General features: G+C 45.9%; 4 protein-coding genes across 4 annotated transcripts; 2 read left to right on the top strand and 2 right to left on the bottom strand.

The window, feature by feature from the left end:
- The first annotated feature begins 45,845 nt into the window (after positions 1-45,845).
- Positions 45,846-51,105, top strand: LOC138673078 (uncharacterized). The gene is made up of 2 exons (XM_069761669.1): positions 45,846-46,286; positions 49,599-51,105. Exon 2 carries the CDS (start codon positions 49,605-49,607, stop codon positions 50,862-50,864), a length of 1,260 nt encoding a protein of 419 aa, XP_069617770.1. The 5' UTR covers positions 45,846-46,286; positions 49,599-49,604; the 3' UTR covers positions 50,865-51,105.
- Positions 51,106-51,724: 619 nt separating this feature from the next.
- Positions 51,725-53,292, bottom strand: LOC138671985 (uncharacterized). The gene is made up of 2 exons (XM_069760084.1): positions 52,846-53,292; positions 51,725-52,406 (listed from the first exon to the last, which is right to left on the bottom strand). Exons 1-2 carry the CDS (start codon positions 53,254-53,256, stop codon positions 51,876-51,878), a joined length of 942 nt encoding a protein of 313 aa, XP_069616185.1. The 5' UTR covers positions 53,257-53,292; the 3' UTR covers positions 51,725-51,875.
- A 3,075-nt stretch (positions 53,293-56,367) lies between these two features.
- LOC138671984 (uncharacterized) lies at positions 56,368-57,935 on the top strand. The gene is made up of 2 exons (XM_069760082.1): positions 56,368-56,814; positions 57,254-57,935. The coding sequence occupies exons 1-2, from the start codon at positions 56,404-56,406 to the stop codon at positions 57,782-57,784; spliced, it is 942 nt and encodes a 313-aa protein (XP_069616183.1). The 5' UTR covers positions 56,368-56,403; the 3' UTR covers positions 57,785-57,935.
- A 591-nt stretch (positions 57,936-58,526) lies between these two features.
- On the bottom strand, positions 58,527-63,732 carry LOC138673077 (uncharacterized). The gene is made up of 2 exons (XM_069761667.1): positions 63,338-63,732; positions 58,527-60,025 (listed from the first exon to the last, which is right to left on the bottom strand). Exon 2 carries the CDS (start codon positions 60,017-60,019, stop codon positions 58,760-58,762), a length of 1,260 nt encoding a protein of 419 aa, XP_069617768.1. The 5' UTR covers positions 60,020-60,025; positions 63,338-63,732; the 3' UTR covers positions 58,527-58,759.
- Between the last annotated feature and the right edge of the window lie 8,022 nt (positions 63,733-71,754).

The raw sequence follows: 71,754 nt of genomic DNA, 5'->3' as shown, positions 1-71,754 counted from the left end.
CATTGAACTTTAGGAAGGCAAAGTTTGAACAGCTTAGAGATGCCCTTAATCTGGTAGACTGGGACAATATCCTCAGAAATGAGAATACAGATAATAAATGGGAAATGTTTAAGAACATCCTAAATAGGCAGTGTAAGCGGTTTATACCTTGTGGGAATAAAAGGACTAGAAATAGGAAAAACCCAATGTGGCTAAACAAAGAAGTAAGACAGGCAATTAACAGTAAAAAGAAAGCATTTGCACTACTAAAGCAGGATGGCACCATTGAAGCTCTAAAAAACTATAGGGAGAAAAATACTTTATCTAAAAAACTAATTAAAGCTGCCAAAAAGGAAACAGAGAAGCACATTGCTAAGGAGAGTAAAACTAATCCCAAACTGTTCTTCAACTATATCAATAGTAAAAGAATAAAAACTGAAAATGTAGGCCCCTTAAAAAATAGTGAGGAAAGAATGGCTGTAGATGACGAGGAAAAAGCTAACATATTAAACACCTTCTTCTCCACGGTATTCACGGTGGAAAATGAAATGCTAGGTGAAATCCCAAGAAACAATGAAAACCCTATATTAAGGGTCACCAATCTAACCCAAGAAGAGGTGCGAAACCGGCTAAATAAGATTAAAATAGATAAATCTCCGGGTCCGGATGGCATACACCCACGAGTACTAAGAGAACTAAGTAATGTAATAGATAAACCATTATTTCTTATTTTTAGTGACTCTATAGCGACAGGGTCTGTTCCGCAGGACTGGCGCATAGCAAATGTGGTGCCAATATTCAAAAAGGGCTCTAAAAGTGAACCTGGAAATTATAGGCCAGTAAGTCTAACCTCTATTGTTGGTAAAATATTTGAAGGGTTTCTGAGGGATGTTATTCTGGATTATCTCAATGAGAATAACTGTTTAACTCCATATCAGCATGGGTTTATGAGAAATCGCTCCTGTCAAACCAATCTAATCAGTTTTTATGAAGAGGTAAGCTATAGGCTGGACCACGGTGAGTCATTGGACGTGGTATATCTCGATTTTTCCAAAGCGTTTGATACCGTGCCGCACAAGAGGTTGGTACACAAAATGAGAATGCTTGGTCTGGGGGAAAATGTGTGTAAATGGGTTAGTAACTGGCTTAGTGATAGAAAGCAGAGGGTGGTTATAAATGGTATAGTCTCTAACTGGGTCGCTGTGACCAGTGGGGTACCGCAGGGGTCAGTATTGGGACCTGTTCTCTTCAACATATTCATTAATGATCTGGTAGAAGGTTTACACAGTAAAATATCGATATTTGCAGATGATACAAAACTATGTAAAGCAGTTAATACAAGAGAAGATAGTATTCTGCTACAGATGGATCTGGATAAGTTGGAAACTTGGGCTGAAAGGTGGCAGAAGAGGTTTAACAATGATAAATGTAAGGTTATACACATGGGAAGAGGGAATCAATATCACCATTACACACTGAACGGGAAACCACTGGGTAAATCTGACAGGGAGAAGGACTTGGGGATCCTAGTTAATGATAAACTTACCTGGAGCAGCCAGTGCCAGGCAGCAGCTGCCAAGGCAAACAGGATCATGGGGTGCATTAAAAGAGGTCTGGATACACATGATGAGAGCATTATACTGCCTCTGTACAAATCCCTAGTTAGACCGCACATGGAGTACTGTGTCCAGTTTTGGGCACCGGTGCTCAGGAAGGATATAATGGAACTAGAGAGAGTACAAAGGAGGGCAACAAAATTAATAAAGGGGATGGGAGAACTACAATACCCAGATAGATTAGCGAAATTAGGATTATTTAGTCTAGAAAAAAGACGACTGAGGGGCGATCTAATAACCATGTATAAGTATATAAGGGGACAATACAAATATCTCGCTGAGGATCTGTTTATACCAAGGAAGGTGACGGGCACAAGGGGGCATTCTTTGCGTCTGGAGGAGAGAAGGTTTTTCCACCAACATAGAAGAGGATTCTTTACTGTTAGGGCAGTGAGAATCTGGAATTGCTTGCCTGAGGAGGTGGTGATGGCGAACTCAGTCGAGGGGTTCAAGAGAGGCCTGGATGTCTTCCTGGAGCAGAACAATATTGTATCATACAATTATTAGGTTCTGTAGAAGGACGTAGATCTGGGTATTTATTATAATGGAATATAGGCTGAACTGGATGGACAAATGTCTTTTTTCGGCCTTACTAACTATGTTACTATGTTACTATGTTACAGTATTTATGGAGAGCAGCTCACACAAACTAAGCAGTATTATGGTATGCTTCCATGTGGCGTTTTTGCTGCGGATCGGACGCTGCTTCCAATCCGCAGTGGCCAGATGTTACAGCATAGTGGATGGGATTTTATGAAATCCCATATCCACTATGCGTACAAAGACGCAGGTGGCAGACCTGCGTATACGCACATGCGGCGCGTCTTTGTAGATGTCTATTTATCTTGCGGAGACGCTCAGTCTCCGCAAGATAAATGGCACCGTTCTATGTATAGGATGCAGTGATTCCGCTTGTGTTCAATGAATACATGCGGAATCACCGCGCGTACAAAAGCCAGCAGCGCTTTGGACGGGGTGGGTGTCTGCTGCATCCAAAGCGCTCAGAAAATGCCATGTGGAAACATAACATTACAGTGCTGATATGGAGGTGAGTATACACAAGGCAGTCTGTTGTGGATGGGGAATCAAACAAGTTGTGTATAGTGTAGAGATAAAATAGTGCTCCCGAAGCATACTCAGCAAGATGGGGAAAGAGGGGAAATTACTCAGTACAAAGAAAGCGATATCTCATGATTTGTAGAAGAAAAAATCAGTGCAAGAATAAATTCCTGTTGATATAATGGAGCTAGTAAAGACAGCAGCACCCTCGAAGCACAGACTTTGCACCCAGCATTTATTAAAAAGATGGACACACCCATAAGGGTAGGTGCACACGTTCAGGAATTGGCAGGTCTTTGGACATGTCCACTGCATACCAAAGCGCTTCCGTAATATAAATAGACATGCTGCGGTCTAGAAAGACGCACCGCATGTCCATCTCCACAGGTGAGCTGTGGGCATCTGTGCATGCATAGTGGGCATAGGATTTTTGAAATTCCATTCACTATGCTGTAACATCTGGGCGCTGCAGGTTAGATGCTGTGCAAGTATGTAGCTTCCAACCTGCAGCATTTACTGAACATTTGTACATACCCTAAAAGAAAAATCTGAAACTAGGAAGAGTCTAATGCATATCAGTGGGTCTGAAAATGAAAGAATGAATGAAGATTGCAGAGTGAAACTTCGTACCTTTTTAATTATTACTTTGCGATAAAAAGTTATATTTTAGGTTGAAACATCTTTTTTAATGTCAAAGGTATGATGGCCTTTAAAAAAGAAAATAATAAATTGTTATTATTACCATACTATTTTACTAAAACGAGTTTTCTATAGGAACAGTGACAAATTGGCCACAGATGCTTTATCTTAGAAAACACTTGCAAGAAAGTAAGGGTACCGTCACACAGTGGCATTTTGATCGCTACGACGGCACGATCCATGACGCTCCAGCATCGTAACAATATCGCTCCAGCGTCGTAGACTGCTGTCACACTTTACAATGTACGACGCTGGAGCGATAATTTCATGACGTATGTGCGATTTAGAAGCCGTTGGTTACTATGCGCACATCGTATACAATATCGTGCACACCTTTGTTACACCATGCGATCATGCCGCCACAGCGGGACACTAGACGACGAAAGAAAGTTTCAAACGATCTGCTACGACGTACGATTCTCAGCGGGGTCCCTGATCGCAGGAGCGTGTCAGACACAGCGAGATCGCTGGAACGTCACGGATATATCGCTCGAACGTCACGAATCGTGCCGTCGTAGCGATCAAAATGCCACTGTGTGACGGTACCCTAAAGTAAAAACCAAGACAGCAAACACTAAATCAGTTTACTTTATGTCTTCAGAAGTTGATCCTGTTAGGAGCATTGTTGCTTTCCTGGCAGACAGGGCGTCTGTCTCAGTGTTGCAAGGTCAAACAAAGTTGAAGAGAAAATTGACGCTCCTGTATAAATGTGGAGTAGGATGTATAATTGTACATAATTCAAAAACTTGGGCATACAGAGTGCAGCATACAGGTCAGAAAAATAGTGTGCATTTTATCTGTGTAATGAGGGTTTATACTCCTTGAGACAACAGTGACTTCAAGCTGTGGTCCTATTTCAGCCCTGAACAACAGTGCAAATTAAACTAAGAGAAGGCAAAGAAAGCAATCTAGTAACACTATTTCATTCCCGCGGAGCAAAATATATGGTGTGGAAAACTGTATCACAGATTGTTTCAAAAGTCTGCAAAGTGTTCAAAGCCAGAAAATTAGAGGGCATATGATATATAAAACGAGTATTAAAACGCTCTAAATATTTATAGAAAACATTCAAAACAATTGGAAAAGAATGATTTGGTGGACCATTCATTTCTGAATTTTACCTTTTTTGCTTTCTCATAGGGTTACAAGCTATGAAGCTTTATATTTTGATAACTTTTATGTGTTATATATATACTGTATATATATATATAATGTATATATGTATATATATATATACTAAACTTACAGTAGTTCTAATCATCACTAGAAATGTATTACATCTTAAATTAGTCTAAAGTATCTTTGACAGGATGTACATTTGTAATTGTTTGAAAATATGTGTTGTAAAAGTTTATACCGGTATTGTAATCCAGTGCTCATGAAATGTTTGATGTTAGGATTCAATTGTTTTATTCGGACGAATGCTATGCATGATTTTGATGAATAGCACTCGTACCCATGTTAATTTATGGGGTGTGCAAGTGTCCGATTTTTTTCCTCAGACGCAGGGCCCGAGCAAAAACTATTGCGGTATGCATGATTTGCCTCCTAGAGTCAGGAGGCACTTGCCCATTCATGTCTATTGTTCCGTGAAAAAAAAAATCATAAAGCACTTGGATGATATCTGAGTGCAGTTCGATTTCCAAGGACTGACAGGATGGAGAGGGTGGAAAAACTTTTTCTGTCCACCACCGAGAAAATTTGTTCTCACTCTGGTCAGAATCGGATTGGCATAATCAGACCATTTCTCTTGAATGGAGACAAAACAAAATAGTTGTGTGACCCTAGACTTAAGTCTCTTGTAATGTTGCTTTTAAGAATGTCATTTAATCATAAAAATACCTTGCAAATACAACAAAAGAAGTTAAATATAACAGAAAAAATGTGATATATTTATTACAAAAAGTAAAAAATGTATAGAACTAAACAACACTTAATAAAGGAGTTAAGTGGTCTTGAAGAAAAATTTAGGTAAGTACAAGAGGTTAAATATTTGTTTGTTTTATTTGAGTTTTGGTTGATTTCTCTAATTTCCTGGCTAGATAGGACATTTGAGTTAGTGTTTTTTAACTTTTGTAATCATTTTTTAGTGTGTTTTTAACCTTTTGTACTTACAGAAATTTTTCTTTGTATTTGTTGAGTTTTTCTGTGATGACCTTCGGGATTTTCTTGGTTGATGCTCTGTGACTATTCCATTTCAATGGATCCGCTGAATGCAATGTGGCTGTCGCTGTGGACCTCCTTGGAAACTTGGGGCAGTGTCCATTATGATAGGAAGTTGTTTTTTGGGTTTCTGCTGTTCTTGATCCTTTTTTTTTTTGGAACTTGACTGTGCCTTGTGGAGTTCATTTCAAAAACCTGACCGTCACATCCAAACATAGACTAAGTGTGAACAGGTGCTGAACCTAAAGTTGCCAATATAGTTAAGTAAATAAGGCAGCACACTGCAGCGCTAAAACATGGAAACATGAAACACGAAAATTGAACTGCATTACTGCACTAGAAATATGAAAAATGAGAGCGTTTAGCACATAAAAATGGCCAATTTTATGTGTACCTGGTAGCCACATTAGGGCATCTCTCTTATACCAGGTCCTAAACTTGCCTTTCCTCGCTGAGAATAGACGTCTCCATCTGAATGGTTACATGTGAAACCTCTTCTAAGACTAAAATTCTCTCTCTCTGTGGAGGGGTATTGGACCTGCTGTAATTAAAACACATGTGGCTAGGAGGCGGGAGTGCTCAATCAGAAGGCTAAAGAATACATTTCAAAAACCTGACCGTCACATCCAAACATAGACTAAGTGTGAACAGGTGCTGAACCTAAAGTTGCCAACTCGTATATAGTTAAGTAAATAAGGCAACACACTGCAGCGCTAAAACATGGAAACATGAAACACGAAAATTGAACTGCATTACTGCACTAGAAATATGAAAAATGAGAGCGTTTAGCGTATAAAAATGGCCAATTTTATGTGTACCTGGTAGCCACATTAGGGCATCTCTCCTATACCAGGTCCTAAACTTGCCTTTCCTCGCTGAGAATAAACGTCTCCATCTGAATGGGTACATGTGAAACCTCTTCTTAGACTAAAATTCTCTCTCTGTGGAGGGGTATTGGACCTGCTGTAATTAAAACACATGTGGCTAGGAGGCGGGAGTGCTCAATCAGAAGGCTAAAGAATACATTTCAAAAACCTGACCGTCACATCCAAACATAGACTAAGTGTGAACAGGTGCTGAACCTAGAGTCGCCAACTCGTATATAGTCAAGTAAATAAGGCAGCACACTACAGCGCTAAAACATGGAAACATGAAACACGAAAATGTGCCTTGTGGAGTGTCTGGGTGCTGTGAGCCTCACTCCCTGATATCCTCGGCCATCATCTGAAAAGAAGAAAAGAAGTATGTAAAATTAGACTCTATATAATCCACTTAAAAATGGATCTTACAGTGATATTGTGGAACTTATTAGGTTAAGTATGCTACCTGCATTTGATTTTTATACAATAGTGTGTTTTCCATTGAATTTAATTCTTTATACTAGATGAACATTGGAATATATCATGTTGTTTATTCTAGTTAGCATTGAATTGTTATGGATGTTTGCTCCATATACTGTATGTCTCACTCACAGTTCATCAGAGACATTTATTTTTCATTATTTGCACTTAAAATGGCCTTATGGCATAAATTCATACTGTATTTGTCTTCATTTTCATTCATCACACTATTCACCACTAATTTCACGTCTCACAACACTAAGTTCCTACAGTTAATTATAGTCCTGTGATATTACATTGTCACATGTTATATTCATCCATTACCACTCACAACTATCTCACCCCTACACATTCACAGTCTACACTTTTTTAATTTCACTTATCTTATTCATTTCTCTATTTTGTCACGTTGATTATTTGTAGTTGGGTACCTACTGATTCTTTGACATATTATTTTTCCTTTCCCATATAGTCTTTTCATTAATACAAAGTTTCAACATGATTACTTTTAAAGAAGTTCTTCATTTTGATAGGGTTGGATACGTCAGGGTTTGTGCGCGTGCGCATGCTACAGGCTCATTTTTATTATGAGATGTTGAGGACACAATGTGATGGCTGAACATCCCCGGTACCCAGGTGGGCGGGGTGGATTATCAGCATAATCACATCACCGTGACCTCATGATATCTTCTTCATTCATGAGCGCTGGTTAGCTCACACATGCCAGGGTACCTACTGACGTTCCAGCACACAGGACAAATACCCTCTGATTTATGGATGATGTTTGGCTTGTGCACGCGCAACAAGCATCCAGGGAATCGCCAATACATCCGATTCATGGGTGATTTGGGGCTTAAGGATGACATCGGGCTTGCGCATGCGCAGCAAACATCTAGTGATTTGCCATCACATTACACGGAAATGCTTTTCTATTGGTTGACAGGGATATTTAAACTTACATGCCCTCTGCCTGGACACGCCCCCGAAGAAGCAGGACAAAATATGAGCATTGGGGCAGAAGGGCCGAAGTGTTTGACTATTTTACATTGCTGATAACTTCAGGTAAAAACTTTGTTTTACATGCCTTTTCTTTCTAACAATCTAGATTTCAAGCACATAACATTGTCTTTATATATGCTAAATTAAATTTGCACGCACAATACCATACAATGGAGCTTGTTAATACTGGGTTTTTTAGCCAGTCACTCACCAAGTTGCACTTGTTAGCACTTTATAATTAGAGGACTATACTACTACTCATTTATAATTGTTTTTCAAGGTTTTGTGCAATAGATATTACTGATCAGGAATTATTTGTATCTTACATAGATTTCTTATCACTCTGCTGTGAAATGCAAACTGTAGGAAACTTCTTACATTGTGTATTTTTGTCCCATATAATATAATCCAGCATGATTTATGAATGTTGAAAATTTACCTTAAGTCCGGGGTCACACTTATCGTATGAAAAATCAGTCTGATTCTCTCGGCCAAGAGTCGCACGAGTGTTCTCCATATGGTCATCCGTGTGTTATCTATTTGCAATGCGATGATGTGATTTCCTTGCATCTAAGTATCCATATGACATCCGTATGCAATGCGTATGCCGGGTTTTTCTTGCAGATATGTAAAATGGACATAAATGGATCAATGGCCTGAAATGAAATAAAACCTAATGAGGAACCCTATTTTTTGGCTCAACAACAAGGTCCCTCCTCCAAGCTTTGCATTACAGTCCTTGCTGGTGTTTTGATATTGCTGCTTTTGTGTCAAACATGTTAGACAGGCTTACCTTCAACACAACTGAGTGGGTAATTTTCCACTGGATTTTGTCCCAACATTTTGGGGAGCCTTACCCAGTGATTGTGGACCAACAAGGCGGAGAAGAATGTGGGTCCATCCGCTTTTGAGGCGTCGGCTGACTAAAGGTAATTTCCACCATCTGTATGCTTCTTACGCAGCCATCCTGACAAGTTCTACCAGTATTGTCGGATGAGTGTGCCAACATTTGCCATTCTTCTTGAGACTGTGCACCCTGGGATCACAGTCAAGGACACCAAGATGCGCAAGTGTATTTCCGGAGAGGAGCGCCTTTTACTTACATTACGGTATGTATTCATCCTCTATGTTGCTTTTAATAGTAATAATCTTTATTTATATAGCGCCAACATATTCTGCAGCGCTTTATAGTTTAACAGTTTCATATACAACAGTCATAAGTAACAATGTTAACAATACAATAATTAGAGCAAAATAAGACGACCCTGCTTCTGAGAGCTTACAATCTACAATGAGGTGGGGGAGATACAAAGTGCATGTGTGTATTTACAATGATGTATTTGCAATGATGGCCCAGCCATCTTCAGGGGTGGGGGATAGATGGAAGTAGTGAATGAGTTACACACACAAACATAAAATGACTTTGATTAGGGAACGTGATAGGCCCCTCTGAACAAATGTGTTTTGAGGGAGCGCCTAAAACTATGCAAATTGTGGATGGTGCTAATATCTTGGGGTAGAGCATTCCAGAGGATTGGCGCAGCATGGGAGAAGTCTTGGAGTCGGGAGTGGGAGGTACAGATTAGTGCAGAGGTTAGTCGAAAGTCATTTCCAGAGCGCAGCTGTAGGTTAGCCTATAGACAGAAATGAGGGAGAAGATATAAGGGGGTGCTGCACTGTGGAGAGCTTTGTGGGTGAGAACAAGTACTTTGAATTGTATCCTGTAATTGAATGGGCAGCCAGTGTAATGACTTGCGAAGAGCAGACGCGTCCGAGTACCGATTGGCTAGATGGACAACGCTAGCTGATGCATTAAGGATAGACTGGAGAGGGGAAAGTCGAGTAAGGGGGAGGCCAATTAATAGAGCATTGCAGTAATCCACTGGGAGTGGATCAAGGTGACAGTGAGGGTTTTTGTTGCTTCCATAGTGAGGAAAGGGCGGATTCTAGAGATGTTCTTTAGGTGTAAGTGGCAAGAACGGGCAAGAGATTGTATATGGGATGTGAAGGAGAGATCGGAGTCAAACATAACACCCAGACAGCGTGCCTGCTGCTGGGGTGTTATTATGGTGCCACTCACGGAAAGGGAGATGTCAGATTTAGGGAGGATGGTAGATGGCAGGGGCAGAAGTTCAGTTTTGGAGAGGTTGAGTTTCAGATAGAGAGCGGACATGATGTTGGAGACTGTGGACAGACAGTCACTGGCATTCTGTAGTACAGTGGGGGTAAGGTCAGGGAATGACGTGTATAGTTGTGTGTCATCGGCATAAAGATGGTACTGAAAGCCAAATCTGCTGATGGTCTCTCCAACTGGGGCCATGTAGAGAGAGAAGAGAAGGGGGCCAAGGACTGAGCTCTGAGGTATCCTGACAGTGAGTTAAAGAGGAGACGAAGTGGAGCCAGCGAACTGAACACTGAAGGAGCAGTCATAAAGATAGAAAGAGATTCAGGAGAGAGCAGTGTCCTTAATGCCTAGTGACTGGAGCCTAGAGAGTAGGAGAGGGTGCTCAACAGTGTTTAAAGCTGCAGAAAGGTCGAGAAGAATGAGCAGAGTGGTCACCATTACATTTTGCTGTCAAAAAGTCATTGGTCACTTTGATGAGTGCAGCTTCTGTTCAATGTAGGGGGCAGAAGCCAGACTGTGAAGGGTCTAGGAGGGAGTGAGTGGAGAGGTAACGGGTAAGGCGGGAGTAGACTAGGCGCTCCAAGAGTTTAGAGATGAAGGGGAGGTTGGAGACCGGTTTGTAGTTATTTGTGCAGGATGGGTCGAGGGCGGGTTTCTTTAATAGTGGAGTAATGATAGAGTGTTTGAAGGAGGATGGGAAAAAGCCTGAGAAAAGGGAGAGATTAAAGATTGTAGTTAGGTGAGTAGTGACGACTGGAGAGAGAGACTGGAGGAGATGAGAGGGAATGGAGTCAGTAGTGCATGTAGTCGGACAAGAAGAATAGAGGAGCTTGGAGACTTCTTCTGTGATGGGATCAAATGTGGAGAGTGAGCCAGGGGAAATGCAGGGAGGGATGGAAGCTACTGCACTTGGTGGCTGGGAGCGGATTTCCTGATGGGAGGGCATGTCTTCAGCACAAATTTCTGTGATAGGGGCTTGTGCTTTTGGCCTAAGGATGGAGTGAAAGGTGTCAAAAAGTTTCTTGGGGTTGTTGAATAGTGAGGAGATCAGGGTGGTGTAGTAGGTCTGTTTGGTGAGGTGAAGGGCAGAGTTATAGGTTTTTAACATAAATTTGAAGTGGATGAAGTCTTCTGGTGTGCGAGTTTTCCTCCATAAGCATTCAGCACTTCTAGAGCATTGCTGAAGAAGCCGAGTTTGCGATGTGAGCCAGGGCTGTTTTACTCTGTGTTTGGAGGTTCTGAGCGTAAGGGGCGCTACTTGGTCCTGGGTGCTTCTAAGAGTGTCATTGTAGTGATGTATAGCCAGATCAGGATGGGAAAAAGAGGAGATTGTGGACAGTGATGAGTGTAAGGAGTCTGAAAGTGTGTGAGGGTTAATAGCATGTAGATTTCTGATTGAATGGTAGGTAGGAGTGTGCTGGGGTGAGCAAGGATTTGTGAGTATGAAGGAGAGAATGTTGTGGTCAGAGAGGGGAAACGGTGAGTTGTTTAGGTAGGAGATTGAACAGAGCTGGATAAAGACCAGGTCAAGGGTGTTACCGTCCTTGTGTGCCTCAGAGGTTGAGAGCTGTGAGAGGCCAAAAGAAGTGGTTAGTGATAGAAGCTGGAATGCAGATGTGGAAGTGGGGCTGTTAATAAGGATGTTGAAGTCTCCCAGGATAAGGGTTGGGAGTTCTGAGGACATGAAGTGCGGCAACCAGGCTGATAATTGGTCCAGGAAGTGGGTAAGTGAGCCTGGAGGCCAATATATGATGACCGCTACTCTGAGGGAGAGGGCACGAAAGAGCCTGATGGTGTGGACCTCAAAATAAGAGAATGAGAGTGATGGAACTGGGGGGATGACCTGGAAGGTGCATTGTGGGGACAGGAGTATGCCGACTCCACCACCAGGTGTGTTTGTGGGACTCAGGGAATGGGAGAATTGTAAGCAACCATGAAAAATGGCAGCAGGGGAGACAGTGTCAGCGTCCTGGATCCAGGTTTCAGTGAGGGCCAACAGATTTAGAGAGTTGTTCAGAAAGTAGTTGTGCAGCAAAGGAAGCTTGTTACACACAGACCGTGGATTCCAAAGAGCAAATTGAAAGAGAGAGATGAATGAGTGCAAATAATATTAATAAGGTTAGAATGGTTTTGATATGAGGTAGTGTAGTGGTTGAGGTTGTGGGATGGTGGCAGGGCTGCCACTAGAAATTTCAGGGCCCCATACTGGCAAAATTTTTGGGGCCGCCTTGAGACTTCACCCAGGCTCCACCCCAGCCTTGCCTCCACCCCTCAAACTGTCCACAGTCCCACCGCTCTCTCTTGGAAAACTCCACTTCTCACCTATCACACATTAACAGTTCCCATCACCAGATCACACATATAGCCAGCAGCTTTTGTTTTGGGCAAAAGATATTTTTAAGCCGCCTCCATAACACGGTAGACACTTTTGGCTGGGACCTACTCTACTCTAACCTATTAAATATTTGTTAAAATATGCAATACAATTTAGGTATATTTTTATTTATTTTTCAATTTTTAAAATGACCAATAATATCACATACAAGGAACAAATATCGCTACACCATGACCAGACACCATATTACCACCACAAAGTGACCAAATAGCACATACAAGGGACAAATACCGCAACGCTATGTCCAAACCACATATTACCACCACATAGTGACTGAATACTACAATACTGATCAGTAATTAAAAAAAACAATACTAATATCACCATAAGTGCCATTATACACAGGAGATCTGTACTTAGTAATGCAGTGTCTGTGCACAGGTAATACAGTGATCACTGGTGACTAGTGTTGAGCATTCCGATACCGCAAGTATCGGGTATCGGCCGATATTCGCGGTATCGGAATTCCGATACCGGGTTCCGATACTTTCAGTGTATCGGAAACCGGAATCGGAAATTCCCGGGTTTTTATGAATCAGCCAATGAGTAATGGTTTGAAGTGTGGGCACATCCTGTTCTGGCATGGCTGTGATTGGCTGCTGAAATGATGTCACGACACCCTTTAAAAGTCGCCGCTGCCATTTTGCAATCTCTCTGCTGTGAATTCAGTTAGGGACAGGACGCTGTGCTCTGACTAAGGGCCAGTTTAGAGATTGCGATTTGCTTAATTGTGCTTAATCCAGGCTAAATTAGCAACCGCTGTGTGTTCACCTTGCTTTTGCCTTGCAGCGCTGTTCACAGCTGTCTGCAAGGTCTGTGCGTGTGAGTGCAGCTCACTCTGCTGTCTGTCCATAGCCATAGCCAGTTTTGGTCAGCTCAGGGTGTTTCACTGCCTCATACTACTTAATCCTTTTTTTGGGGGCGGCAATTAGTGCAGCCTGCTGCACATTATTTCACATATAGCCTATATTAGTGGCTTTCCATCTGTACCCTGCTAGATTGTGGAAAATCACTATATAGGATTAAATAGAGGAGCTTTGTTTGGCCTTGCAGCGCTGTTCGCGGCTGTCTGCACGGTCTGTGTGGGTGCAGGTCACTCTGCTGTCTGTCCATAGCCATAGCCGGTTGTGTTCAGCTCAGAGTGCGTCACTGCCTCATACTGCAAAATCCATAGTCCTTTTTTTGCAATTAGTGCAGCCTGCTGCACATTTTTTCAAATATATCCTATATTAGTGGCTTTCCATCTGTATCCTGCTTTATTGTGGAAAATCACTATATAGGATTAGATAGAGGAGCTTTGTTTGGCCTTGCAGCGCCGTTCGCGGCTGTCTGCACGGTGTGTGTGAGTGCAGCTCACTCTGCTGTCTGTCCATATCCATAGCCGGTTGTGTTCAGCTCAGAGTGCGTCACTGCCTCATACTGCAAAATCCATAGTCCTTTTTTTGCAATTAGTGCAGCCTGCTGCACATTTTTTCAAATATATCCTATATTAGTGGCTTTCCATCTGTATCCTGCTAGCTTGTGGAAAATCACTATATAGGATTAGATAGAGGAACTTTGTTTGGCCTTGCAGCGCCGTTCGCAGCTGTCTGCACGGTCTGTGTGCGAGTACTGCACTCACTCTGTAGTGTCTGTTCTACAAATCCAACCCAAAGTTAACCAAACACTCCGCTTTACTGTTGTGTAGGCCACATAAGCGCGTAATAAAGTCTAGTCCACACTCCCTAAAATAAGTGTTTTTTATACATGTTAGCAGCTGTTCAGAAATAAGCACACACTAAGCCGTTAGTACTTTTCTGCCTATCTTTATCACTCACTCTATCATGATGAAGAAGGCAGGGAGTAAGGCATGTGGGCATGGGCATGGAGCAGGGAGAGGATGTGGGGATTCTGTGCCAGCTGCGGGCATCGGTGACTCACCATCCCCCAGTTTCAGCAGGGAGCAGACCTTCATGCGCAGCTTTGTCGGAGCTCGCCATACCCCGCTGCTGCGGGACGAACAAATTGAAGCCGTTGTCGGATGGATGGCAGCTAACGCATCGACTTCAATTAGTGCCACATCCTCTCAAGCACAGAGCACTGAAGAGCAACCATCTGTCTCTTCACCACCTGCCAAATTGCCCAGGCAGTCAGAAAGCCCAGGACAGGAGCCATCTCTACTTCTGTTTTCTGAATATCTTGGCTTGGAAACAGGGGGCCAGCCAAGCAGCATTCGAGAATTAGAAGAAGAGGCTGTATGCAGTGATGCGCAACAGCTTTGTCTCTCTGAATCAGAAGAGGCGGGTGGGACAGTGCCTCCGGTTACCACTTCTCAGTAAGCATCAGATGAGGAGACCCAGGTGCCAGTTTCTGGTGCATACTGTGCTGCCGAGACTACCCAGGAGAAGCAGTTGGTGGCAGAGGGTAGCGTAGATGATGAGGTCCTCCACCCATCATGGCGTGAGGGCCAGGAAGGTGGTGGGAGCAGCTCTGAGGAAGAGATTCCCTGAACGGCTGGGAGAGGGAGGGAGAAGACTGCGGCGCCTGGAGCCTCCACTTCAGCACCCATTAGGAGCATGCCTCTTCCAAAATCCAAAGCGGGCGCTCCCAAGACTTGCACTGCCTGGTCCTTTTTTGACACAGTTGCAGATGACATTTGCTTTGTCAAATGCAAGCTGTGTAGTCAGAAAATCAAATGAGGTAAAAATGTCAGCAACCTCAATACCTCAAACATGTGGAAACATGTGCGGAACAAGCATGCAGTGGAGTTACAAAAACACACTGAAGACCTAGGCCAACGTCCAGCGGCACCTACCACCTTTTCAGCTCGTGTTGTTGCCTCTTCCTCCAGCTCACACACTGCTGGTTCGGCATCCTCACAGGATCGCCATGGAAGAACCTCTCGCACTGTGGTCCAGAGACCCAGTGTAATTCCACCCACAGCACCACGTTCCCAGTCATCCTCACACTCCCTGCCCAGTCTACAGCCATCAGTAGCACAAGTATGGGAGAAAAGGCGGCCATTCTCTGCAAACCACCCACGAACACAGGCTCTGAATGCAGGCATTGCCAAACTTCTGTCACTGGAAATGCTCTCATTCAGGCTGGTGGAGATTAACAGCTCCGTAACTTGATGGCATTGGCATTCCCACAATACAATGTGCCCAGCCGCTTTTATTTCAGCAGGCAAGCCGTCCCTGCCCTGCAAAAGCATGTGGAGGCAAACATCAAACATGCGCTACTAAACGCCGTTAGTAGCAAGGTCCACCTCACCACCGATCCGTGGACCAGTCACCATGGACAGGGACGATACCTTTCCCTCACTGTCCATTGGGTCAATGTTGTGGAGCCGGGTACAGACATGGCGAGTGGCGCTGTACGTGTACTGTCAACGCCAAGGATTGCAGGAATCTAGCCTGTGCACATTGACTCCTCCTCATACTTCAGTTCCTCAGAATCATCGCTGCAGGAGCAATCACGGTCTACCTCCACCTTGACCCGTGAACGCTTACCTGTTACAACCGATATGAGCACAGCTGTGGCCAAACGTCAACAGGCCGTACTTAAATTAATTTCTTTGGGGAATCGAAGCCACACAGCGCAGGAGCTCTGGAATGCCATCAATTCTGAGAGCGACAAGAGGTTTGCGCCAGCGAATCTTCAGACAGGCATGGTAGTGTGTGACAATGGCCGAAATCTGGTGGCAGCTTTGGCTCTTGGCAACCTCACTCACATCCCATGTCTGGCAAATGTGCTCAATTTGGTTGTGCAGAGTTTTCTGAGGGACTATCCGGATCTTGATGCACTGCTGCACAAGGTCTGCCTTGAGTGTGCTCACTAGCGGCGTTCCAGCATGGCCAGATCGCGCATTGCAAGTCTGCAGCGCCGATTCCATCTTCCGGAACATCGCATCATATGTGACCTCCCCACCAGGTGGAATTCCACGTTACATATGTTGGAGCGGTTGTGTGAGCAGCAGCCAGTAGTAATGGAGTACCAGCTGCATCAGGCGCAAAAAAGTCGCAGTGCGCGCCGTTCTGACTTCAGAAACACTGAGTGGGCCACTATGAAGGACATCTGCCAGGTTTTGCGGGCTTTTGATGAATCCACGCGGATGGCTAGTGCAGATGATGCACTAGTCAGCATGACTGTCCCCCTTATCTGCTTGCTTGAAAGAACCCTGCAAGTAGGGTTGAGCGACTTTTAGTTTTTTAGGGTCGAGTCGGGTTTCGCGAAACCCGACTATCTCAAAAGTCGAGTCGAGTGGAATCGGCCGATTATCGTGAAAAGTCGGGGATCGACCGAAACACGAAACCCAATGCAAGTCAATGGGGGAGCATAGTCGGCAGTGAGTGGAGGCCAGGAAAACACCTACAGTGCCCATTTTAATGGCAAAAACATCCATTCTTGTTACTGAAGCTTGTCAATCTTAATTTACCTTATAATAATAGTTAGGCATTGGAAATTGGAGGTCATTTGGCTAAAGTTGTGGGGGGTAGGGCTGGTTCAAGTACTTAGTGGGCCCAGGTAATCTGGACCACCTCAGGGCAGTGGAGCAGGGAGAGGTAAGTATTTAAACTTTGCAAGTGCTGTGATCCTGAGCAAGCAGGGGGGGCCCACTCGTTGGCATTGGCACTGGCACAGGGCCCCTCAAAGTACGGCGGTGTGTTTGCACGGCGGGGGCGCCTCCCACCGGCAGCGTCACTTTTTTGCGTACTATGAGGGGCCCTGTGCCAGTGACGTCGCCAACGAGTATTCCCCCCACCTGATGAAGGAACCTGCACTTTCATCTGCACCTTCCTCTTTGTCCCCGTGTAAGGTGTTATGGTATGCGGGAAGGGGAACCTGACTTTCAGCAGGGTCACATTCTTGCTGTGTAGCGTGCACGGGGAATGTAGCGTTCTGGGTCAATGTACCAGAAGACTCATCTATCACTGGCTGGGCAATGGGCAGGATGAGGAGGAAACAAAGATATAGGCCCAAAGAATAAAGTGGGCTAAATGCAGTTCAAAATTGGTAAAAGGACTAACCAGGGGGCATTGCTTTGTTCAGTGGAGTACAACTGTAATGAGAGGCTGACACAGTGAGTAGGCCCAAATCAGTAAGTAGGCTAAATGCAGTTCAAAATTGGTAACAGTAGTAAACAGGTGGCACTGGTTTGTTCAGTGTAGGAGAATATCAAGGAGCGGCAGACACCGTTGGTAGAGCCAACAAAATAAGTAGGCCAAATGCAGTGTTATATTAAAAACAATTTAACGAGAGCCTGAAGATAGAAGCTAGGGAAAGGCAACCTGTAGAACACCTTGGAGCTGAAGACACCGTTTGTAGAACCCAGACCCAACTTGTAGGCCTAATGCAGTGTTGTTTCAACAACTATTTAACGAGAGCCTGAAGATTGAAGCTCAGGAAAGGCAACCTGGAGAACACCTTGGAGCGGCAGACACCGGTAGTAGGCCTCAACCCAACTAGTAGCCCCACTACAGTTGTTCCATTAAAAAACTATTTAACAAGAGCCTGAAGATTGAAGGTCAGGAAAGGCAACCAGGAGAACACCTTGGAGCGGCAGACACTGGTAGTAGGCCCCAACCCAACTAGTAGCCCCACTGCAGTTGTTCCATTAAAAAAACTATTTAACAAGAGCCTGAAGATTGAAGCTCAGGAAAGGCAACCTGGAGAACACCTTGGAGCGGCATACATCGTTAGTAGGCCCCAACCCAACTAGTAGCCCCACTGCAGTTGTTCGATTAAAAAACTATTTAACAAGAGCCTGAAGATTGAAGCTCAGGAAAGGCAAGCAGGAGAACATCTTGGAGTGGCAGACACTGGTAGTAGGCCCCAACCCAACTAGTAGCCCCACTGCAGTTGTTCGATTAAAAAACTATTTAACAAGAGCCTGAAGATTGAAGCTCAGGAAAGGCAACCTGGAGAACACCTTGGAGCGGCAGACACCGTTAGTAGGCCCCAACCAAACTAGTAGCCCCACTGCAGTTGTTCGATTAAAAAACTATTTAACAAGAGCCTGAAGATTGAAGCTCAGGAAAGGCAACCTGGAGAACACCTTGGAGCGGCATACACCGTTAGTAGGCCCCAACCCAACTAGTAGCCCCACTGCAGTTGTTCCATTAAAAAACTATTTAACAAGAGCCTGAAGATTGAAGCTCGGGAAAGGCAACCTTGGAGAACACCTTGGAGCTGAAGACACCGTTTGTAGAACCCAGACCCAACTTGTAGGCCTAATGCAGTGTTGTTTCAACAACTATTTAACGAGAGCCTGAAGATTGAAGCTCGGGAAAGGCAACCTGTAGAACACCTTGGAGCTGAAGACACCGTTTGTAGAACCCAGACCCAACTTGTAGGCCTAATGCAGTGTTGTTTCAACAACTATTTAACGAGAGCCTGAAGATTGAAGCTCAGGAAAGGCAACCTGGAGAACACCTTGGAGCGGCAGACACCGGTAGTAGGCCTCAACCCAACTAGTAGCCCCACTACAGTTGTTCCATTAAAGAACTATTTAACAAGAGCCTGAAGATTGAAGCTCAGGAAAGGCAACCAGGAGAACACCTTGGAGCGGCAGACACTGGTAGTAGGCCCCAACCCAACTAGTAGCCCCACTGCAGTTGTTCCATTAAAAAAACTATTTAACAAGAGCCTGAAGATTGAAGCTCAGGAAAGGCAACCTGGAGAACACCTTGGAGCGGCATACATCGTTAGTAGGCCCCAACCCAACTAGTAGCCCCACTGCAGTTGTTCGATTAAAAAACTATTTAACAAGAGCCTGAAGATTGAAGCTCAGGAAAGGCAACCAGGAGAACATCTTGGAGCAGCAGACACTGGTAGTAGGCCCCAACCCAACTAGTAGCCCCACTGCAGTTGTTCGATTAAAAAACTATTTAACAAGAGCCTGAAGATTGAAGCTCAGGAAAGGCAACCTGGAGAACACCTTGGAGCGGCAGACACCGTTAGTAGGCCCCAACCCAACTAGTAGCCCCACTGCAGTTGTTCGATTAAAAATCTATTTAACAAGAGCCTGAAAATTGAAGCTCAGGAAAGGCAACCTGGAGAACGCCTTGGAGCGGCATACACCGTTAGTAGGCCCCAACCCAACTAGTAGCCCCACTGCAGTTGTTCCATTAAAAAACTATTTAACAAGAGCCTGAAGATTGAAGCTCGGGAAAGGCAACCTGGAGAACACCTTGGAGCGGCAGACACTGTTAGTAGGCCCCAACCAAACTGGTAGCCCCACTGCAGTTGTTCAATTAAAAAACTATTTAACAAGAGCATGAAGATTGAAGCTCAGTAAAGGCAACCTGGAGAACACCTTGGAGCGGCAGACACCGTTAGTAGGCCCCAACCAAACTAGTAGCCCCACTGCAGTTGTTCGATTAAAAAGCTATTTAACAAGAGCCTGAAGATTGAAGCTCAGGAAAGGCAACCAGGAGAACACCTTGGAGCGGCAGACACTGGTAGTAGGCCCCAACCCAACTAGTAGCCCCACTGCAGTTGTTCCATTAAAAAACTATTTAACAAGAGCCTGAAGATTGAAGCTCAGGAAAGGCAACCTGGAGAACACCTTGGAGCGGCAGACACCGGTAGTAGGCCACAACCAAACTAGTAGCCCCACTGCAGTTGTTCGATTAAAAAACTATTTAACAAGAGCCTGAAGATTGAAGCTCAGGAAAGGCAACCAGGAGAACACCTTGGAGCGGCAGACACTGGTAGTAGGCCCCAACCCAACTAGTAGCCCCACCTCAGTTGTTCGATTAAAAAACTATTTAACAAGAGCCTGAAGATTGAAGCTCAGGAAAGGCAACCTGGAGAACACCTTGGAGCGGCAGACACCGTTAGTAGGCCCCAACCAACTAGTAGCCCCACTGCAGTTGTTCGATTAAAAAACTATTTAACAAGAGCCTGAAGATTGAAGCTCAGGAAAGGCAACCAGGAGGACACCTTGGAGCGGCAGACACTGGTAGTAGGCCCCAACCCAACTAGTAGCCCCACTGCAGTTGTTCCATTAAAAAACTATCTAACAAGAGCCTGAAGATTGAAGCTCAGGAAAGGCAACCTGGAGAACACCTTGGAGCGGCAGACACCGGTAGTAGGCTCCAACCCAACTAGTAGCCCCACTGCAGTTGTTCCATTAAAAAACTATTTAACAAGAGCCTGAAGATTGAAGCTCAGGAAAGGCAACCTGGAGAACACCTTGGAGCGGCATACACCGTTAGTAGGCCCCAACCCAACTAGTAGCCCCACTGCAGTTGTTCGATTAAAAAACTATTTAACAAGAGCCTGAAGATTGAAGCTCAGGAAAGGCAACCAGGAGAACACCTTGGAGCGGCAGACACTGGTAGTAGGCCCCAACCCAACTAGTAGCCCCACTGCAGTTGTTCGATTAAAAAACTATTTAACAAGAGCCTGAAGATTGAAGCTCAGTAAAGGCAACCTGGAGAACACCTTGAAGCGGCATACATCATTAGTAGGCCCCAACCCAACTAGTAGCCCCACTGCAGTTGTTCGATTAAAAAACTATTTAACAAGAGCCTGAAGATTGAAACTCAGGAAAGGCAACCTGGAGAACACCTTGGAGCGGAAGAATCAGTTTGTAGACCACAACGAAACTTGTGGCCCCAATGCAGTTTTATAATTCTGACAGACTGAAAACCAGCCTTTTTTTTTTTTTTTTTTAGAGGAGGACAGCTGTATTAAGTGGCGCAGACAGACACTGCTAGAAGGCCTTACACCACAAAGTTGGCTCACTGCAGGTTGAAAAAAAGGTACATGAGTACACGGTCACCATTGGTGTGCTCAGCGGAGGACAAATGGAAGGATAGACCGCAGACAGACTTAGTAGGCCTACAATAAAGAAAGTAGGCTCTATGCACTTTTAAATAGGTTCCTGGGGTACACAGGCAGCATTGGTGTGGTCAGCGGAGGACTATTGGAAGGAGGGACCGCAGACAGACTTAGTAGTCCTAAAATAAAAAAAATTAGGCTCAATGCAGTTCGAATTATGTTGCAGGGGTACACAGGCAGCATTGGTTTGTTCAACGGAGGACGATTGAAAGGAGTGTCTGACACAGTTAGTACTCCCCAAAAATAAATAGATGTTAATGTCTCTCAAAACAACTAAACAAAAAAAAAAAAGGGTGGCATACTTAGGTACAGGGGTGGGTTCCTCTGCTGAGTTTCAGACATAGTAATTTGGCGCTGCTAAGTATTTACTGGTGTCAATATAGGACACTGACCCTGACTATTTTAACTAGCATCATACATGTCAACAAATTGGTATTGTCAGTGCCAGGCATTGAAGGATGTCAGCGCATAGACTAAACATTGGTGGAGCTGTGAGAGATAATTTTGCAAGTGGTAGAGCACTGTTTGAGCTGGGGGGGGAACTTTCTTGTGGCCGGCGGTACAGGCCCAGGGCCCTTCATGTTACAACGGTGTGTCTGACGTTGGTTGCGCGCCACCACCGCCAGAGACACTTTATTGTACTATGAGGGACCCAGTGGCAGTGCCGTCAGCCAAAAGCGGGCACACCCACCTCTTCAGACAAACAGCACTCTCACGGGTGCTTGCGCCAAATGGCGAGACCACGGCCCCGTGGGGGGGAGTTAGCGCATTTAGGGAGGTGTAAACATGTCGTATGCTGGACAAACAGCTGCTGCAGATTAAGAGATTGGAACAGTCAGTAAGACCAGTCCACAAGCAAACCTTTTTATAGGAAAGCTAGGTGTCAGCCGGGAAAGGTGGGGCAAAATAATTCGAAATTCATGAGTGGTTCATTTTAATGAAGGTTAGATCATCAACATTTTATGTAGCCAGACGAGTCCTTTTTTTGGTCAATATTGAACCAGCAGCACTGAATACTCTTTCTGATTGCACACTAGCTGCTTGGCAAGCAAGCTTCTGCAATGCATATTCTGCCAATTCAGGCCAGGTGTCTATTTTGGATGCCCAGTAATCAAATGGGAATGACGGTTGAGGGAGAACATCGATAAGGGATGAAAAATAGTTAGTAACCATACTGGACAAATGTTGTCTCCTGTCACTTTGAATTGATGCTGCAGTACCTGTCCTGTCTGCGGTCATTGCGAAATCACTCCACAACCTGGTCAGAAAACCCCTCTGTCCAACGCCACTTCTGATTTGTGCAACTCTAACACCTCTGCCCTGTTGCCCCCTGCAGCTCGTGTGAGAACCATCACCGGCGCTGTGTGCTGGGAATGCCTGAATCAAACGGTCTACCAGAGTTGCTTGTTTGGTTGCTAATATTTGTTCGAGGTTCTCATGTGGCATGATATTTTGCAATTTGCCTTTATAGCGAGGATCAAGGAGGCAGGCCAACCAGTAATCGTCATCGGTCATCATTTTAATAATGCTTGGGTCCCTTTTGAGGATACGTAAGGCATAATCCGCCATGTAGGCCAAACTTCCAGTTGTCAAATCTACGGTTGTGCTGGGTTGAGGGGCAGTTTCAGGCAAATCTACGTCACTTGTCTCCCTCAAAAAACCTGAACCCGGCCTTGCAACGCCACCAATTTCTATTGGCCCCGGATAAGCTTCCTCATTCAAAAAATACTCATCCCCATCATCCTCCTCGTCCTCCTCCTCTTCGCCCACTACCTCGTCCTGTAGATTGCCCTGACCAGACAATGGCTGACTGTCATCAAGGCTTTCCTCTTCCTCGGCTGCAGACACCTGCTCCTTTATGTGTGTCAAACTTTGCATCAGCAGACACATTAGGGGGATGCTCATGCTTATTATGGCGTTGTCTGCACTAACCAGCAGTGTGCATTCTTCAAAACACTGAAGGACTTGACACAGGTCTTGTACCTTCGACCACTGCACACCTGACAACTCCATGACTGCCATCCAACTGCCTGCCCGTGTATGTGTATCCTCCCACAAATACATAACAGCACGCCTCTGTTCGCACAGTCTCTGAAGCATGTGCAGTGTGGAGTTCCACCTTGTTGCAACGTCGATGATTAGGCGATGCTGGGGAAGGTTCAAAGACCGCTGATGGTTCTGCATACGGCTGGAGTGTACGGGCGAACGGCGGATATGCGTGCAAAGTCTGCGCACTTTGAGAAGCAGGTCGGGTAACCCCGGATAACTTTTCAAGAAGCACTGCACCACCAGGTTTACAGTGTGAGCCAGGCAAGGAATGTGTTTCAGTTGGGAAAGTGCTATGGCAGCCATAAAATTCCTTCCGTTATCACTCACTACCTTGCCTGCCTCAAGATGTACCGTGCCCAGCCATGACTGAGTTTCTTTCTGCAAGAACTCGGACAGAACTTCCGCGGTGTGTCTGTTGTCGCCCAAACACTTCGTTGCCAATACAGCCTGCTGACGCTTGCCACTAGCTGTCCCATAATGGGACACCTCATGTGCAACAGTGGCAGCTGTGGATGGAGTGCTCGTGCGACTGTGGTCTGTGGACGAGCTCTCGCTTCTGCAGGAGGACGAGGAGGAGGAGGAGGGGGGCGAACGCCTACAGCCAACTGTTTCCTAGACCGTGGGCTAGGCAGAACTGTCCCAATATTGCTGTCCACTGTGGACCCTGCATCCACCACATTTACCCAGTGTGCCGTGATGGACACGTAACGTCCCTGGCCATGCCTACTGGTCCATGCATCTGTTGTCAGGTGCACCTTTGTACTCAAAGATTGCCTGAGTGCATGGACGATGCGGTCTTTTACATGCTGGTGGAGGGCTGGGATGGCTTTTCTCGAAAAGAAGTGTTGACTGGGTAGCTCGTAGCGTGGTTCAGCGTAGTCCATCAGGGCTTTGAAAGCTTTGCTTTCAACTAACCGGTAGGGCATCATCTCTAATGAGATTAGTCTAGCAATGTGGGCGTTCAAACCCTGTGTACGCGGATGCGAGGATGAGTACTTCCTTTTCCTAACGAGAGTCTCATGTAGGGTGAGCTGGACTGGAGAGATGCAGATGGTGGAACTAGCGGGGGTGCCGGTGGACATGGCAGACTGAGAGAGGGTTGGAGATGGTATTCTTGCTGGTGCCCTATATGCAGTGTTTCCTACTACGAAACTGGTGATTCCCTGACTGCTTTGGCCTAGCGACGAAATCTGCACATTCACTGCAGGTGGTGCGGGAAATGGTGGGCTTACAGTGAGGGAAGGGATGTAGCGTTGCTGACTAGCTTCATTGGCCGAAGGTGCTACAACCTTAAGGGACGTTTGGTAGTGAGTCCAGGCTTGCAAATGCATGGTGGTTTAATGTCCACGCATGCAACTTGTATTTAGACTTTTAAGATTCTGACCTCTGCTTAAGGTAGTTGAACATTTTTGACAGATGACTTTGCGCTGATCATTTGGATGTTGTTTAAAAAAATGCCAGACTGCACTCTTTCTACTATCGGATACCTTTTCAGGCATTGCAGACTGAGCTTCTTTAACCGGATGGCCACGCTGTCCTACAACTGGTTTTGGTTTTGCCACGCGTTTTTGGGCAGGTACGGGCCTGGCAGATGGAACCTGTTGCGATGTTGATGCCTTCTGCGGCTCCTCCTCCTCCGCTTCAGAGCTACTGCCGCCTGCACCCTGTTCCCCCAATGGCTGCCAATCAGGGTCAACAACTGGGTCATCTATGACCTCCTCTTCTATCTCGTGTGCAACTTCGTCTGTGTCACCGTGTAAGACGGTGGTATAGCGTTCGTGACGGGGCACCATAGTCTCATCAGGGTCTGATTCTGGATCAGTACACTGCGAGGGCAATGTTCTGGTCTGAGTCAAAGGAACAGCATAGTAATCTGGCTGTGGCTGTGCATCTGTGCACTCCATGTCCGATTCAACTTGTAATGGGCATGGCCTGTTAACTGTTTCACTTTCTAACCCAGGAGCGGTATGTGTAAAGAGCTCCATGGAGAAACCCGTTGTGTTGCCTGACGCATCCTTCTCTGTTGTTCTTGGTGAAGAGGACAAGGAAGCGACTTGTCCCTGACCGTGAACATCCACTAACGACGTGCTGCTTTTACATTTAGCAGTTTCAGAAGAGGAGGCGAAAGAGCTAGAGGCTGAGTCAGCAAGGAAAGCCAAAACTTGTTCTTGCTGCTCCGGCTTTAAAAGCGGTTTTCCTACTCCGAGAAAAGGGAGCGTTTGAGGCCTTGTGTAGCCAGATGACGAACCTGGCTCAACAACTCGAGACTTAGGTGCTATATTGCTTTTCCCACGACCACCTGATGCTCCACCACCACTACCATCATTACCAGCTGGCAATGACCGCCCACGGCCACGACCTCTTCCACCAGACTTCCTCATTGTTTGAAAAACGTAACCAAACTAACGGTATTTGTTACTGTAAAACCAGTTACAAGGTGAACTCAAACTTCTGTTGGATTTATATATCCCTTTATAGGTGGGTGAGACTGCAGGGAAAATCAGGCCCAATGTATAACAGTACACAGCTTCAGTGGCAGACAGATATGCCACTAACAGGACTGACGCTGATGCAGACACTAACAATTAAAATCTCCCCCTTTTTATTTTTTCTGGGACAATATTGAAGAAATGTGGCACACTCTTATACAGTATATGTTCTGTGGCACAAAATTAGAGACAGATGCCACACACAGCACTGGCACTGAGGCAGAATTGCCAATCTTAATCTCCCACTATTTGTTTTTTTTCCAGGGAGAATTTAAAAGAAATCTGGCCCAGTGTTACACACTAGGTTTAATGTGGCACAAAATTAGAGACAGGTGGCACACACAGGACTGGCACCGAAGCAGAAATGCCAATCTTAATCTCCCACTATTTTTTTTTCCAGGGAGAATTTGAAAAAAATCTGGCCCAGTATTACACACTAGGTTTAATGTGGCACAAAATTAGAGACAGGTGGCACACACAGGAATGGCACCGAAGCAGTAATGCCAATCTTAATCTCCCACTATTTTTTTTTTCAGGGTGAATTCAAAAGAAATCTGGCCAAGTATTACACACTAGGTTTAATATGGCACAAAATTTGAGACAGGTGGCACACACAGGAGTGGCACTGAAGCAGAAATGCCAATCTTAATCTCCCACTATTTTTATTTTTTCAGGGAGAATTGAAAAGAAATCTGGCCCAGTATTACACACTAGGTTTAATGTGGCGCAAAATTTGAGACAGGTGGCACACACAGCACTGGCAATGAGGCAGAAATGCCAATCTTAATCTCCCACTATTTTTATTTTTTCAGGGAGAATTTAAAAGAAATCTGGCCCAGTATTACACACTAGGTTTAATGTGGCACAAAATTTGAGACAGGTGGCACACACAGGAGTGGCACTGAAGCAGAAATGCCAATCTTAATCTCCCACTACTTTTTTTTTTTTTCAGGGAGAATTTAAAAGAAATCTGGCCCAGTATTACACACTAGGTTTAATGTGGCACACAATTTGAGACAGATGCCACACAGCACTGGCACTGAGGCAAAATTGCCAATCTTAATCTCCCACTATTTTTTTTTTATTTATGGGAGAATTGGCAAGAAATGAGGCCCACTGTTAGACTGTATGTTTTCTGTGCCAGAAAATGAGACACAGATGCCACACACAGGACTGCCACTGATACAGATTTGCCAATTTTAATCTGCACCTTTTTTTTTTTCCTTCAGGGAGACTAGTAAATAAATCTGGGCCACTGTATTAGAGTATATTTTCTGTGGCAGAAAATGGCTTGAAGAGATATAACGAAAAAAAAAAAAAAAAAAGGGACTGTCCTACAATTACTATCTCCCTGCAGTAATCTCAGCAATGTATGGCAGGCAGCAATAACAAGGAGTGGACTGCTGCACAAAAAAGTCAAGTGTGGACAAACAAACAAGAAAGCTGTGCAGAAAGGAAGGAGCAACAGGATTTGTGCTTTGAAAAAAGCAGTTGGTTTGCACAGCGGTGTACAAACAGCAATGCAGCTATCAGGGAGCCTTCTATGGCAGCCCAATGAGCTACAGCGCTGAGGAAAAAAAAAAAGTAGCCTCCACTGTCCCTGCTAAGAAAAGGTGGTGTTGGACAGTGGAAATCACTACAGCACAAGCGGTTTGGGGGTTAATGTACCCTGCCTAACGCTATCCCTGCTTCTGATGAAGCGGCAGCAACCTCTCCCTATGCTCAGATCAGCAGCAGTAAGATGGCGGTCGGCGGGAACGCCCCTTTATAGCCCCTGTGACGCCGCAGAAAGCAAGACAATCACTGCAATGCCCTTCTCTAAGATGGTGGGGACTGAGACCTATGTCATCACGCTGCCCACACTCTGCGTGCACCTTCATTGGCTGAGAAATGGCGCTTTTCACGTCATTGAAATGCGACTTTGGCGCGAAAGTCGAGTACCGCATGGCCGACCCCACACAGGGATCGGGTCGGGTTTCATGAAACCCGACTTTGCCAAAAGTCGGCGACTTATGAAAATGAACGACCCGTTTCGCTCAACCCTACCTGCAAGCGCTAAGGGATGAGGTGGTGGAAGAGGTTGAGGAGTCAGAAATGCCATCAGCTTCTGGACAGTCTGCATGACGTGGTTCCTCACAAAGGACTAGGCAGGGGACCTTTGGTGAGGAGGATGAGGAGGAGTCAATGGAGGAGGAAGACATCTCTCCAGAGGAGGGAGTTACACAAATCTCCAGTAGTCAGTATGTAGAGCGAGGGTGGGGTGATGCAGAGCAGGCAGACATCACGCCTCAAGCAGGGGGCAGCGTTTCTTGGCCAGTTGGCAGTCTGCAGCACATGGTGGATTTCATGCTGCAGTGCCTGACAAACGACCGCCGCATCGCTCACATTCTTACCACGCCTGATTATTGGGTGTACACCCTCCTCGACCCGCGCTACAGGGACAATTTGCAAACCCTCATACCACTGTTGCAGCGGGAGCGGAAAATGCGGCTGTGCCAAGACACACTGATGCAGTCCATCATCTTCTCTAGTCCAATCGAGAGAAGTGCTGCGCCAGCTACAGCTTTACAAAGCAGCTCTGTGCATAGAGGCAGTGGAGGAATCTCTGCACAGAGAGGTAGCAGGAGCAGTGGCCCAGCACAAGCCAAGACCAGTCTGTTCCAACAGTGGCAAAGTTTTGTGTGCCCACCACAAATGTCTACGCCATCACTGACGGTGACGGATCCAGTCAGCAGGAGGCCCCGTTTCCGTCAGATGGTGACAGACTACATGTCTTGCACTCTCAACGTACTCCCAGACGGCTTTTCCCCCTTCAAGTTTTGGGTCTCTAAGCTGGATACATGGCCAGAGCTTAGCCAGTATACATTGGAGGTGCTGGCTTGCCCTGCTGCCAGTGTATTATCGGAACGCGTCTTTAGTGCTGCAGGTGGTGTACTAACAGACCGTCGCATGCGACTATCATCCGATAATATTGAACGGCTTACTTTTCTGAAAATGAACAAGGCCTGGATCTCACAGGAATTTGCCACTCCTCTTACCGATTAACTAATTGGTTGCCAACAGTATTCAGGTCTCCAGCTGTGTTCATGTTTCAACCACCTGAACTTTAATCCCTGGGCTCCAACACCGCCAGTTGCTGCCCAGAAGTGCCGGCTGCACAGACAACACATGACCCAGTGTTATTGGGTTTCAGTAACATCCGCTGATCTCCTGCTGTGTATCCGGCAACGTGTCCAGCGACTGCCACGCTGGCACTACAACCGCAATTAAAGGGAACCTGTCCCCCCCAGGCATCTGTAACTGAAAGAGCCACCTTGTGTAGCACAAATGCTGCAGAAGGAACAGGTGGCTCCTTTAGTTCTGCTTCTTGCACATGCTGCACTTAACACTTATAAAATATGTGTCCCCTCATACCGTGACACCATCCCGTAGGTGGGACTTTCCTTTGCTATGAGACGTAGCACAGCCGGCATTCATACCCCCATGGTGCTTAGCGCCACCTCCTCAGTGTTGTTTGCATCTGTCCCGTAGCCTGCGCTGTTATGTTTAACCTTGGGCATGCACAGTTAGCGCAGCCCATCTTCTGCCATCATTTGATGTAATGCTGACTGTGCCTGTGCAGCCGCGCTGCCAGAGATCACGCCCCGCAGTGTCTTCTGATTTTGTCACACTGTGGGGCTGGGATTCCGGGGCATGCACAGTGCATATCTTTGCCTCTCCCTCCGCCTTCTACAGACAGTGTGGCGTCAGCTGATCCCAATTCACATGCCACGGCCGTGATGCCGCACACTCTGAAGAAGGCTGATGGAGAGTAGTGAGAGGCGAAGATATGCACTGTGCATGCCCAGTAATCACAGCCCTGCAGTGGGACTAAATCAGAAGACACAGCGTGGCGTGATCTGTGGCAGCGCGGCCGCACAGCCACAGCCACCACGACACCAAATGATGTTAGAAGCTGGGCAGCGCTAACTGCGCATGGCCAAGGTTTAACATAACAGCGCGGGCTCCGTGACAGATTCAAGTAACGCTGATGAGGCGGCGCCCGGCGCCATGGGGGTGTGAATGCCGGCTGGGCTGCGTCTCATCACGATGGAAAGTACCACCCGTGGGACGGTATCACGGTATCAGGGGACACATTTTATAAGTGTTTAGTTCACCGTGGGCAAGGAGCATAATGAAAAGAACCACCGTGTCCTTGTGCACCATTAGTGCTGCACAAGTTGGCTCTTTCAGTTGCTAACGCATGGGGATCCAATTAGGCCTCAGCCTACACTCTGCTCCTCCTGCTCTACCTGGGCTCCAACAACGCTGGTTGCTGCTCGGAAGTGCTGTTTGCACAGAGCCAAACACCTCGCCAATGTGTTAGTGGGGTTCAGTAACGCCAGCTGCTCCCCTGCTGTGTATTCGGCAATGTGTCATGCGACCGCCACGCTGGCACAATAACAGACATTCAAATGCCACCAGTGCAGGCTTCGGCCTACACTCTGCTCCTCCTGCTGATCCTGGGCTCCAACAACGCTGGTTGCTGCCCGGAAGTGCTGTTTGCACAGAGCCAAACACCTCGCCAATGTGTTAGTGGGGTTCAGTAACGCCAGCTGCTCCCCTGCTGTGTATTCGGCAATGTGTCATGCGACCGCCACGCTGGCACATTAACAGACATTCAAATGCCACCAGTGCAGGCTTCGGCCTACACTCTGCTATTCCTGCTGATCCTGGGCTCCAACAACGCTGGTTGCTGCCCGGAAGTGCTGTTTGCACAGAGCCAAACACATCGCCAATGTGTTAGTGGGGTTCAGTGACGCCAGCTGCTCCCCTGCTGTGTATTCGGCAACGTATCATGCGACCGTCACGCTGGCACAATAACAGACATTCAAATGCCACCAGTGCAGGCTTCGGCCTACACTCTGCTCCTCCTGCTGATCCTGGGCTCCAACAACGCTGGTTGCTGCCCGGAAGTGCTGTTTGCACAGAGCCAAACACATCGCCAATGTGTTAGTGGGGTTCAGTAATGCCAGCTGCTCCCCTGCTGTGTATTCGGCAACGTGTCATGAGACCGCTACGCTGGCACAATAACAGCAATGAAAGGGAACCTGTCCCCCCCTCTCAGGCGTGTGTAACTCTAAGAGCCACCTTGTGCAGCAGTAATGCTGCACAAGGAACAGGTGGGTCTTTTAGTTATGCTCCGTGCAGACGCTGCACTTAACACTTATAAAATATGTGTCCCCTCATACCGTGAAACCATCCCGGAGGTGGGACTTTCCTTTGCAATGAGACGCAGCACAGCCTGCATTCATACCCCTTTGGCGCCAGGCGCCGCCTCCTCAGCGTTGTTTTAATTTGTCACAGAGCCCGCGCTGTTGTGTTAAACCTTGGCTATGTGCAGTTATCGCTGCCCATCTTCTGACATCTTTTGGTGTCAGGATGACTGCGCCTGTGCGGCCGCGCAGCACGAGATCCCGCCACGCAGTGTCTTCTGATTTACTCACACAGCGGGGCTGGAATTCATGGGAATGCCCTGTGCATATCTTCGCCAATCGCCTCTCTATCATCTCCTTCCGCCTTCCTTTGACTGTGCAGCGTCACGGCCGTGGCATGTGATTTGGGCTCAGCTGACGCCGCCCACTCTGAGGAAGGCGTAAGGAGATGAGTGAGTTGCGAAGACAGGCACTGCGCAAGGCCATGAATCCCCGCCCCGCAGTGTCTTCCAATTTACTCACACTGCGAGGCTGGGATTCATTTGAATGCCCTGTGCATATCTTCGCCAATCACCTCTCTATTATCTCCTTCCGCCTTCCTCTGACTGTGCGGCATCATGGCCGTGGCATGTGATTTGGGCTCAGCTGACGCCACCCACTCTGAGGAAGGCGTAAGGAGATGAGTGAGTTGCGAAGACAGGCACTGCGCAAGGCCATGAATCCCAGCCCCGCAGTGTCTTCCGATTTAATCACACTGTGGGGCTGGGATTAATGGGAATGCGCTGTGCATATCTTTGCCAATCGCCTCTCTTTCATCTCCTTCCGCCTTCCTGTGACTGTGCAGCGTCACAGCCGTGGCATGTGATTAGGGATCAGCTGACGCCAGACACTCTGAAGAAGGCGGATGTAGAGGAGTGAGAGGCAAAGATATGCACTGCGCATGGCCATGAATCCTAGCCCCACAGTGTGAGTAAATCAGAAGACACTGCGTGGCGGGATCTCGGGGTGCGTGGCCGCACAGGCGCAGTCATCCTGACACCAAAGATTTCAGAAGATGGGCAGTGCTAACTGCACATGGCCAAGGTTTAACACAACAGCGCGGGCTCTCTGACAGATTCAAACAACGCTGAGGAGGCGGCGCCTGGCGCCAAAGGGGTATGAATGCCGGCTGTGCTGCATGTCATTACAAAGGAAAGTCCCACCTCTGGGGAGGTTTCAAGGTGTCAGGGGACACATTTTATAAGTGTTTAGTTCAGCGTGTGCAAGGAGCATAATTTAAAAGAGCCACCTTTTCCTTGTGCTGCGTTAGTGCTGCACAAGGTGATTCTTTGAGATACTAACACCTGGGGTGGTTAAAGGTTCCCTTTCATCTTGCTCCAATAAGGCCTCTGCCTACACTCTGTTTGTCATGCAATCCCTGGGCTCCAACACCACCAGTTGCTGCTCAGAAGTCTCTTTGTCATGGGTGCTCCCTCCTGCCCAACCTGGTTCCAGCACCGTCAGCTGGTTCCGGGTAGTGTCAAGGTCACTTAGACTCCTATATGTTGTCCCGTCGTGTTGCAGTCGGGTTAGCCGACTCCATGGTGCCTCCAGTTTAGGAGCTTCCTATGTAGGCTGCGGGAAGTGGCAATCAAGGCTGGTTCTGTAGTGCCAGTAGGCCAAGCTCCCCCTGTAGGACTGTTGGTGTTCGGTAACTGCGGCAGCCTCGCGGCCTAGCTGTTCTCTCTTCTCCTGTGGACCTTCTGCTCCACTGTTATGATAGGCAATTCAGGAACACAATGTACATAGCGATCAGAGCACACACAGTGATCTGACAACAACCCAAAATAACAGAACGAGCTCTGAGACGTGGGAACTCTGTAGACCGCAATTCCTAATCCTCTCCAAACACAACTAGAGGCAGCTGTGGATTGCGCCTAAAGCTCCCTATGCAACTCGGCACAGCCTGAGAAACTAACTAGCCTGAAGATAGAAAAATAAGCCTACCTTGCCTCAGAGAAATACCCCAAAGGAAAAGGCAGCCCCCCACATATAATGACTGTGAGTAAGATGAAAAGACAAAGATAGGGATGAAATAGATTCAGCAAAGTGAGGCCCGATATTCTAGACAGAACGAGGATAGGAAAGATAACTTTGCGGTCTACACAAAACCCTAAAGAAAACCACGCAAAGGGGGCAAAAAGACCCTCCGTACCGAACTAACGGCACGGAGGTACACCCCTTGCGTCCCAGAGCTTCCAGCAAAACAAATAGACAAGCTGGACAGAAAAAATAGCAACAAAAAGCAAAGAAGCACTTAGCTATGCAGAGCAGCAGGCCACAGGGATGATCCAGAGAAACACAAGTCCAACACTGGAACATTGACAGGAAGCATGAATCAAAGCATTAGGTGGAGTTAAGTAGAGAAGCAGCTAACGACCTCACCAGATCACCTGAGGGAGGAAACTCAGAAGCTGCAGTACCACTTCCCTCCACAAACGGAAGCTCCCAGAGAGAATCAGTCGAAGTACCACTTGTGACCACAGGAGTGAACTCTGCCACAGAATTCACAACACTCCACATCCTGGTTCCAGCACTGTCAGCTGTTTCCGGGAAGAGCCTTTGGCTTAGGTGACTCCTTCTGGGTATCCGAGTTCCGCCAACGTTAGGCGGTCCTTGGTAGTTCTTTGTAGCACGGGTACCTGTCATGATAAGGTAATTCAGTACCACAATGGACATTGAGGTCAGAGCACATACAGTGACCTGACAATAACCCAAAAACATAGAACGAACTCTGAGACGTGGAAACTCTGCTGACCGCAATCCCTAATCCTCACCAACACACTAAAGGCAGCCGTGGATTGCGCCTAACGCTCCCTATGCAACTCGACACAGCCTGAGAAACTAGCTAGCCTGAAGATAGAAAATAAGCCTACCTTGCCTCAGAGAAATACCCCAAAGGAAAAGGCAGCCCCCACATATAATGACTGTGAGTAAAGATGAAAAGACAAACGTAGAGATGAAATAGGTTTAGCAAAGTGAGGCCCGACTTTCTGAACAGAGCGAGGATAGGAAAGATAACTTTGCGGTCAACACAAAACCCTACAAAAACCACGCAAAGGGGGCAAAAAGACCCTCCGTACCGAACTAACGGCACGGAGGTACACCCTCTGCGTCCCAAAGCTCCCAGCAAGCAGGAAAAAACAAATAGACAAGCTGGACAGAAAAAAACAGCAAACAAAATAGCAAAGCAGAACTTAGCTATGCAGAGCAGCAGGCCACAGGAACGATCCAGGGGGAAACAGGTCCAATACTAGAACATTGACTGGAGGCCAGGATCAAAGCACAAGGTGGAGTTAAATAGAGCAGCACCTAACGACTTCACCACATCACCTGAGGAAGGAAACTCAGAAGCCGCAGTACCACTTTCCTCCACCAACGGAAGCTCACAGAGAGAATCAGCCGAAGTACCACTTGTGACCACAGGAGGGAGCTCTGCCACAGAATTCACAACAGTACCCCCCCTTGAGGAGGGGTCACCGAACCCTCACCACAGCCCCCAGGACGACCAGGATGAGCCATATGAAAGGCACGAACAAGATCGGGAGCATGGACATCAGAGGCAAAGACCCAGGAATTATCTTCCTGAGCATAACCCTTCCACTTAACCAGATACTGGAGTTTCCGTCTTGAAACACGAGAATCCAAAATCTTCTCCACAATATACTCCAACTCCCCCTCCACCAAAACCGGGGCAGAAGGATCAACAGATGGAATCATAGGTGGCACGTATCTCCGCAACAATGACCTATGGAATACGTTATGTATGGAAAAAGAATCTGGAAGGGTCAGACGAAAAGACACAGGATTAAGAACCTCAGAAATCCTATACGGACCAATGAAACGAGGTTTAAACTTAGGAGAGGAAACCTTCATAGGAATATGACGAGAAGATAACCAAACCAAATCCCCAACACGAAGTCGGGGACCCACACAGTGTCTGCGATTAGCGAAACGTTGAGCCTTCTCCTGGGACAAGGTCAAATTGTCCACAACATGAGTCCAAATCTGCTGCAACCTGTCCACCACAGTATCCACACCAGGACAGTCCGAAGACTCAACCTGCCCTGAAGAGAAACGAGGATGGAACCCAGAGTTGCAGAAAAACGGCGAAACCAAGGTAGCCGAGCTGGCCCGATTATTAAGGGCGAACTCAGCCAAAGGCAAAAAGGACACCCAGTCATCCTGATCAGCAGAAACAAAGCATCTCAGATATGTTTCCAAGGTCTGATTGGTTCGTTCGGTCTGGCCATTAGTCTGAGGATGGAAAGCCGAGGAAAAAGACAAGTCAATGCCCATCCTACCACAAAAGGCTCGCCAAAACCTCGAAACAAACTGGGAACCTCTGTCAGAAACGATATTCTCTGGAATGCCATGTAAACGAACCACATGCTGGAAGAACAATGGCACCAAATCAGAGGAGGAAGGTAATTTAGACAAGGGTACCAAATGGACCATCTTAGAGAAGCGATCACAGACCACCCAAATGACTGACATCTTTTGAGAGACGGGAAGATCTGAAATAAAATCCATAGAGATATGTGTCCAAGGCCTCTTCGGGAACGGCAAGGGCAAAAGCAACCCACTGGCACGAGAACAGCAGGGCTTAGCCCGAGCACAAATCCCACAGGACTGCACAAAAGTACGCACATCCCGCGACAGAGATGGCCACCAAAAGGATCTAGCCACCAAATCTCTGGTACCAAAGATTCCAGGATGACCAGCCAACACCGAACAATGAACCTCAGAGATAACTTTATTCGTCCACCTATCAGGGACAAACAGTCTCTCCGCTGGGCAGCGATCAGGTTTATTAGCCTGAAATTTTTGCAGCACCCGCCGCAAATCAGGGGAGATGGCAGATACAATTACTCCCTCTTTGAGGATACCCGCCGGCTCAGATGAACCCGGAGAGTCGGGCACAAAACTCCTAGACAGAGCATCCGCCTTCACATTTTTAGAGCCCGGAAGGTACGAAATCACAAAGTCAAAACGGGCAAAAAACAGCGACCAATGAGCCTGTCTAGGATTCAACCGCTTGGCAGACTCGAGATAAGTCAAGTTCTTATGATCAGTCAAGACCACCACACGATGCTTAGCTCCTTCAAGCCAATGACGCCACTCCTCGAATGCCCACTTCATGGCCAGCAACTCTCGATTGCCCACATCATAATTTCGCTCAGCAGGCGAAAACTTCCTGGAAAAGAAGGCGCATGGTTTCATCACCGAGCAATCAGAACTTCTCTGCGACAAAACAGCCCCTGCTCCAATCTCAGAAGCATCAACCTCGACCTGGAACGGAAGTGAAACATCTGGTTGACACAACACAGGGGCAGAAGAAAAACGACGCTTCAACTCTTGAAAAGCTTCCACAGCAGCAGAAGACCAATTGACCACATCAGCACCCTTCTTGGTCAAATCGGTCAATAGTTTAGCAATACTACAAAAATTGCAGATGAAGCGACGATAAAAATTAGCAAAGCCCAGGAACTTTTGCAGACTTTTCAGAGATGTCGGCTGAGTCCAATCATGGATGGCTTGGACCTTAACAGGGTCCATCTCGATAGTAGAAGGGGAAAAGATGAACCCCAAAAATGAAACCTTCTGAACACCAAAGAGACACTTTGATCCCTTCACAAACAAAGAAATAGCACGCAGGACCTGAAACACCGTTCTGACCTGCTTCACATGAGACTCCCAATCATCCGAGAAGATCAAAATGTCATCCAAGTACACAATCAGGAATTTATCCAGGTACTCTCGGAAGATGTCATGCATAAAGGACTGAAACACTGATGGAGCATTGGCAAGTCCGAATGGCATTACTAGATACTCAAAATGGCCCTCGGGCGTATTAAATGCAGTTTTCCATTCATCGCCTCGCTTAATACGCACAAGATTATACGCACCACGAAGATCTATCTTGGTGAACCAACTAGCCCCCTTAATCCGAGCAAACAAATCAGATAACAACGGCAAAGGGTGCTGAAATTTAACCGTGATCTTATTTAGAAGGCGGTAATCTATACAAGGTCTCAGTGAACCATCCTTCTTGGCCACAAATAAGAACCCTGCTCCTAATGGCGACGATGACGGGCGAATATGCCCCTTCTCCAAGGACTCCTTCACATAACTCCGCATAGCGGCGTGCTCATGCACAGATAAATTAAACAGTCGACCTTTTGGGAATTTACTACCAGGAATCAAATCGATAGCACAATCACAATCCCTATGCGGAGGTAGGGTATCGGACTTGGGCTCATCAAATACATCCCGGTAATCAGACAAGAACTCTGGAACCTCAGAAGGGGTGGATGACGAAATAGTCAGAAATGGGACATCACCATGTAACCCCTGACAACCCCAGCTGGACACAGACATGGATTTCCAATCTAATACTGGATTATGGACTTGTAGCCATGGCAACCCCAACACGACCACATCAAGCAGATTATGCAACACCAGAAAGCGAATAACCTCCTGATGTGCAGGAGCCATGCACATGGTCAGCTGGGTCCAGTACTGAGGCCTATTCTTGGCCAAAGGCGTAGCATCAATTCCTCTCAATGGAATAGGACACTGCAAGGGCTCCAAGAAAAACCCACAACGCCTAGCATACTCCAAGTCCATCAAATTCAGGGCAGCGCCTGAATCCACAAATGCCATGACAGAATACGATGACAAAGAGCAGATCAAGGTAACGGACAGAAGAAATTTTGACTCTACCGTACCAATGGTGGCAGACCTAGCGAACCGCTTAGTGCGCTTAGGACAATCAGAGATAGCATGAGTGGAATCACCACAGTAGAAACACAGCCCATTCAGACGTCTGTGTTCTTGCCGTTCAACTCTGGTCAAAGTCCTATCGCACTGCATAGGCTCAGATTTAAGCTCAGGTAATACCGCCAAATGGTGCACAGATTTACGCTCATGCAAGCGTCGACCGATCTGAATGGCCAAAGACATAGACTCATTCAGACCAGCAGGCATAGGAAATCCCACCATGACATCCTTAAGGGCTTCAGAGAGACCTTTTCTGAAAATAGCTGCGAGCGCACCTTCATTCCATTGAGTGAGTACGGACCACTTTCTAAATTTCTGACAATATACCTCTATCTCATCCTGACCCTGACACAGAGCCAGCAAATTTTTCTCTGCCTGATCCACTGAATTAGGTTCATCGTACAGCAATCCGAGCACCAGGAAAAACGCATCGATATTACTTAATGCAGGATCTCCTGACGCAAGAGAAAATGCCCAGTCCTGAGGGTCACCACGTAAAAAAGAAATAATGATCCTAACTTGTTGAACTGGGTCACCAGAGGAGCGAGGTTTCAAAGCCAGAAATAGTTTACAATTATTTTTGAAACTCAGAAATTTAGTTCTATCTCCAAAAAACAAATCAGGAATAGGAATTCTCGGTTCTAACATAGAATTCTGAACCACAAAGTCTTGAATATTTTGTACTCTTGCCGTGAGCTGATCCACACATGAAGACAGACCCTTAATGTCCATCGCTACACCTGTGTCCTGAAACACCCAAATGTCTAGGGGAAAAAAAAGACAAAACACAGTGCAGAGAAAAAAAAATGGTCTCAGAACTTCTTTTTTCCCTCTATTGAGAATCATTAGTACTTTTGGCCTCCAGTACTGTCATGATAAGGTAATTCAGTACCACAATGGACATTGAGGTCAGAGCACATACAGTGACCTGACAATAACCCAAAAACATAGAACGAACTCTGAGACGTGGAAACTCTGCTGACCGCAATCCCTAATCCTCACCAACACACTAAAGGCAGCCGTGGATTGCGCCTAACGCTCCCTTTGCAACTCGACACAGCCTGAGAAATTAGCTAGCCTGAAGATAGAAAATAAGCCTACCTTGCCTCAGAGAAATACCCCAAAGGAAAAGGCAGCCCCCACATATAATGACTGTGAGTAAAGATGAAAAGACAAACGTAGAGATGAAATAGATTTAGCAAAGTGAGGCCCGACTTTCTGAACAGAGCGAGGATAGGAAAGATAACTTTGCGGTCAACACAAAACCCTACAAAAACCACGCAAAGGGGGCAAAAAGACCCTCCGTACCGAACTAACGGCACGGAGGTACACCCTCTGCGTCCCAGAGCTCCCAGCAAGCAGGAAAAAACAAATAGACAAGCTGGACAGAAAAAACAGCAAACAAAATAGCAAGGCAGAACTTAGCTATGCAGAGCAGCAGGCCACAGGAACGATCCAGGAGGAAACAGGTCCAATACTAGAACATTGACTGGAGGCCAGGATCAAAGCACAAGGTGGAGTTAAATAGAGCAGCACCTAACGACTTCACCACATCACCTGAGGAAGGAAACTCAGAAGCCGCAGTACCACTTTCCTCCACCAACGGAAGCTCACAGAGAGAATGAGCCGAAGTACCACTTGTGACCACAGGAGGGAGCTCTGCCACAGAATTCACAACAGGTACCTCCTGCTTAGTAATCGGGATCCAGCACCGTCAGCTGGTCCTTGGTCGTGCCATTGGCTCTTGCACACTTGGGCAATGCATCCGGGTTCCAGTACCGTCAGCTGGTTCTCGGCAGTGTCTTTGTCACGGGTACTCCCTCCTGCCCAGCCTGGTTCCAGCACCGTCAGCTGGTTCCGGGTAGTGTCAAGGTCACTTAGACTCCTATACGTTGTCCCGTTGTGTTGCGGTCGGGTTATCCGACTCCATGGTGCCTCCAGTTTAGGAGCTTCCTATGTGGGCTGTGGGAAGTGGCAATCAAGGCTGATTCTGTAGTGCCAGTAGGCCAAGCTCCCCCTGTAGGACTGTTGGTGTTCGGTAACTGCGGCATCCTCGCGGCCTAGCTGTTCTCTCTTCTCCTGTGGACCTTCTGCTCCACATCCTGGTTCCAGCACCATCAGCTGGTTTCCGGGCAGATACTTTGGCTTAGGTGCCTCCTTCTGGGTATCCAAGTTCCGCCAACGTCAGGCGGTCCTTGGTAGTGCTTTGTAGCATGGGTACCTTCTGCTTAGTAACCGGGTTCCAGCACCGTCAGCTGGTCCTCGGTCATGCCATTGGCTCTTCTACCTTCGGGTAGCCATCCGGGTTCCAGTACCGTTAGCTGGTTCTCGGCAGTGTCTTTTGCTCTTAAACCTTCTGCTCCCCATCCTGGTTCCAGTACCGTCAGCTGGTTCGGGGCAGAGCCTTTGGCTTAGGTGCCTCCTTCTGGGTATCCGAGTTCCGCCAATGTCAGGCGGTCCTTGGTAGTGCTTTGTAGCATGGGGACCTTCTGCTTAGTAACCGAGGTCCAGCACCGTCAGCTGGTCCTCGGTCATGCCATTGGCTCTTCTACCTTCGGGTAGCCATCCAGGTTCCAGTACCATTAGCTGGTTCTTGGCAGTGTCTTTTGCTCTTATACCTTCTGCTCCCTATCCTGGTTCCAGTACCGTAAGCTGGTTCCGGGCAGAGCCTTTGGCTAAGGTGCCTCCTTCTGGTATCCGAGTTCTGCCAACGTCGGGCGGTCTTGGTAGTGCTTTATAGCATGGGTACCTCCTGCTTAGTAACCGGGTTCCAGCACCGTCAGCTGGTCCTCGGTCGTGCCATTGGCTCTTGCACACTTGGGCAACGCATCCAGGTTCCAGTACCGTCAGCTGGTTCTCGGCAGTGTCTTTGTCACGGGTACTCCCTCCTGCCCAGCCTGGTTCCAGCACTGTCAGCTGGTTCCGGGTAGTGTCAAGGTCACTTAGACTCCTATACGTTGTCCCGTCGTGTTGCGGTCGGGTTATCCGACTCCATGGTGCCTCCAGTTTAGGAGCTTCCTATGTGGGCTGTGGGAAGTGGCAATCAAGGCTGATTCTGTAGTGCCAGTAGGCCAAGCTCCCCCTGTAGGACTGTTGGTGTTCGGTAACTGCGGCAACCTCGCGGCCTAGCTGTTCTCTCTTCTCCTGTGGACCTTCTGCTCCACATCCTGGTTCCAGCACCATCAGCTGGTTCCGGGCAGATACTTTGGCTTAGGTGCCTCCTTCTGGGTATCCAAGTTCCGCCAACGTCAGGCGGTCCTTGGTAGTGCTTTGTAGCATGGGGACCTTCTGCTTAGTAACCGAGTTCCAGCACCGTCAGCTGGTCCTCGGTCATGCCATTGGCTCTTCTACCTTCGGGTAGCCATCCGGGTTCCAGTACCGTTAGCTGGATCTCGGCAGTGTATTTTGCTCTTAAACCTTCTGCTCCCCATCCTGGTTCCAGTACCGTCAGCTGGTTCGGGGCAGAGCCTTTGGCTTAGGTGCCTCCTTCTGGGTATCCGAGTTCCGCCAACGTCAGGCGGTCCTTGGTAGTGCTTTGTAGCATGGGGACCTTCTGCTTAGTAACCGAGTTCCAGCACCGTCAGCTGGTCCTCGGTCATGCCATTGGCTCTTCTACCTTCGGGTAGCCATCCGGGTTCCAGTACCGTTAGCTGGTTCTTGGCAGTGTCTTTTGCTCTTATACCTTCTGCTCCCTATCCTGGTTCCAGTACCGTCAGCTGGTTCGGGGCAGAGCCTTTGGCTTAGGTGCCTCCTTCTGGGTATCCGAGTTCCGCCAATGTCGGGCGGTCCTTGGTAGTGCTTTATAGCATGGGTACCTCCTGCTTAGTAACCGGGTTCCAGCACCGTCAGCTGGTCCTCGGTCGTGCCATTGGCTCTTGCACACTTGGGCAACGCATCCAGGTTCCAGTACCGTCAGCTGGTTCTCGGCAGTGTCTTTGTCATGGGTACTCCCTCCTGCCCAGCCTGGATCCAGCACCGTCAGCTGGTTCTGGGTAGTGTCAAGGTCACTTAGACTCCTATACGTTGTCCCGTCGTGTTGCGGTCGGGTTAGCCAACTCCATGGTGCCTCCAGTTTAGGAGCTTCCTATGTGGGCTGCGGAAAGTGGCAATCAAGGCTGGTTCTCTAGTGCCAGTAGGCCAAGCTCCCCCTGTAGGACTGTTGGTGTTCGGTAACTGCGGCAGCCTCACAGCCTAGCTGTTCTCTCTTCTCCTGTGGACCTTCTGCTCCACATCCTGGTTCCAGCACCGTCAGCTGGTTCTGGGCAGAGCATTTGGCTTAGGTGCCTCCTTCTGGGTATCCGAGTTCCGCCAATGTCAGGCGGTCCTTGGTAGTGCTTTGTAGCACGGGTACCTCCTGCTTAGTAACCGGGTTCCAGCACCGTCAGCTGGTCCTCGGTCGTGCCATTGGCTCTTCTACCTTCGGGTAGCCATCCGGGTTCCAGTACTGTCAACTGGTTCTCGGCAGTTCCTCGGCCTTCTTGTACCTCCTGCTACAGTTCCAAGTTCAAGAGCCTAAGCATGATGACCCTGAAGACCGAAAAGCAAAAGAACAAGAAGCTGCAGAACAAAAAGCAGAACATTAAGCATAAGACTAAAAATCAGAGCAAAAGATATTATCTAAATTATAAGCAGAAGAAGACTAAGCAATGTATGGGGGTGAGTCCATTCCTCCTCGTGGTGCCCCTGGATAAAACCTACTGCTGCAGGCCAAACTGAACGCGGACAAATCCAGTTTTAAATCTTTTGTGACAGGCAGAACGGAAGGTGTAATCTTCAAACTTTGGAGGTAACAACTACAGGAATGCCTGTCACACATAAGATTTTGATGAAGAAGAAGAATATGAAGGAGATTATGAAGTTGAATATGAAGACGAAGAAGAGTTGAATGAGAAGAATATGAAGATTTTTTTGAAAATAGAAGAATAGGAAGAAGGTGAAGAAGAAGATGAATAAGGTGGAGAAGAAGTTGATGAAAAAGATGCTGCTGAGGATTATGAAGAAGAAAGTGTGGTAGAAGTAAAAAAAAGGTGCCAAGCATGGAAGTAGAGAAACACAAATATCTGACAAAATCTAACAAATCTAAACATAGTCAAAATCTTTGTAACGCCGAACGTCTTAAAAAATTTATAATTCCTGCTATTCCATTTGAATGAGCTAAACCTCTATGCCTTTAATGTCTCCTCCAAAAAATTTATAATTCCTGCTATTCCATTTGAATGAGCTAAACCTCTATGCCTTTAATGTCTCCTCCACCTCCTACGCTACATTCTACGTTATTCGTAGTTGTTTTCCTTCATGTGGAATTAGGCTGCAAGGACATAAAGGGTTTATTTTAATTCCGATATTTTTCTCCCATTGACTTGCATTGGTATCGGGTATCGGTATCGGTGAGATCCGATATTTTACCGGTATCGGCTGATCCAATCCGATACCGATACTTTCGAATATCGGAAGGTATCACTCAACACTACTGGTGACCCCATCTGTCTCCAATCCTGCCCCCAGTGTCTCCATTCATGCCCCCATGTCTTTCATCCTGCCCCGTGTCTCCAATCATGTCCCGTGTCTCCAATCATGCTTGTATCTCCAATCTGCCCCTATGTCTGCAATCCTGCCCCATGTTTCCAGTCATGCCCCCAGTGTCCAGCATTCTGCCCCAATGTCCAGCATTCTGCCCCCGTATCCAGCATTCTGCCACCCCCCTGTCCAGCATTCTGCCACCCCCCTGTCCAGCATTCTGCCACCCCCCTGTCCAGCATTCTGCCGCCCCAGCATTCTGCCCCAGTGTCCAGCATTCTGCTGCCCCAGTGTCCAGCATTCTGCCGCCCCAGTGTCCAGGATTCTGCCACCCCAGTGTCCAGGATTCTGCCTCCCCAGTGTCCAGCATTCTGCCGCCCCAGTGTCCAGCATTCTGCCACCCCAGTGTCCAGCATTCTGCCACCCCAGTGTCCAGGATTCTGCCGCCCCAGTATCCAGGATTCTGCCACCTCAGTGTCCAGGATCCTGCCACCCCAGTGTCCAGCATTCTGCCACCCCAGTATCCAGCATTTTGCCAGCCCAGTGTCCAGGATTCTGCCACCCCAGTGTCCAGGATTCTGCTGCCCCAGTCCCAACATTCTGCCACCCCAGTGTCCAGCATTCTGCCCGAATGTCCAGCATTCTGCCGCCCCAGTGTCCAGCCTTCTGCTGCCCCAGTGTTCAGCCTTCTGCCGCCCCAGTGTCCAGCCTTCTGCCGCCCCAGTGTCCAGCTTTCTGCCACCCTGGGCCCCCCTGATCACCGCTCTCAATAAAAAAAGTTCTTACCTTGCCGCACTCCTGCGGCGAAGCTCCCTCCACGCAGCTGAAGTGCGCACTCGCCGGTGACTGACAATGACGTCAGACACCAACGACATTCATGCTGCAGCTGATGTCAGCTGCTGTTAAGGACTGGCGGAACGCACCAAGTATAGATGGTAAGAAACTAGGTGCGTTCGCAGTCCGAGGTCCACCGTGCAGGTAAAAGACCCTGCAGCTAGCAAGACGGACAATATGGCGGTACACTAAAGGATACACGCGTGGGTTAAACCTCACCCAGCGTGAAGAAAGCGATCCTGTTAATTCACAGGACCGCAGTACCGCACTAGTGCGCGAGCAAGTGGTCAGCGGACTTAACCCCAGAAGGGATTGGAGCCCGATTAGACCCTTGCTGGCGTAACACCGCAACTGGGTGTGTAGAGAACCTAAAGAAATATAAGTGCACAAGAGTGCGAGCGATGCCGCACTAACGGACGCCACTAACCACCCAGACTCGGGTATGGAAAGCGCAAGGCAGGCGCACGGCGCCGTACTGGCAGGCACAGCTACAGGACGCTGAGATGTGTGTTTAGTGCTGTAGGCTAAGTCGGGCGCTAGGTAGCAGCCATACACCTTCCGCGAACAGACATTCACTAGGGTAGGGGTTTCCAAGGACGACTTGCACTCACAACATACACACATTAGCAATTGTTAGACAATACTAGCGCATGGCCGTGCGGTCATGCGCAGTTTATATAGCAGCAGCACAGGAAGTGGCCACAGCACTTTTGCCCTTCTAGGACCTGCCAAGAGGACCAATGGAATGTGCTGCAGAGCCTGAGCACATGACCCTCGATCTCCAACGGGAGACCTTACGCTGGGCATGCTCAGTACATGCAGACAAGGACTTAGTCCCAGAGAAGTCCGCTCGCTGCTGACCAGCACTGACTTTAATGGCAGAGACTGGAGAAGCAGCACTAACTCTCAGAACAGAGTGAGAATGAGCAAGACGCTGGGACCGACGTCCTTGCTGAGCAGGCTCCACTGCGGCTGGACAAGAATGGGAGACCGCAGCGGAAGTGGCTCGAGATTCCCCCTGTGCAGAAGCGGGAACTCGACCCCTAACAGCTGCCAGCCTCTAATTGGCTGGCGGCTGTTAACTATTGACATGCAGGCACGGGCCCGCTCATCAATAGCATTAAACTGCTGCAGCGCCGCTAAGGGCCCGGTTTCGCCTGCCAGTAGGGGCCCGGTGAGGAAATGAGACGGGGCCCGATGCGGGCCCCCTCTGCCCACCAGGCCCCATATGCCACCCAGGGCAATAATGCCGGGGTTGGGGGAGATGTCCGCCGAAATCAGTAGGAGTAGGAAGATAAAAAGCAAGAAGTTTTTGAAATTGTACGAAGATTTTTTGTGCAGTGTGTTTGTGCAAGATGGACTGACGTTTTTCAGGAAGGTGAGAAGTGCATGGGAGCTGTACATGGGAGAGGAAAGTATAGAGGGACTGATGTATAGGAGTTGTGATGAAGGGGGATTGGGCGGTGAATTTGGATGGCAAGGGAATATAGGAGGATAGGAATAAAGCACATGGATAAAAGGGAGAGCAGAGTGTGGGTTACCTGACTCCTGCCCTGACTAACTGCCATGGAGTAACTGCCCTTTGGCCTGATGCTTAGCTAATGTGATGATCAAAGACGCAGTCCTGACATCTCTATAATATATCACCTCTCCTGAGATAAACATCTACAGAGATCCCCCCCTGGAGCTACAACAGTAAAGGTACCGTCACACTAGACGATTTTACAACGAGAACGACAACGATCCGACCAAAATAAGATCGCTGGAACGTCGCTGTTTAGGTCGCTGCAGAGATGCCAAACACACCAACCTACGAACGATGCTGGAGCGATATAGTGACGTAACAGCGACTCACAGATCGTCCTCGCTAGTCGTTTGCTCAGTGTCACACAGCAAGAGTGTAACGATCTAACGATGCAGACGTAGCCAGATAGGTGTGTTTTCTGCACAGGGAGACACCCAGGATGTGACGTTACGGCGTCCCGGAATATAAACCGCAACTCTACAGCGATTGATTCATATTGTTGGAGCGCTGTGTCTTCACGGTCTTCTGCCTTTCCAGCGTCCTGTTCGGAACGATCCTTCGCCAGCTACGATCCTCTTCTCCCGTGGACGTTCTGTCTAGAACGTATTCTACTGCAGGCGTCTTCATCGTTTCTTTTCTTGCTCATCAACGGTATGAAATGTCTTTCAGTTGTTTGTTTCTTTTGTGTATAGTTATGGCTATTCAATAATGTTTATCTATGTATATGGTGTAATGATGGATAAAACACCTCCGGCAGCCATCTTGTGCATCTGGCAAGCAGACGCACAAGATGGAGGCATTACTATGCGATTTGCAAACTCAGTTGCGCTGTCTGCCAATTTTGCACACACCATATGGAAAGGTAAACTAGCTGTCTGCCAATTTTGCACACACTATATGGAAAGGTTAACTAATTCTCTTGTGTCTGCCTTGGCTGGCCCTGGCGTGCTCCGCTAGTAAATAAAACAGCACACAACTTAAAGGAACGAAATTTTTTTTTTTTTAGAAACTGAACTGTTTTTTTTTTTTTTTCAACAAAACACTACAGAAAAACAGAAAAAAAAAACATTTTTAACGCCCGCGCGCCAAAAGGTGTCGCAGCGTGCGTCCATGTTGCTGCACTTGATGCTGCAGCAGCACTACTGTGCGCTCCAAGAGCGCTACTGTCCGCTCCAGTCCCTCTTGTTTGGCCAGCAGCTCTCTCACAGTGTCCGGTTCTGTAGATCGAAGATAGAATAAAAGTCTTTTTTTTTTGTCCTGTCCCAGAGGTCTTTTTTTTATTGGTTGCATTTTATTAGTCGCTGTCAAATGTGACATCCCACCGATAACCCCTCCCACTGTCTGTATACTTACGGAGAAGGGACGCCTGTTGTCCATCACTGGAGCTGCTGACCACCCATCCCCTGTCTCGGGCCAGAGTTCCCGGAGCTAAAAGTAATCAAAATCATATCTGTTTAACAATTGAACTCGCTGTGGGGAACCGCTCGCAGTTTATCGTCACTTACGAATGCTCGCCTCTGGGGAGAATGATGCCGAGCCGGGGGAGGAAGATGGGTAGCGGAAGGGCGGAGTAGTGGACTGCGGTGGGGTTACTGCATCTGTAATGTATACAATATTTCAGCTCACCTCTTATGTCCCATATGCCGTTATAATTTTGAAATGAATGATGGATAACTTACGTGACGGTCCAGCTTGTGGGCTGCTGCTGCTGCTGCTGGAAGATGTGGGGGAGGATAGTACCCTCTGTAGCCGGCGGCGTCTCTCTACACAAAAATAAAAGAAACACCATGTTTAGACAACAAAAGTACAGAGCTGTAGACATCACAATAAAACTAGACAATATTGACAGCAAAAGTTAGGAGCCTGAAATGAATGATGGATAACTTACGTGACGGTCCAGCTTGTGGGCTGCTGCTGGCCGCTGTGGTGGAGGTCAGTGCCCTCTGGTGCCGGCGGCGTCTTTCTACACAAAAATATAAAAAAAAAAAATCGCCATGTTTAGACAACAAAAGTACAGAGCTGTAGACATCACAATAAAACTAGACAACATTGACAGCAAAAGTTAGGAGCCTATCGAAATTCGGCAGCATCTGTAATGTATTCTATATTTCTGCTCCCCTGTAAAGTCCCATATGCAGTTATAAAATTGAAATGAATGATGGATAACTTACGTGACGGTCCAGGCTGTGGGCTGCTGCTGGCCGCTGTGGTGGAGGCCAGTGCCCTCTGGTGCCGGCGGCGTCTTTCTACACAAAAATATAAAAAAAAGAAATCGCCATGTTTAGACAACAAAAGTACAGAGCTGTAGACATCACAATAAAACTAGACAACATTGACAGCAAAAGTTAGGAGCCTATCGAAATTCGGCAGCATCTGTAATGTATTCTATATTTCTGCTCCCCTGTAAAGTCCCATATGCAGTTATAAAATTGAAATGAATGATGGATAACTTACGTGACGGTCCAGGCTGTGGCCTGCTGCTGGCCGCTGTGGTGGAGGCCAGTGCCCTCTGGTGCCGGCGGCGTCTCTCTACACAAAAAAATTAAAAAAAAGAAATCGCCATGTTTAGACAACAAAAGTACAGAGCTGTAGAAAAAAAAAAAAAAAAAGAGGCCATTTGCGGGAAGGAGTAAAAATCAATTTTGACAAGCTAAATGTAATTACATATATAGAACATAGGAAGCACCTCACGGCAGTGCACGTCTCCTGTTTCCCCCTACTGGCAGTGCGAGCAGGGTTGCCAACCTCCACGTAATGATTTCAGGCCAATCGGGATTACAATTGCGGACATCCGTATAAATTAAATATGGGGGGTGGAGATTATGGAATTCATGACCTGACCAATTTTTACGCGACAACGCATTTTTGCGCTTGGACACTATAGAAATTTGAAAAGAAAATATTAAATTTTTGTCCTCGTAAGTCCCGGACAAGTTGGCAACCACGGGCACGAGTCTCCCATTTCCCCCCGCTCGGTACCGTGCGTCTTCCAATTCCACCATTCTGATACTTGCCTTGCTTTGCCTCCGCTCGCAAGTGTGCCAGATGGAGTGGCTGCTTATAGCGCAGGTCGGCCCACTTCTTGCGCAGTTGCAGCGCACTGCGCCGGATGCTAAACCTCCTCTCCATCATTTCTGCAATGCGGCCCAGCACTGCATTCTTGTGCAAATTTGGGTGGGCAGGCCGGCTCCTCCGTCCCTCATAGTCGAGGGCATCCATTCTGTCCACAAAAAAACGCACCTCGGCCTGCCCCAGAGGAGCACAGCGCTGTCTCGCCGCCATTTTCTAAAGATAGACGCTGTACGGCACCGCCTAACCACGCCCAGAGGAGGTCCTAGCTGCGGCGCGATCGGCATCGCTATAGCGTCTCTGATTATGCACAGCGTCGCGTTTGTGACGCCGGCTCCAGACATCCTTTTTTTTTTTTTGGCGTTCCCGTTACCAAGTCACAGCGTTTATTGTCTTGCTTTCAGTTTTGTAGTAGCTTGTATCGTAATTTTGGGATGTTAATGAGGTGCAGCTGTAGTGTTAAACGCTGCTTATTACACATGTAAATATAAATTTCCATTAAATCCTATGTTCACATTTCTGTAGAACAGGGCAGCGTCTGAGATGCAACGCTGAACAGATATGTGAGCACATGCCCAACGCCGCTTTTTGTGACCCATGCATTAACTTTTCCATGGTTTTAGGGTCAGAAAAAAAACATCATGCATCGTCCTCTGTGTCCTGACGCATGATTCACAAAACGATAGGGCAACACATGTTATTTCAGGCCCCTAGGTAAAATATAGTGGCACATGCATTGCCGTGGCTGCACCGAACAAAACGCTAATGTGAACTTTGCCTTATAACAAAAAAAAAAAAAAAAAAAGATGTGTGAACACTATTTAACAGTATTGGTTGTCTTGTGTCACTTTAGCAAATCATATGTAATAATTATTTTTTATTGTGCTTTTTCAGGTTGCCATGTCTCTTTCGGATGTACCTGCGATTGTAGCGGCTGCATTGCTGTTAGAAGCTCAGAACCAGCTGGAGGCTGAAGCGCGAAACAATCGTGCAAAGCGACAGCGCCGCATGTGGACCAGACAGTGGCTGCAGAAGAGGAATCAATTGTCCCACATGGGCCTAATCAGGGAACTGAAGGAGAACAACCCGCATGATTTCAAGAACTACCTGAGAATGTCCGAGGATTCATTTAATTTCCTACTTGAAGCTGTGGAACCTTATATTAGGCGGCAAAATACAAGGATGCGAGCTGCTGTCCCTGTGGATGAGAGACTGGCTGTTACGCTCCGGTTCCTGGCGACTGGAAGGTCTATGCAAGACTTGCATTACTGCGCTGCGATTTCCCGAACCCTACTCAGCGTCATAATTCCGGAGACATGTAAAGCAATTATCTCTGCTTTACACCAAAATTACATGCCTTTCCCAGAGACCCCGGATGATTGGAAAGAGATTTCAAGGGGATTTCATGAGCAATGGCAGTTCCCTAATTGCGGGGGTGCCTTGGATGGGAAACATGTCCGCATCACCCAACCACCACACTCCGGCTCCTTTTATTATAACTATAAGGGTTATTTCAGCGTAATTCTGATGGCCCTCGTTAATGCGAACTACGAATTTGTAAGTGTGTCTGTAGGGATTAACGGGAGATTATCTGATGGCGGAGTTTTGGAGCTAACCGATTTTGGGGACCGCTTGAAAGAAAACAAACTGGCCTTGCCTCCCAACAGTGACACTACTGAAAACATGAACTTTGTGTTTGTCGGAGATGAGGCGTTCCCACTGCATCCCAACCTTTTGAAGCCATTCTCCCAGAAAACTCTGACACCTGAGCGGCGCATATTTAATTACCGGCTTTCGAGAGCTAGACGCGTTGTGGAGAATGCGTTTGGAATCATGGCAAACCGATTTCGTGTTTTCCACACTGCAATGAACATGAAACTATCGTCTATAGACTCTGTGGTTCTTGCTTGTTGCGTCCTCCACAACTTTTTGCGCCGCCGTGATGCCACTGCATACAGCCCTCCACAGTATGTAGACTCTGTTGACCCTGCAAACGGGGATATAACCCAGGGAGAATGGCGTCTAGATGAGCACAGGGTTTCTGGCCTGGAAAGTCTGGGATCCGGAAGGAACAATGATGACGCGACAAATTGCAGGGAAAAATACTGTGACTTTTTCAATGGTCCAGGGGCTGTCTCATGGCAGCACCAACAATTGTAGCGCAACTGTCGGCATATCTTTTACCATTTATTAGGGATTACATTTGTTTTTGTTCATCCGCTCTCGTGTACCATTCTTTTTAGAACCCAACCAATTTCTTTGTCAAGTAACAATGTCAACATAACGATATATTGATTTATGTACATTGTCTTGTTCTTTTTATTCCATTCCAATTAAAATATTGAACTATGAAAATACTCTACTTCTGTATCAAACATATGAACCATGGGAATCAACAACCTCTTCTGCCCTAGCGCTTTCATGATGTGTGTGTGTGTGTGTGTGTGTATGTGTATATATATATATATATATATATATATATATATATATATATATATATATATATATATATATATATATATATATATACAAAATAGGAAAAAGAAGGCAGCACTCCCAAAGTTTCATGTGAAAAAAAAAATGGAGATTTAATCGACCCACATCACTGCGCGACGTTTCAGCTCACTGAACCTTTTTCAAGGCTCGAAAAAGGCTCAGGGAGCCGAAACGTCGAGCAGTGATGTGGGTCGATGAAATCTCCATATTTTTTTCACATGAAACTTTGGGAGTGCTGCCTTCTTTTTCCTATTTTGTATATATGTTGGATAAATGCTTGGACCATTCTATCCAGGGGGCTAGGCACCCGCTATTGGTGAGCATTGTGCTGTTCTATATATATATATATATATATATATATATATATATATATATATATATATATATATATATATATATATATATATATATCCCGATTATAATGCATTTGGTATTGTACAGTATGCATGTCCACTTTGCATATTGCCCACCCACATAGTATTTTGCCCATCCAGAGAGCCACGTAGTATGGAGACAAATTTGAAAAATATATATATTTTATTTGTTTTCACATGACATTTTCATGTGGCACAAGGATTAATTACCGGGCGTCAGGCCAATGACTGCAGGGCAGTAGGCAGAGTGGATTATGGACGTTATAAAACTGAAGTCTATAGTGTTTTCAAGACAAGATCCCTACAAATTTTGATAGTAGGTGCCCATCTCGCTGTACCGGTCCGTGGACGTAGGAGGTCCTTGTGAAAAGTCTGCAAAAGAAGGAGGTGCAGGTGGTGTCCAGAACTGAGAATGATGTGGGCCTGGTCTGCGGACAGGAGTGCTGTGCATGGGCTCCTGTGGTGGTCCCAAATAAAACTGGCTACTGGGCTGACGCTCAGTGATGTTCAACATAGATGTGTCGCTCAGTTTTCCAGCGGCTGCCGCGTTCAGAACGTCAAACATCAATCGCTCCGCGTGAGATCGTTGGGTAACGTCCAATTTTTTTAACCGTTCCTCAACCAAGGTTGGGAATGCGGAGAGCTGGGTTGCCGCATGCTTGGACAAGATGTTGTTAGCCATTGCCAGGAGATCCACAGGTGTCCCCGCTGTCGACTTTCTTTTGCGAGATGGCCGCTGTCGACGTCTCTGATCCTCGAGACACGGGCTTCTGGAGGACTGATGGGACTGGACATCGTTCCCTTCTGGTCTTTCCCGCTGTTGAAGAGGCACCTGCGATTCAAGCAAAAAGAAAAAAAAATTAAAAGTCAATAACATACAAACAACTCAGCCTAGAGCCCCACCTCTCCAACACCTCTATTCCTGTTCATGGGAAGCTATGAGGAACTAGGTAGCAAACCACAGGGGTTACAGAGCTTTCAGAGCTGGGCTGAACTACATTGGGCAGCAATACTGTATGTACAAATGTGCGGAAGACACAATATGTTAATGTATTTATCTTTATGTTATAGACTTTTGAAATTATTAAAAATGCATTTAAAGGAGGGGGGAGTACTGTTTGGACATACTTCTCAGAACAGGAAGTGACAACTGTTATTAACAGGGGGATTAAACATGAAAAATGTGAATCATTATTATTGGAAACCATGCAGTCTCATAAACCTACAAGACACACGGCATGCTACTAGAAGGGAAGCTAGGGGGTACTTACATGCTCGTCCGGAGACTCGGGCAGGTTCTCTTCAGGCGATGGTGCACATATGCTTGTGACAGTCTGGCACGGACGAGGAATTTCCTGGTCCCGAGTGAACGCCAGCAGGTCATAGTACCACAACTTGGGCACATAGACGTCGTCAGTTCCGGCCCCAGACTTCAGCGACTTTTCCACCTTGTTCAACTCTTTTTTGTAGACTGTGCGGAGAGCCTGGATTTTTTTACGCACAATGTGTTCATCCACCGTCTCAGTGGGATGATGCTCCTTGTAGATGGCCACCAGCTTCTCATACGCATCTTTCTTTTTGTAGCGGTTGCTGTAATCCGCCGACTTTATCTTCCACAAGCAGGGCAGGGAGCGGTACATCTCTATGAGTGCCCGAACACAGTCTTGTTCATTGGCAGACATCTAAAAAAAGAATAAAAACATGAAGCAACATCAAGCAAGAAAGTTGTGGCCCCTGTGCCTTTCCTAATGTGAGCAGCCTTCTCTTGTATGGGATGGGCCGTGCGCTCTTTCCTTTTGGTAGCCACCATTTTAGTGATGGAATGGTTCGTATGTTTTTTTTATAATATTAATACCAATTTTGGGGCTTGAAAATGGCAGATTAAAAAAAAAAAAAAAAAATTACCATGAAAGATTTAATAAGAACGCTGATGAGTTCAAAATCTCCAACCAGGTCGCTCACAAGAAGCTAGAGAACGATGTAAAGGTCTCGATTTACAACCACGACGCTCACGAGATGTTAAATCAATACGGATCAGAATTCCAGATTTCAAAACAAGACGCTCACGAGAGGTTATAAAACAAAGACGCTGCAAAGATCTTGATTTCCAACCAGAACGCTTACGAGATGGAGAATGAACACGATGCAGAGTTGTGGATTTCCAACCTATTGCAAGATGCTCGTAGTTGAAGTACGCACAAGTGATTGAACAGTTGACTCAAGCTTTTTATATCGGAACCTTGCTATAGAACCTACCTATAGATGATCCCGCTGTGGCCTATCACAGTTCACAGGGAGACATCACACCCACTCCATTGTATAACGTTATGGCGTCACCATTTTTTTTTTATTAAATAAAGTAAAAGCCTTTTTTTGTAATGGCTGTTGTAATCCCCATGTAGGCTGTTGCGACAGATGGCATCTCCTTTTGTAAAGTCATGTTATGGCGTCACCTTTTTTAATGTCATTATGTCCTCCCCTTTGTCATTGTAATGTATTATAAAGACCCCCTTTATTTATAATGTAGACACCACATCACAGACTATTGCGACACATGGCATCTCCTTTGTAAAGTCATGTCCTGAGGTCACTTTTTTAATGTTATAATGTAATGTAAAGGCGTCTCCTTTTGTAATTGTTATGTATTGTAAAGACCTCTTTTATGGAATGTACACACCACCTCCCAGGCTTTATCAGGACAGAGGGAGTCACCTTTTGTAATAGCGTATCCTTTTTTTTATTTTAGGTAATACTTTATCACTTGGCGGTCCCCTATCCTTTGTAATTGCATATTTTAATATTAATATATTAATATATATTAATATATTGTATTAATCAGGCGATATGTATTGGACCTAGGCTATCATAGTATGGGAAGTTTATGTGATCGTGGTAAATTGATATTTTCCAAGAAAACGTTTAAAATTTAAATCTATTACGGGCGTCACTGCAATGTATTGTAAAGGCGTCTCCTTTTTAATGTACAACGCCTACCTGGCTAGAGCAAGACGCTGCGACGGCCCCTATGATCGTTGCTGGCGTCGTTGCTTTTGGTGTCAAACACAACGATACACGCCAATCGAACGACAAAATAAAGTTCTGAACTTTCAGCGCCGACTAGCGACATCACAGCGGGATCCAGATCGCTGCTGCGTGTCAAACACAACGATATCGCTAACGAGGACGCTGTTACGTCACAGATCGTTGTCGTTCTCGTTGTAAAATCGTCTAGTGTGACGGTACCTTAAGTACTGGGAACCATGTAAAGGTACCGTCACACTAGACGATTTTACAACGAGAACGACAACGATCTGTGACGTAACAGCGTCCTCGTTAGCGATATCGTTGTGTTTGACACGCAGCAGCGATCTGGATCCCGCTGTGATGTCGCTAGTCGGCGCTGAAAGTTCAGAACTTTATTTTGTCGTTCGATTGGCGTGTATCGTTGTGTTTGACACCAAAAGCAACGACGCCAGCAACGATCATAGGGGCCGTCGCAGCGTCTTGCTCTAGCCAGGTAGGCGTTGTACATTAAAAAGGAGACGCCTTTACAATACATTGCAGTGACGCCCGTAATAGATTTAAATTTTAAACGTTTTCTTGGAAAATATCAATTTACCACGATCACATAAACTTCCCATACTATGATAGCCTAGGTCCAATACATATCGCCTGATTAATACAATATATTAATATATATTAATATATTAATATTAAAATATGCAATTACAAAGGATAGGGGACCGCCAAGTGATAAAGTATTACCTAAAATAAAAAAAAGGATACGCTATTACAAAAGGTGACTCCCTCTGTCCTGATAAAGCCTGGGAGGTGGTGTGTACATTCCATAAAAGAGGTCTTTACAATACATAACAATTACAAAAGGAGACGCCTTTACATTACATTATAACATTAAAAAAGTGACCTCAGGACATGACTTTACAAAGGAGATGCCATGTGTCGCAATAGTCTGTGATGTGGTGTCTACATTATAAATAAAGGGGGTCTTTATAATACATTACAATGACAAAGGGGAGGACATAATGACATTAAAAAAGGTGACGCCATAACATGACTTTACAAAAGGAGATGCCATCTGTCGCAACAGCCTACATGGGGATTACAACAGCCATTACAAAAAAAGGCTTTTACTTTATTTAATAAAAAAAAAATGGTGACGCCATAACGTTATACAATGGAGTGGGTGTGATGTCTCCCTGTGAACTGTGATAGGCCACAGCGGGATCATCTATAGGTAGGTTCTATAGCAAGGTTCCGATATAAAAAGCTTGAGTCAACTGTTCAATCACTTGTGCGTACTTCAACTACGAGCATCTTGCAATAGGTTGGAAATCCACAACTCTGCATCGTGTTCATTCTCCATCTCGTAAGCGTTCTGGTTGGAAATCAAGATCTTTGCAGCGTCTTTGTTTTATAACCTCTCGTGAGCGTCTTGTTTTGAAATCTGGAATTCTGATCCGTATTGATTTAACATCTCGTGAGCGTCGTGGTTGTAAATCGAGACCTTTACATCGTTCTCTAGCTTCTTGTGAGCGACCTGGTTGGAGATTTTGAACTCATCAGCGTTCTTATTAAATCTTTCATGGTAATTTTTTTTTTTTTTTTTTAATCTGCCATTTTCAAGCCCCAAAATTGGTATTAATATTATAAAAAAAACATACGAACCATTCCATCACTAAAATGGTGGCTACCAAAAGGAAAGAGCGCACGGCCCATCCCATACAAGAGAAGGCTGCTCACATTAGGAAAGGCACAGGGGCCACAACTTTCTTGCTTGATGTTGCTTCATGTTTTTATTCTTTTTTTAGATGTCTGCCAATGAACAAGACTGTGTTCGGGCACTCATAGAGATGTACCGCTCCCTGCCCTGCTTGTGGAAGATAAAGTCGGCGGATTACAGCAACCGCTACAAAAAGAAAGATGCGTATGAGAAGCTGGTGGCCATCTACAAGGAGCATCATCCCACTGAGACGGTGGATGAACACATTGTGCGTAAAAAAATCCAGGCTCTCCGCACAGTCTACAAAAAAGAGTTGAACAAGGTGGAAAAGTCGCTGAAGTCTGGGGCCGGAACTGACGACGTCTATGTGCCCAAGTTGTGGTACTATGACCTGCTGGCGTTCACTCGGGACCAGGAAATTCCTCGTCCGTGCCAGACTGTCACAAGCATATGTGCACCATCGCCTGAAGAGAACCTGCCCGAGTCTCCGGACGAGCATGTAAGTACCCCCTAGCTTCCCTTCTAGTAGCATGCCGTGTGTCTTGTAGGTTTATGAGACTGCATGGTTTCCAATAATAATGATTCACATTTTTCATGTTTAATCCCCCTGTTAATAACAGTTGTCACTTCCTGTTCTGAGAAGTATGTCCAAACAGTACTCCCCCCTCCTTTAAATGCATTTTTAATAATTTCAAAAGTCTATAACATAAAGATAAATACATTAACATATTGTGTCTTCCGCACATTTGTACATACAGTATTGCTGCCCAATGTAGTTCAGCCCAGCTCTGAAAGCTCTGTAACCCCTGTGGTTTGCTACCTAGTTCCTCATAGCTTCCCATGAACAGGAATAGAGGTGTTGGAGAGGTGGGGCTCTAGGCTGAGTTGTTTGTATGTTATTGACTTTTAATTTTTTTTTCTTTTTGCTTGAATCGCAGGTGCCTCTTCAACAGCGGGAAAGACCAGAAGGGAACGATGTCCAGTCCCATCAGTCCTCCAGAAGCCCGTGTCTCGAGGATCAGAGACGTCGACAGCGGCCATCTCGCAAAAGAAAGTCGACAGCGGGGACACCTGTGGATCTCCTGGCAATGGCTAACAACATCTTGTCCAAGCATGCGGCAACCCAGCTCTCCGCATTCCCAACCTTGGTTGAGGAACGGTTAAAAAAATTGGACGTTACCCAACGATCTCACGCGGAGCGATTGATGTTTGACGTTCTGAACGCGGCAGCCGCTGGAAAACTGAGCGACACATCTATGTTGAACATCACTGAGCGTCAGCCCAGTAGCCAGTTTTATTTGGGACCACCACAGGAGCCCATGCACAGCACTCCTGTCCGCAGACCAGGCCCACATCATTCTCAGTTCTGGACACCACCTGCACCTCCTTCTTTTGCAGACTTTTCACAAGGACCTCCTACGTCCACGGACCGGTACAGCGAGATGGGCACCTACTATCAAAATTTGTAGGGATCTTGTCTTGAAAACACTATAGACTTCAGTTTTATAACGTCCATAATCCACTCTGCCTACTGCCCTGCAGTCATTGGCCTGACGCCCGGTAATTAATCCTTGTGCCACATGAAAATGTCATGTGAAAACAAATAAAATATATATATTTTTCAAATTTGTCTCCATACTACGTGGCTCTCTGGATGGGCAAAATACTATGTGGGTGGGCAATATGCAAAGTGGACATGCATACTGTACAATACCAAATGCATTATAATCGGGATATATATATATATATATATATATATATATATATATATATATATATATATATAGAACAGCACAATGCTCACCAATAGCGGGTGCCTAGCCCCCTGGATAGAATGGTCCAAGCATTTATCCAACATATATACAAAATAGGAAAAAGAAGGCAGCACTCCCAAAGTTTCATGTGAAAAAAATATGGAGATTTCATCGACCCACATCACTGCTCGACGTTTCGGCTCCCTGAGCCTTTTTCGAGCCTTGAAAAAGGTTCAGTGAGCTGAAACGTCGCGCAGTGATGTGGGTCGATTAAATCTCCATTTTTTTTTTCACATGAAACTTTGGGAGTGCTGCCTTCTTTTTCCTATTTTGTATATATATATATATATATATATATATATATATATATATATATATATATATATATATATATATACACATACACACACACACACACACACACATCATGAAAGCGCTAGGGCAGAAGAGGTTGTTGATTCCCATGGTTCATATGTTTGATACAGAAGTAGAGTATTTTCATAGTTCAATATTTTAATTGGAATGGAATAAAAAGAACAAGACAATGTACATAAATCAATATATCGTTATGTTGACATTGTTACTTGACAAAGAAATTGGTTGGGTTCTAAAAAGAATGGTACACGAGAGCGGATGAACAAAAACAAATGTAATCCCTAATAAATGGTAAAAGATATGCCGACAGTTGCGCTACAATTGTTGGTGCTGCCATGAGACAGCCCCTGGACCATTGAAAAAGTCACAGTATTTTTCCCTGCAATTTGTCGCGTCATCATTGTTCCTTCCGGATCCCAGACTTTCCAGGCCAGAAACCCTGTGCTCATCTAGACGCCATTCTCCCTGGGTTATATCCCCGTTTGCAGGGTCAACAGAGTCTACATACTGTGGAGGGCTGTATGCAGTGGCATCACGGCGGCGCAAAAAGTTGTGGAGGACGCAACAAGCAAGAACCACAGAGTCTATAGACGATAGTTTCATGTTCATTGCAGTGTGGAAAACACGAAATCGGTTTGCCATGATTCCAAACGCATTCTCCACAACGCGTCTAGCTCTCGAAAGCCGGTAATTAAATATGCGCCGCTCAGGTGTCAGAGTTTTCTGGGAGAATGGCTTCAAAAGGTTGGGATGCAGTGGGAACGCCTCATCTCCGACAAACACAAAGTTCATGTTTTCAGTAGTGTCACTGTTGGGAGGCAAGGCCAGTTTGTTTTCTTTCAAGCGGTCCCCAAAATCGGTTAGCTCCAAAACTCCGCCATCAGATAATCTCCCGTTAATCCCTACAGACACACTTACAAATTCGTAGTTCGCATTAACGAGGGCCATCAGAATTACGCTGAAATAACCCTTATAGTTATAATAAAAGGAGCCGGAGTGTGGTGGTTGGGTGATGCGGACATGTTTCCCATCCAAGGCACCCCCGCAATTAGGGAACTGCCATTGCTCATGAAATCCCCTTGAAATCTCTTTCCAATCATCCGGGGTCTCCGGGAAAGGCATGTAATTTTGGTGTAAAGCAGAGATAATTGCTTTACATGTCTCCGGAATTATGACGCTGAGTAGGGTTCGGGAAATCGCAGCGCAGTAATGCAAGTCTTGCATAGACCTTCCAGTCGCCAGGAACCGGAGCGTAACAGCCAGTCTCTCATCCACAGGGACAGCAGCTCGCATCCTTGTATTTTGCCGCCTAATATAAGGTTCCACAGCTTCAAGTAGGAAATTAAATGAATCCTCGGACATTCTCAGGTAGTTCTTGAAATCATGCGGGTTGTTCTCCTTCAGTTCCCTGATTAGGCCCATGTGGGACAATTGATTCCTCTTCTGCAGCCACTGTCTGGTCCACATGCGGCGCTGTCGCTTTGCACGATTGTTTCGCGCTTCAGCCTCCAGCTGGTTCTGAGCTTCTAACAGCAATGCAGCCGCTACAATCGCAGGTACATCCGAAAGAGACATGGCAACCTGAAAAAGCACAATAAAAAATAATTATTACATATGATTTGCTAAAGTGACACAAGACAACCAATACTGTTAAATAGTGTTCACACATCTTTTTTTTTTTTTTTTTTTGTTATAAGGCAAAGTTCACATTAGCGTTTTGTTCGGTGCAGCCACGGCAATGCATGTGCCACTATATTTTACCTAGGGGCCTGAAATAACATGTGTTGCCCTATCGTTTTGTGAATCATGCGTCAGGACACAGAGGACGATGCATGATGTTTTTTTTCTGACCCTAAAACCATGGAAAAGTTAATGCATGGGTCACAAAAAGCGGCGTTGGGCATGTGCTCACATATCTGTTCAGCGTTGCATCTCAGACGCTGCCCTGTTCTACAGAAATGTGAACATAGGATTTAATGGAAATTTATATTTACATGTGTAATAAGCAGCGTTTAACACTACAGCTGCACCTCATTAACATCCCAAAATTACGATACAAGCTACTACAAAACTGAAAGCAAGACAATAAACGCTGTGACTTGGTAACGGGAACGCCAAAAAAAAAAAAAGGATGTCTGGAGCCGGCGTCACAAACGCGACGCTGTGCATAATCAGAGACGCTATAGCGATGCCGATCGCGCCGCAGCTAGGACCTCCTCTGGGCGTGGTTAGGCGGTGCCGTACAGCGTCTATCTTTAGAAAATGGCGGCGAGACAGCGCTGTGCTCCTCTGGGGCAGGCCGAGGTGCGTTTTTTTGTGGACAGAATGGATGCCCTCGACTATGAGGGACGGAGGAGCCGGCCTGCCCACCCAAATTTGCACAAGAATGCAGTGCTGGGCCGCATTGCAGAAATGATGGAGAGGAGGTTTAGCATCCGGCGCAGTGCGCTGCAACTGCGCAAGAAGTGGGCCGACCTGCGCTATAAGCAGCCACTCCATCTGGCACACTTGCGAGCGGAGGCAAAGCAAGGCAAGTATCAGAATGGTGGAATTGGAAGACGCACGGTACCGAGCGGGGGGAAATGGGAGACTCGTGCCCGTGGTTGCCAACTTGTCCGGGACTTACGAGGACAAAAATTTAATATTTTCTTTTCAAATTTCTATAGTGTCCAAGCGCAAAAATGCGTTGTCGCGTAAAAATTGGTCAGGTCATGAATTCCATAATCTCCACCCCCCATATTTAATTTATACGGATGTCCGCAATTGTAATCCCGATTGGCCTGAAATCATTACGTGGAGGTTGGCAACCCTGCTCGCACTGCCAGTAGGGGGAAACAGGAGACGTGCACTGCCGTGAGGTGCTTCCTATGTTCTATATATGTAATTACATTTAGCTTGTCAAAATTGATTTTTACTCCTTCCCGCAAATGGCCTCTTTTTTTTTTTTTTTTTCTACAGCTCTGTACTTTTGTTGTCTAAACATGGCGATTTCTTTTTTTTAATTTTTTTGTGTAGAGAGACGCCGCCGGCACCAGAGGGCACTGGCCTCCACCACAGCGGCCAGCAGCAGGCCACAGCCTGGACCGTCACGTAAGTTATCCATCATTCATTTCAATTTTATAACTGCATATGGGACTTTACAGGGGAGCAGAAATATAGAATACATTACAGATGCTGCCGAATTTCGATAGGCTCCTAACTTTTGCTGTCAATGTTGTCTAGTTTTATTGTGATGTCTACAGCTCTGTACTTTTGTTGTCTAAACATGGCGATTTCTTTTTTTTATATTTTTGTGTAGAAAGACGCCGCCGGCACCAGAGGGCACTGGCCTCCACCACAGCGGCCAGCAGCAGCCCACAGCCTGGACCGTCACGTAAGTTATCCATCATTCATTTCAATTTTATAACTGCATATGGGACTTTACAGGGGAGCAGAAATATAGAATACATTACAGATGCTGCCGAATTTCGATAGGCTCCTAACTTTTGCTGTCAATGTTGTCTAGTTTTATTGTGATGTCTACAGCTCTGTACTTTTGTTGTCTAAACATGGCGATTTTTTTTTTTTATATTTTTGTGTAGAAAGACGCCGCCGGCACCAGAGGGCACTGACCTCCACCACAGCGGCCAGCAGCAGCCCACAAGCTGGACCGTCACGTAAGTTATCCATCATTCATTTCAGGCTCCTAACTTTTGCTGTCAATATTGTCTAGTTTTATTGTGATGTCTACAGCTCTGTACTTTTGTTGTCTAAACATGGTGTTTCTTTTATTTTTGTGTAGAGAGACGCCGCCGGCTACAGAGGGTACTATCCTCCCCCACATCTTCCAGCAGCAGCAGCAGCAGCCCACAAGCTGGACCGTCACGTAAGTTATCCATCATTCATTTCAAAATTATAACGGCATATGGGACATAAGAGGTGAGCTGAAATATTGTATACATTACAGATGCAGTAACCCCACCGCAGTCCACTACTCCGCCCTTCCGCTACCCATCTTCCTCCCCCGGCTCGGCATCATTCTCCCCAGAGGCGAGCATTCGTAAGTGACGATAAACTGCGAGCGGTTCCCCACAGCGAGTTCAATTGTTAAACAGATATGATTTTGATTACTTTTAGCTCCGGGAACTCTGGCCCGAGACAGGGGATGGGTGGTCAGCAGCTCCAGTGATGGACAACAGGCGTCCCTTCTCCGTAAGTATACAGACAGTGGGAGGGGTTATCGGTGGGATGTCACATTTGACAGCGACTAATAAAATGCAACCAATAAAAAAAAGACCTCTGGGACAGGACAAAAAAAAAAGACTTTTATTCTATCTTCGATCTACAGAACCGGACACTGTGAGAGAGCTGCTGGCCAAACAAGAGGGACTGGAGCGGACAGTAGCGCTCTTGGAGCGCACAGTAGTGCTGCTGCAGCATCAAGTGCAGCAACATGGACGCACGCTGCGACACCTTTTGGCGCGCGGGCGTTAAAAATGTTTTTTTTTTCTGTTTTTCTGTAGTGTTTTGTTGAAAAAAAAAAAAAAACAGTTCAGTTTCTAAAAAAAAAAAAATTTCGTTCCTTTAAGTTGTGTGCTGTTTTATTTACTAGCGGAGCACGCCAGGGCCAGCCAAGGCAGACACAAGAGAATTAGTTAACCTTTCCATATAGTGTGTGCAAAATTGGCAGACAGCTAGTTTACCTTTCCATATGGTGTGTGCAAAATTGGCAGACAGCGCAACTGAGTTTGCAAATCGCATAGTAATGCCTCCATCTTGTGCGTCTGCTTGCCAGATGCACAAGATGGCTGCCGGAGGTGTTTTATCCATCATTACACCATATACATAGATAAACATTATTGAATAGCCATAACTATACACAAAAGAAACAAACAACTGAAAGACATTTCATACCGTTGATGAGCAAGAAAAGAAACGATGAAGACGCCTGCAGTAGAATACGTTCTAGACAGAACGTCCACGGGAGAAGAGGATCGTAGCTGGCGAAGGATCGTTCCGAACAGGACGCTGGAAAGGCAGAAGACCGTGAAGACACAGCGCTCCAACAATATGAATCAATCGCTGTAGAGTTGCGGTTTATATTCCGGGACGCCGTAACGTCACATCCTGGGTGTCTCCCTGTGCAGAAAACACACCTATCTGGCTACGTCTGCATCGTTAGATCGTTACACTCTTGCTGTGTGACACTGAGCAAACGACTAGCGAGGACGATCTGTGAGTCGCTGTTACGTCACTATATCGCTCCAGCATCGTTCGTAGGTTGGTGTGTTTGGCATCTCTGCAGCGACCTAAACAGCGACGTTCCAGCGATCTTATTTTGGTCGGATCGTTGTCGTTCTCGTTGTAAAATCGTCTAGTGTGACGGTACCTTAACTGATGAATTCTAGCAAAGGAGTTGAATGACAAGATTACCATTCAGGATGCTTGCTGACATTGAATGGAGTAAAAAGACATGCAAGCTAGTTCAGTTCAGGGGTTGAATGACATGATTACCATTCAGGATGCTTGCTGATATTTAATGGAGTAAAAAGACATGCAAGGTTGTTCAGTTTAGGGGTTGAATGACATAATTACCATTCATGAAGCTTGACGATATTGAATGGAGTAAAAAGACATGCAAGGTAGTTCAGTTCAGGGGTTGAATTACATGATTACCTGTGTAAAGAGAGAAGAGAGAAGATGGATGTTAGTTCCTTGCTATGGAGTAACTGCCCTTTGACTTGATGCTTAGCTAATGCGATGCTTTGCTGAATGCTTGCGACCCCACACATGCTTATGTTTTTTTTTGGGGGGGTTACCTAAATACACTGTTCCATTCCTTTTGTTTTATTGGTTTGTTCCCTTTTTCCAACATTAATTTGTTCAGTACATTTTGCATTTCACATTCCCTGCTGTTTGTAATTTAGATATGTTCCGAAGCCATTTAAGACTGTTGACACTTGTTGAGCCAGGACTTAGCTTGCATTGTCCATAACTTTTATGATTTCCTAAACTGTTAACATGATGCATGGATATGTCCTTTAATCTTTTTTTTTTTTTTTTAAAGAATCCTATCCACTGGGCTCTTCTATGCGTGTCTTCATCTTGAGTTCTTAATTGGGAAATCCACCATCTCAGGCATTGTCCATTCTACTTGCTCAGAAATATGGTCCCGACTGCATCAATCGGTAATGCCTGAGCCCAAAAAAGAAGACTGGCTGCGGATAGCCCGTGGCTTTGAGAAAATGTACCAGTTTTCAAACTGCATAGGATCCCTGGATAGGAAGCACATCTGTGTTCGTAAGCCGCCCAACTCAGGGTCCCAATATCACAATTCCAAACAATTTTTTTCTGTAGTGTTGTTGGCCCCGGTTGACAGCACTTACAGGTTTACAACTGTAGATATTGGGGCTTATGGAAGAACTGGAGACTGCAGAGTCTTCAATTCTTCCAAAATGGGTCGGCAGCCTCGCAGTAATGACTTGGACCTCCCACCCCCAATTCAGCTACCAGGGTCTACTATGGAAGCGGTGCCTTATGTGATGGTTGCTGATGAGGCCATTCAATTGAACCAAAATGTCATGAGGCCCTATCCACGTAGAGCCCTGGACCATCGGTGCAGAGTCTTTAGTTTTTACCTATCCCGCGCATGACGATTGGTGGAGTGTGCTTTTGGCATTCTCTGTGCCAAATAGTGGGCCCTGCAGTCAGCCATTCAACTTATTGAAGGAAATGTGAATGAGGTTATTAAAGCCGGTGTAATACTTCACAACCTCACCAGAATCCATGACTTTGTCAGCCCTCTGAACTTAAAGTGCGTGATGTGTTTACTAATTATTTTGCTTCACCAGAGGAATATACTCCATGGCAAGACAATATAGTGTCTATGTTGTGATTTCTAATAATTTTGTTAACAATAAAGTTACGTTAATGTTTGAAGTGTGTGATGTTTTGGCCTAATAATGCTCTAATAGTGATATTAAACACATCATCTACAGTTATATGAAAAAGTTTGGGCACCCTTATTAATCTTAAGCTTAATGTTTTATAAAAATTGTTTCTTTTGCAACAGCTATTTCAGTTTCATATATCTAATAACTGTTGGACACAGTAATGTTTCTGCCTTGAAATTAGGTTTATTGTACTAACAGAAAATGTGCAATCTGCATTCAAACAAACTTTGACAGGTGCATAAGTATGGGCACCCTTATCATTTTCTTGTTTTAAATACTCCTACCTACATTGTATTGACTTACTAAAACACTTTTTTTGGTTTTCTAACCTCATTGAGCTTTGAACTTCATAGCCAGGTGTATGCAATCATGAGAAAAGCTACTTAAAGTGGCCACTTGCAAGTTGTTCTCCTGTTTGAATCTCTTCTGAAGAGTGGCATCATGGGCTCCTCAAAACAACTGTCTAATGGTCTGAAAACAAAGATTATTCAACATAGTTGTTCAGGGGAAGGATACAAAAAGCTGTCTCAGAGATTAAACCTGTCAATTTCCACTGTGAGGACCATAGTAAGGAAATGGAAGAACACAGGTACAGTTCTTGTTAAAGCCAGAAGTGGCAAGCCAAGAAAAACATCAGAAAGGCAGAGAAGAAGAATGGTGAGATCAGTCAAGGACAATCCTCAGACCACCTCCAGAGAGCTGCAGCATCAACTTGCTGCAGATGGTGTCACTGTGCATCGGTCAACTATACAACGCACTTTGCACAAGGAGAAGCTGTATGGGAGAGTGATGCGAAAGAAGCCGTTTCTGCAAGCACGCCACAAACAGAGTCGGCTGAGGTATGCAAAAGCACATTTGGAGAAGCCAATTTCTTTTTGGAAGAAGGTCCTGTGGACTGATGAAACCAAGATTGAGTTGTTTGGTCATACAAAAAGGCGTTATGCATGGCGGCCAAAAAACACAGCATTCCAAGAAAAACACTTGCTACCCACAGTAAAATTTGGTGGAGGTTCCATCATGCTTTGGGGCTGTGTGGCCAATGCCGACACCGGGAATGTTGTTAAAATTGAGGGACGTATGGATTCCTCTCAGTATCAGCAGATTCTTGACAATAATGTTTATGAATCAGTGACAAAGTTGAAGTTACGCAGGGGATGGATCTTTCAGCAAGACAATAATCCAAAACACCACTCCAAATCTACTCAGGCATTCATGCAGAGGAACAATTACACTGTTCTGGAATGGCCATCCCAGTCTCCAGACCTGAATATCATTGAACATCTGCGGGATCATTTGAAGAGGGCAGTCCATGCTCGGCGACCATCAAACTTAACTGAACTGGAATTGTTTTGTAAAGAGGAATGGTCAAAAATACCTTCATCCAGGATCCAGGAACTCATTAAAAGCTACAGGAAGTGACTAGAGGCTGTTATTTTTGCAAAAGGAGGATCTACTAAATATTAATGTCACTTTTCTGGTGGGGTGCCCATACTTATGCACCTGTCAAATTTTGTTTGAATGCAGATTGCTCATTTTCTGTTAGTACAATAAACCTCATTTCAAGGCAGAAACATTACTGTGTCCAACAGTTATTAGATATATGAAACTGAAATAGCTGTTGCAAAAAAAAACAATTTTTTGAAAAACATTAAGCTTAAGATTAATAGGGGTGCCCAAACTTTTTCATATAACTGTATATATTTGTTACAGCAGAAACCACACATTGAATTAACTTTTTTAAATGAAACCATGATTGTTACACACAAAAATACCATATTTAAAGCATATGGCATATTGGGCCACTATTACAGGGTCAACAACAACTTTGAAACAAAACTAAACGTTTAATCCTGATGACACTTTAATGGCGGGATGACAGCATGAGTGCTTTTGGTACTTTGTGGCCCAACCTGATTGTGACCCAGAGAGGTGGATGAGGGTGGATTAGTCTTTGCCTGTATTAGTCTTTGCCTGATGAAGAGACCTGTGTAGTCTCGAAAGCGTGCAATTTGTTACCATCTTTTCAGTTAGCCATTAAAAGGTATCAACCACTGAGGACTCTCACGTCTAAATCTTTTGCGTATTTCTCGCAAGTCACTCTGTTGGTCTGTGTGCTGTCTGATTTTTTTCTCACACCCATAGACTTGCATTGGCGAGACTCGGCCAATAAATGCGTAAAATTGCAGCATGCTGCGATTTCACTAGCACGCTGAATACGCCCAAGAAAAAAAACAATGATGTGAGCTTCCCCACAGATTAACACTGGTCCGAGTGCTATTCGATGTTTTATCGCATAGCACTCATCCGTATTTAACGCTAGTGTGACCCCGGCTTAAGACTGTATTAATCTTAGAAAATTCTGTATCTGCCTCATGTTTGCACCTAAGCTGTCCTCAGGGCGAGTGTCAGTTACGCAGATTGATCTTCTGATGGTCTTCAATAAAATTGTGCTGATGGCTGTAGAAATGCAGATTCAGTGTTTCTGGTAGCAGAATGTGCCGCAAAACATCCCGCACATGTGTACACTCATGACACATGGATGACATCCCTGCATCATCAGTGTGACACAAATCGACTCCTGGAAATCAGTGGTACTGTTTGTGCTGTTCCCTGGTGCCGAGTGCTGAAGAAGACAGCTCACATCACTGTCCCCTGTTAGGCCAGTTTCACATTAGCTTTTTTTGCGCAGCCTAAGCCTGCCTACTGTCCGCAGGAGCCTTGCATACCTATCTTTAACATTGTGTACGCAGGGATAGGCACTGACATCAGTTTGTATGCGGATGTATGCAGATGCGTCATTTTGCAGTGACTGGCAAACGCAACATATTGCATTTTTTGAGGCGTCAAATATACGCAGGCATATGCTTGCGGATGAGTGCATATAAACAACGCATTACTTTCTATGGGAACGCATTGGTACGCAAGGACATGCGTACGCATGCGTTCGATGCACTTGGGAGACCCCATGGCTTTGAACCCAGGTAACCTGAAAGGTTACCTGAGTTCAAGCCACCAGGTCTCACAGTAGCTCCAGTGCTGGACTATGGAATGCCGGAGTGCCAAGTGCCGGACTCACTGCCGTTTATTAGTCCAGCACTGGCACTTGCAAAGCAAGAGAAACAACTGTTATGAACTCAAGTGACCTTACTGTTCTTGTTGACAATTAAAAAAGTAATTGAAAAAAAATGAGTGGGTCCCCTGTTAATATTCTGAGAAAGAAACATAAAGGTTCCCAAACAATAAATATCAGCTCACGGCTGTATATTTAGCCTTTCCTGGTTATTAAAATGGGAGACCCAAAAAAAATGACATGGGGTTCTGCTTATTTTTGATAACCAACCAGACAAAACTGACAGCTGCAGGCTGCAACCCTCAGCTGTCAGCTTCAGCAAGGCTGGTTATCAAGAATAGTCACCATGCTGTATTTTTTAGTTATTTAACAACCAGCCAAGCTAAAGCACACAGTTTTGAGCTGATATTCTCAGGCTGGTAAGGGGCTATGGATATTGCCCCTCAGCCTATAAATAGTAGCCTACAGCTGCCCCACAAGAGGCACATCTATTAAATGCATAAATTCTGGCATTTTCCCTGGCTCTTCCCACCTGCCCTGTGTTGGTGGCGTTCAAATTTGTGTGGTTGATGTCACCTTTGTACTGTCAGATGACATTTCATTTAACCCCTTAACCCCTGGAGGTATTTTCGTTTTTGTGTTTTCGTTTTTCGATCCCCTTCTTTCCAGAGCCATAAAGTTTTAATTTTTGCATCAATATGGCCATGTGAGGGCTTGTTTTGGCTGGACAAGATGTACTTTTGAAGACACCATTGGTTTTACGATTTCATGTACTAGAAAATGGGAAAAAAATTCCAAGTGTGGTGAAATTGCAAAAAAAGTGCAATCCCACACTTGTTTTTTTTGGGCTTTTTTACTAGGTTTACTAAATGCTAAAACTGACCTGCCTGTATGATTCTCCAGTTCATAGACACCAAACATATATAGGCTCTTTTTTATCTAAGTGGTGAAAAAAAAATACAAACTTTGTTTAAAAAAAATGTAAAAAAATTGTGCCATTTTCCGATACCCGTAGCATTTCCATTTTTCGTGATCTCGGGTTGTGTGAGGGCTTATTCTTTGTTTGCCGTGCTGATGTTTTTAATGATACTATATTGGTGCAGATACGATCTTTTGATATCCCATTATTGCATTTTAATGCAATGTCGCGGCGACCAACAAAATGTAATTCTGACGTTTTTACTTTTTTTCTCACCGTTTAGCGATCACGTTTATCCTCTTTTTATTGATAAATCAGGCGATTCTGAACGAAGTGATATCAAATATGTGTATGTTTGATTTTTTTTTATTGTTTTATTTTGATTGGGGCGAAAGGGGGGTGATTTGAACTTTTATACAGTGGGGCAAAAAAGTATTTAGTCAGTCAGCAATAGTGCAAGTTCCACCACTTAAAAAGATGAGAGGCGTCTGTAATTTACATCATAGGTAGACCTCAACTATGGGAGACAAACTGAGAAAAAAAAATCCAGAAAATCACATTGTCTGGTTTTTTTAACATTTTATTTGCATATTATGGTGGAAAATAAGTATTTGGTCAGAAACAAACAATCAAGATTTCTGGCTCTCACAGACCTGTAACTTCTTCTTTAAGAGTCTCCTCTTTCCTCCACTCATTACCTGTAGTAATGGCACCTGTTTAAACTTGTTATCAGTATAAAAAGACACCTGTGCACACCCTCAAACAGTCTGACTCCAAACTCCACTATGGTGAAGACCAAAGAGCTGTCAAAGGACACCAGAAACAAAATTGTAGCCCTGCACCAGGCTGGAAAGACTGAATCTGCAATAGCCAACCAGCTTGGAGTGAAGAAATCAACAGTGGGAGCAATAATTAGAAAATGGAAGACATACAAGACCACTGATAATCTCCCTTGATCTGGGGCTCCACGCAAAATCCCACCCCGTGGGGTCAGAATGATCACAAGAACGGTGAGCAAAAATCCCAGAACCACGCGGGGGGACCTAGTGAATGAACTGCAGAGAGCTGGGACCAATGTAACAAGGCCTACCATAAGTAACACACTACGCCACCATGGACTCAGATCCTGCAGTTCCAGACGTGTCCCACTGCTTAAGCCAGTACATGTCCGGGCCCGTCTGAAGTTTGCTAGAGAGCATTTGGATGATCCAGAGGAGTTTTGGGAGAATGTCCTATGGTCTGATGAAACCAAACTGGAACTGTTTGGTAGAAACACAATTTGTCGTGTTTGGAGGAAAAAGAATACTGAGTTGCATCCATCAAACACCATACCTACTGTAAAGCATGGTGGTGGAAACATCATGCTTTGGGGCTGTTTCTCTGCAAAGGGGCCAGGACGACTGATCCGGGTACATGAAAGAAGGAATGGGGCCATGTATCGTGAGATTTTGAGTGCAAACCTCCTTCCATCAGCAAGGGCATTGAAGATGAAACGTGGCTGGGTCTTTCAACATGACAATGATCCAAAGCACACCGCCAGGGCAACGAAGGAGTGGCTTCGTAAGAAGCATTTCAAGGTCCTGGAGTGGCCTAGCCAGTCTCCAGATCTCAACCCTATAGAAAACCTTTGGAGGGAGTTGAAAGTCCGTGTTGCCAAGCGAAAAGCCAAAAACATCACTGCTCTAGAGGAGATCTGCATGGAGGAATGGGCCAACATACCAACAACAGTGTGTGGCAACCTTGTGAAGACTTACAGAAAACGTTTGACCTCTGTCATTGCCAACAAAGGATATATTACAAAGTATTGAGATGAAATTTTGTTTCTGACCAAATACTTATTTTCCACCATAATATGCAAATAAAATGTTAAAAAAACAGACAATGTGATTTTCTGGATTTTTTTTTCTCAGTTTGTCTCCCATAGTTGAGGTCTACCTATGATGTAAATTACAGACGCCTCTCATCTTTTTAAGTGGTGGAACTTGCACTATTGCTGACTGACTAAATACTTTTTTGCCCCACTGTATTTTTTGATTTCTTATATATATTTAAAACCATTTTTTTTACTTTTGGCATGCTTCAATAGTCTCCATGGGAGACTAGAAGCTGCCAAAAGCCCAATCGGCTCAGCTACATATAGGCGATGATCAGTTCGCCTATATGTAGCTGAATTACTCAATTGCTCTTAGCGCTGACCACTGGGCGGTGCTCACAGCAAGCTGGCAGTGACAAGAATAGAGGTCTCCAAGAGACCTCTGGTTGCCCACCAGTGACCCGCGATCATGTGACAATGGTCACCGGTGTGCGTATTTCCAGCACAATTGCCGGAAGCGCTTGTTAAATGCCGCTGTCAGAATCTGACAGCCGCATTTAACTAGTTAATAGGTGC

This window comes from Ranitomeya imitator, chromosome 3, assembly GCF_032444005.1.
Source record: "Ranitomeya imitator isolate aRanImi1 chromosome 3, aRanImi1.pri, whole genome shotgun sequence".
Classification (NCBI taxonomy): Eukaryota; Metazoa; Chordata; class Amphibia; order Anura; family Dendrobatidae; genus Ranitomeya; species Ranitomeya imitator.
Note: the sequence above shows the minus strand (reverse complement) of the source record. Positions and strands in the feature narration are given on the sequence as shown.

Coding starts and splice junctions, on each gene's coding strand:
- LOC138673078 (XM_069761669.1), top strand. CDS start 49,605: ATGTCTCTTTCGGATGTACCTGCGATTGTAGCGGCTGCATTGCTGTTA.
- LOC138673077 (XM_069761667.1), bottom strand. CDS start 60,019: ATGTCTCTTTCGGATGTACCTGCGATTGTAGCGGCTGCATTGCTGTTA.
- LOC138671984 (XM_069760082.1), top strand. CDS start 56,404: ATGTCTGCCAATGAACAAGACTGTGTTCGGGCACTCATAGAGATGTAC. Junction 56,815..57,253: donor CCGAGTCTCCGGACGAGCAT/GTAAGTACCCCC, acceptor CTTGAATCGCAG/GTGCCTCTTCAACAGCGGGA.
- LOC138671985 (XM_069760084.1), bottom strand. CDS start 53,256: ATGTCTGCCAATGAACAAGACTGTGTTCGGGCACTCATAGAGATGTAC. Junction 52,407..52,845: donor CCGAGTCTCCGGACGAGCAT/GTAAGTACCCCC, acceptor CTTGAATCGCAG/GTGCCTCTTCAACAGCGGGA.